General features: G+C 49.4%; 2 protein-coding genes across 5 annotated transcripts; one reads left to right on the top strand and one right to left on the bottom strand.

The window, feature by feature from the left end:
• The first annotated feature begins 39970 nt into the window (after nucleotides 1–39970).
• Nucleotides 39971–44544, top strand: SMPD1 (sphingomyelin phosphodiesterase 1). The gene is made up of 6 exons (XM_081240485.1): nucleotides 39971–40414; nucleotides 41349–42121; nucleotides 42689–42860; nucleotides 43168–43244; nucleotides 43450–43595; nucleotides 43779–44544. The coding sequence occupies exons 1-6, from the start codon at nucleotides 40115–40117 to the stop codon at nucleotides 44186–44188; spliced, it is 1878 nt and encodes a 625-aa protein (XP_081096611.1). The 5' UTR covers nucleotides 39971–40114; the 3' UTR covers nucleotides 44189–44544.
• A 132-nt stretch (nucleotides 44545–44676) lies between these two features.
• APBB1 (amyloid beta precursor protein binding family B member 1) lies at nucleotides 44677–67437 on the bottom strand. Of its 4 annotated transcripts, none has more exons than XM_081240026.1 (14): nucleotides 67332–67437; nucleotides 59228–59959; nucleotides 53288–53463; nucleotides 53135–53191; nucleotides 52966–53051; nucleotides 52788–52851; nucleotides 52200–52349; nucleotides 51697–51824; nucleotides 51177–51291; nucleotides 50944–51028; nucleotides 50586–50669; nucleotides 45654–45769; nucleotides 45334–45510; nucleotides 44677–45249 (listed from the first exon to the last, which is right to left on the bottom strand). In XM_081240026.1, the coding sequence occupies exons 2-14, from the start codon at nucleotides 59943–59945 to the stop codon at nucleotides 45082–45084; spliced, it is 2124 nt and encodes a 707-aa protein (XP_081096152.1). In that variant the 5' UTR covers nucleotides 59946–59959; nucleotides 67332–67437; the 3' UTR covers nucleotides 44677–45081. The 4 variants fall into 4 exon arrangements, with proteins under 4 accessions (XP_081096152.1, XP_081096153.1, XP_081096151.1 ...); XM_081240027.1 differs by having other exon boundaries at nucleotides 67282–67370; XM_081240025.1 differs by lacking the exon at nucleotides 67332–67437 and adding an exon at nucleotides 66877–67002.
• Between the last annotated feature and the right edge of the window lie 3253 nt (nucleotides 67438–70690).

The following is a 70690-nucleotide window of genomic DNA, read 5'->3' as shown; positions in this document are numbered from 1 at the left end:
AGGAGAGAGAGAGAGAGAGGCAGGGAGGGAGACAGGGAGAGAGAAGTAAGTTAAGACTAGAGGTGAAATCACAGAAAACAGATTGCGTTAAACATATGCAAAATAAAATAAAATTAAGCTAAGTTTAAATTCAAATAAAAATCCGATGTCAAATGGATAAGAAACTGACAGTTGAGTCTAAGAAGTAAAGCTGCTCTTTATTTTTTCTGTCCTCTGTAATGCATGTCATGTTGCCCATGCTTTTAACCAATACCTGCCCTGGTCAGGATTTACCTGGTGAGCTGACCCAAACTTTCATACCAGAAGAGTCTGAACCCATGGTGAATTAGCCTAGAATTGTGCCAATGTGTTCATTAACTTTACCACCAGACATGACAGAATAAGGAGTCTTGCCAGGGGTTCCTCACATTCTACCCATATTTCTCCAGGCCTCGGTTATAGTGGATCCTACTCAGGCATCACTTTTTTGCAACAAACAGAAGCCCTCTCAAGCTGGCTAGGCCTCACCAAGCTGCTTTCCCAGGATGAGAAAATCTTTACCACTCAGCATCATGCAGCAATACTGGAAACAGCATCCACATTCGTCTAAGGCTCTATTGCTTGCAAACCTACCCGCCAGCATCCATTTCTCTTCTAGACAAGGATCAGTTGGTTACACGGAACAGAAAGTATCTCGGTTAACTTAAGTGAAGGTGGGTTTGTTGTAAAAGAATTGGCAGCTACCCCAGCCCCCAAAGCAGACTGTTGAAATAATTTATTGTCTGGAGCCCTTCCTGGATTAACAAAAGGGAGGAGCCATTAAAGGATAATATAGCTTATTTATTATTTCAATAGCTTCTCAGGCGAAGCAGGAAAGAAACCAGACCTCTTTTGTGCACAATAATGGGGCCCACTATCTCTGGGAAAAAGGCGAGATGCCCTTCTAATTGAGGAAATATATCCTTTTTCAATATGGGTTTAGATTGTACTCTATAAAAATTAATGTGTTCCTGGGAGCAGTGGATGAGCTTGTATAACAATTCTATTAATCAAATGAACTGATGTGATTCCCACTCACATGTGTAAGAATATTGAAAAGGAAATCTGGCCAGGAAGAGCTAAATCCACAACTAACACAGACCCGGAGGTTCTTCATCTTCCTCTCCGACTCCCACCTCCACCCTATACACACAATTCTGCAAGACTTGGGTGACAATAGGTGTCATTTTGAACGGGCTAAAGTTCTGGGGACCTGCCTCCAAATGGCATACTCAGATTTGGGACTTTGGGGTAGGATAAGAGTGGTGAATTTGGAGACAGAGAGATCCAAGTGAGACAGCCTGGGACCTGGGACCTGGGACCCTTTGCTGCAGTGCTTGCACCTGGACAAATGTCTCCTCCAACAACAAAATACAACGAATCATAAGGGACTAAAAATAACTGCATGCATGTGCAGTAGGAGCAAATTATGAATAAGGAAATACAAAAAGGCCAAAACCCAACTGCCACTTCTGAAGTGCTGGGAGCAGAAGCAGGGTACTGTCCATGATCCCTGCACACAGCACCACCAAGGGTGGGCAGACCACCTAAGCCAACCCTAAGGCCCAACCTACCGATCCACCCTACCCTCACCCCATGTAAGGAACCAGCCCCCACTCAGCGAGTGAGCAAGGGCACGTGTTATTTGTTTTCACTCCTTCGTGCTGCAGCACAAGCCCAATAATGCCTTGCTTGTGTTCCTTGTCTGGCCTCTTATCAATTTCTATTGATTAAAGAATCCAAGGACCCGAGTTGGTAACACAAGAAGTGAGATCCCTTCCTGTGATAGGTGTGGAAGTTGATGATTTCAAATGGAGAAAATGTTAAAAGGAGGCCCATGGAGAAGGGAATTTTGTGCATCTAAAAGCCAGGGAACAGGATTTTCAATTTTACTTCATGGAAGAGGAAAGCAGAGTGTGTGTATCCTGGGGGACCTGGCTAAAGAGAGTCAGAGTGTTGAGCATGCCCGACTCATTTGTCCCAAATTTACCAGAGAAGTGACCCCTTTGCCCCAGAGGGGCCAAATCAGAAATCAAATCCTGGGGGACCTGGCTAAGGAGAGTCAGAGTGTTGAGCATGCCCGACTCATTTGTCCCAAATTTACCAGAGAAGTGACCCCTTTGCCCCAGAGGGGCCAAATCAGAAATCAAATCTGAATCTGATCAAGTCTCTAGATATAACTACCAATTCACCAGCAATATGAGACAGAGACAGAGAAACATCTTCAATGATAACATAGCAATTCATGTGTACTGTGGGACATTCTACAGGACAAATAACTCACGTTCCTCAACCAATAAGTTTCAAAGAAAAAAATGATGGAAGGGAAATATATAGATTAAAAAACATCTAAGAAACCTATAAACTAATATTAATGATTGGGTCTTATTTGGATTCTGATTCCAAAAACAAGCTGAAAAAATTATACAATAACTTAGGAAATTTGAATACTAATTGAATATTAAAAATATTAAGGAAATAAGTTTTGAGTGTCACAATGGTATTATGTGATTGTGTTTTTCCAAGTGTCTTTAATTCTCATACAGTTGAAGGTACTGTAGTCAAAACCTGGTAGAGGTGAATCAGAATGTTCTTGGCTACTGATCTCAGCAGATAAACTGATAAAGTCAAAAAAATATTTCTGGCACACAAAAAAGGTAAATTACAACTTTATCTTTAATTTGCTCATACTATGATTTCTCTTTCTCTCTAGTTTTGAGAAGCTGCCTCTTAATAGTTTCCTAAGTTTAGACTCCTTTAGAAGAAGTCATTCCAGTCAGCTCTGAAATCTAGACTTTTTTACCTTGTTAAATTTATTTAGGATCTAATTACTGTTTCTGAGCTAATAATAACTCAGACATCTCACCATGTTCTGGTACCCTCTTTAAGAATAATTAGCATGGTCCAGTGGTTAGGGCTCTGCTCTTCCACTGCAGGGAGCATGGTTTCGATCCCTGGTCAGGGAAATAAGATCCTGCATGCCCCATGGTGCGGCCAAGAAAAAAAAAAAGAGCAATTAGAGCTAGATGCATCTCCTTTTACCTTTTTTATTAACCCATTTCAATCTTCTCAACATGTGGTAAGAGGAGGTTAGTCCCTCCATGGCTCCCTTTCTTAGATGAAGTCATTTCAAAACAACATATTTTGGATCATATATGGAGCAGCCTGACTGCACTGATGAATAATACATCTGATAACTAATTGTTCTGCAACCCCCCACCCATGTCTAAAAGGCTCATATACACAGAGACTCTCTTTTTTCCATGATTAAAGGCTTGCTGCAGCTGCTCCTATTTATTAAGTCACCGCAGCCCACCAGCATCACTGTGGACCCCACATGGCCCATGCACATATGTTAAGTCTAATACCTGAGTAGTTCAAGGATGAACTGTAGCACAGTGCACCCAAGACTCCCACTTTTGCTATGGTTGTGTCTCTTCTGAGAGAAGTGCGACCAGCATGTGCTTGCTAGATCCTGTGTAGCAGGCATATGCTGAGGCCAGTGTCAACTGAGCCACTCCCCCTAACCTCCCTACCATCCAGAGTCGTGTCTGGCTAAGCCCTGTCCTTGTGAATGTTGAGGTCACCTACATGTCCTTTGACAGAGGAATTTTGGCTGAAGGCAGGAAAGACCCGCCCCCTGTACCCCTAAGGCCAATCCACGGTCCTGCCCCTATAAAAAAAGATCCTCACCTGTGGATAAAGCCCTGAGAGTTGTGATAAGGATAAGATCCCACATATCTGGCACTGAAAACCTGAATTTGCCTGTCCAGTTACAGTGGATAAAAACCAATTCCATCCAGGGACTTCCCTGGTGGTCCAGTGGTTAAGAATCCACCTTCCAATGCAGGGCACGTGGGTTCGATCCCTGGTCGGGGAACTAAGATTCCCACATGCCGCAGGGCAACTAAGCCCGCGTGCCACAACTACTGAGCCTGGGCACTCTGGAGCCTGTGCACCGCAACTAGAGAAAAACCTGTGCACCACAACTAGAGAAGCCCATGCACCGCAATGAAAGACCCTGCATGCCACAGTGAAGATCCCACATTCCGCAACTAAGACCCAACGCAGCCAAATAATAAAACTAAAAAAAAAAAAAAAAAAACAAAAAAAAAACCAACTCCATCCAAAAAAAAATCTCTCCACATGGCTCAGTGTAAACTTCCACAAACCATTGCAGCCACAAGCACATGCTTACTAAAGTCCAGACCTAAAGCTACAGACCCCGGCCTCACCAAAAGCCTCTTCACATATTAGTTGGGCCCCCAAATTCTACTCCCTGTTTATTTCTTAAGGCTCCTGGTCCAGTGAATCAGATGTTGACGTTCTGTGGATCCTCAATAAATAGGTCCCTCTTTCCCTCTCCTGAGTTCAAAACCAATTAAAAAGTTGAAGTCAATATATTACTTTTATTACTTTGATAAAGTTAATATTGGAGAAGGTGGCTCGTATCATTGGATAAATGAGCTTTCCAATAGTGAACCCCAGAAATAGAGTCTTACCCGGTCATAGATCATTCTAGAAAATGGAGGTCTCCCTGTTGGGGCAAGTCCTTTTAAAACATCCTACAGTATGCATGCTTCTGTGGTCGGCCTGACTCCCAAAAAGAGAAATGGAGGTGCTGAACTAATATGCTCAGTTTTTTCTTCTCAAATTTGTCATCCCACTATGTTATTAACTCCTCTTCTGGGGAGAGAGGCCAAGGGTATTACTCTGGAGAAGCTCCTGCCATATAAATAAACTGTAGAGAGTGGTGGGAAAGCACTTTTCTTCAATAGCAGTCATGATTAATCATCCTAGATGACACCAGGACACATTTTTGTCTCCTTTCTGCTGTGTGTTATGAGAAATGTGAAATGACCGTTTTCCAATCTAGTGAAAATGGCCTTGACCTGGGTAGTAAAAGAATCTTGGTGTCAGGAAGCCAACATTTGGGGAATGATTATTAAAGCATAATGATGAGTAATGACATTCCCATCTTCCAGGCAGTGGGAGGATGCTTTTCCTTCCTCCTGCCCACTGCCGCCTGGTGGCTGCGTCCTGTGCAGAGTTTTCTGCAAATCAGCCTTGAGTCTTCTCATCCTCTGTCAACAGGTCCTGGGTGGGACTTGAGGGAGGGTGGCATGAATTTTCTTCATTTTAATGACTGCATAATATTCCATTATAAGGACTATTCCATCACATTTTCTTGAACCAATCCTCCATTCCTGGTATTTTTGTTATTACAAAAAAGCTGTGATGCATATCCTTAGGTAGGGCCCTCCTGTCAAGGAGCTTGTAGTCCAGTGGAAGAGACTGATATTGTCACTAATTATGAAAATGATTAATTATAATTGTGATAAATGCTGTGAAACAAAAGTACTAGATGCTGTGACAATACATGATATGAAGACCTTAGCTCCTGGGGTTGAGGGTGAGTCACAAAGTGCCGCCCTAAGGAAGTGACATTTAGGCTGAGACTTGAAGGATGAGTAGAGTTGGTCAGATAGTCCATGTGATAGGTGCAGTGCGTGTGAAGGTCTCCGGGTGGGGTGTACAGCAGCAGCGCACCACATACACAAGTGCATATGGGCAAGAAAGGAATGCCCTTTAGGGAGCTACCAGCAGCCCTGTCTCTCTCATCTTTAGAAAGCGCTGGAGAGAAAGGCTGATGGCAGCAGGGACTGGATGGCCGAGAACTTTGGGCACAGCTGTGAAATGCTTGGGCTTTGTTTTATCTTTTTCTTTTTCTTTTTCTTTTTTTTTTTTTTTTTGCGGTACACGGGCCTCTCACTGCCGCGGCCTCTCCCGCTGCGGAGCACAGGCTCCAGACGCGCAGGCCCAGCGGCCACAGCCCACGGGCCCAGCCGCTCCGCGGCACGTGGGATCCTCCTGAACCGGGGCATGAACCCGCGTCCCCTGCATCAGCAGGCAGACTCCCAACCACTGCACCACCAGGGAAGCCCTGTTTTATCTTATACATATTAGAGAACCATTGGAAGCTTTTAAGGAAGGATTTTCTGAAGCTCAATCTGGTGGCCGTGTGGAGGGTGACCTGGGGGGGATAAGACTGAAGATAGGAAAACCAGGTGGGGAACAGAACTAGCTGTGTGGCCTTTGGCATGTCACATAGCCTCCCTGAGCTCCAGTTTCTTCAGCTGAAAATGGGGGTAATAATTCTGACCTTATAGAATTCTGTTATGATTAGTGAGATACACTACCATAAATGTTAAATTCTTAGTAAATGTCAACATTTATTGTTTCCCTAAATTCTTTATTCTCTTTATGTTTCACATCTACTTTGGCACAAAATCCTATTTACCTTCCCTCCTAAATTACCCCTCAAATCTGTTTCCTTCTCCCTATATCCCTTCTTAATTGAACTCTCATAAATTCTAATTTGGTTACCAAACTGGGTTCCTGTATACAGTCTGTTCCTCCTCTAATCCACCCCATACCTTGGCTACCAGAGTAATTAAACAGAAACCTGAATATGTCACCTGCCTACTTGAAAACCCTCCTGATTCTTCATCCATTAAAGGACCATGAACAAATCCCTAGATATGGGGTACAAGGTTCCTAATGATCTTCCCCACAGGTACCTGTCATTCCTACTCCTCACCGTCCTGCCAGCCCACTCCCACCCTCTTCCCTATGCCCTAGACATCTGAGGCTGCACAAAGGTCCCTCAACACCCGGCCTCTTTCACTCACCCCATATCTTTACTCATACTTTTTTTTTTTTTTTTTTTTTTTGCAGTATATGGGCCTCTCACTGTTGTGGCCTCTCCCGTTGCGGAGCGCAGGCTCTGTACGTGCAGGCTCAGCGGCCATGGCTCACGGGCCCAGCCGCTCCGCAGCATGTGGGATCTTCCCGGACAGGGGCACGAACCCGTGTCCCCTGCATCGGCAGGCAGACTCTCAACCACTGCGCCACCAGGGAAGCCCTTTACTCATACTTTTGTTTCCACCCCAGACACCTTCCCTCATTTGTGCCACAAACAAAATCCCAGTCCCTATTTTGAGACTCTGCTCAATGCCACCTCTTTCTTCCCCAAGTTCTATATTCATTCCTCCCCTGGACTCCCACAGCATTGTCTACATCCCTATGTTACAGTCCTTATCACATTTAAATTAATTTAATATGTTTATATTAACTTTTCACCTCCAAGACTATGGACTTCTCAACAACAGTGCCCTTGTTTAACCACCCTTGTACCCTCAGTGCCTAGCACAAATTCTTTATGTATTGGACCCACACTTGCTGAGCAAATGAACATTAAGAAGTCACTCTGCATTTGGAACTAGTTGGTCTGGTGCTAACAGGACTCAGCCTCTAGGTGGCCTGTGTTTAGGGGCTCTCCCTTGTCCATCAAAGCCTAGTTCTTCCCTTCCTCCAGGGAGTCTGGGTGAGGAGGGGCAACTAATTTCTTCTATCTCCCATGTGTCACCTGCTTGCACCTGGACCCCACCTCGGGATCCAAGCCAGCAGCCCCCTCTTCGTGTGAAGCTGCAGTGCCATCTACTGGTGACTGGAAGATCTGCAGGTCATGCTGAAGAAGGAAGGAGAAGGAATTAAAAGGCCACTGCGGTTTAATCTGGCTGTGGAATCTCAGCTATTGCACCCCACACTGGGCAGTTTTTCCCACTTATGTGAGCCCAGACTATTCTTTCTTTTTTTTAAATTTTATTTATTTATCTTTGGCCGCGTTGGGTCTTCGTTGCTGCACGCAGGCTTTCTCTAGTTGCTGCGAGTGGGAACTACTCTTCGTTGAGGTGCGTGGGCTTCTCATTGCAGTGGCTTCTCTTGTTGCGAAGCATGGGCTCTAGGAGTGCGGGCTCCAGTAGCTGTGGCTCACAGGCTCACTAGTTGTGGTGTACGGGCTTAGTTACCCCGCGGCGTTTGGGATCTTCCCGGACCAGGGCACGAACCCGCGCCCCCTGCATCGGCAGGTGGACTCTCAACCACTGCGCCACCAGGGAAGCCCGGCAGGCGAATTCTTAACCACTGCGCCACCAGGGAAGTTTGTGAGCCCAGACTTGATGGAGGGAGCCTCTTATTTATATTTTCCATTGACCAAAAACCCTCAGGCATGTCTTGGTGGTTAGCCCTTTCTTCAAACCTCAAAGCTGGGAACTCCACACTCAGTGACCCTAACTCTGGAATCCAAACACCCTCCTTGGTCTTCTCAAGTAGAGCTTTCCACTTGGGAACGATTGACCACACTCAAGAATTTGCAACCAGAGCCTCTTCTTCAGGCTTTGGTGACCAGATGCCTCCCCCAAACCCCTCAGTAAACAGGGCCACTGACTCAGACGCTTCAGTGATGGGGACCTTTCCTCAGGTCCTCAGTGACCAGGATCCTCACAGAGATACCTCGGTTAACAGAGATCTTGCCTCCATTCCCTTAGCAGCCAGGGCCCCTCCCTCAGCCCCTCAGTGAGCCAGGGCCCCTCCCTCAGACACATTGTCAGGGACAGATTCCTCAAGAGGCCGACAAGAAAGACCTTACAGCATTACTAAAGTGGAAACACCAAAACAAAATGGAAAAAAAGTTTCTTTTAAAGAATTCAACATTTGCAGAAAAGCATCAATGTGACCTTCATGAGATAAACCTGAACTGTATTGACTTTCTTTGCACTTATTTTGTGGTTTAACTGTTTTTACTTTGAATGACATATGGAGACCAATCATAATCTTTAATATGTTTACACCTTTAACATTCTGGATCCAGCCCCACTCCCCTGGGGGCCCAGTGCCCACTGCTCAGGGCTTCGTGACCAAAGGGCTTTAATTGAGGTCTAGTGACATAACAAGAGCTCAGTGGGTCCCTTCAGGTCACCCGTCCACCTTCTACTTCCTCTGGTCCCCAGAGAAGCTGCCAAAGCCTCTTGCCTCCAGGACGTCTGCCTCCTGCCTTGTCCCTGGGCCCCTTGTCCAGACAGGGGCCACAGCTGAGCCCAGATCTCAGGAGGAAGTGTGAGCCTGCTGGGCTAATTGGTGCAGTCCCAGGGGTTGTCCCCCAAAAGGTCAGCTTTGGCCACCTCCGCCCCAGCCCACCTGCACTGGGGGTGATTAGCAATAATCCTCTTTGAAATGTTGCTGCCACACACTAACCCACATGAATGGTATAACAGACAAACAAACCGACTTCCACTTTTACCCCAAATCCTCTGAGAACGTGGTTCAAGGTCCAAAGTAAATACAATTATGGGAGAAATTGGTGGGTAGGGTGTAGGAAATTGTGACCCAAATTCCCACTCCCATTTTCAGCCCTCCCTGAGCCATTTGTTCCCTCTATTTTGGCCCAAGCTGGGCTACCCTGCACTTAAACAGGTTGCCCATAGGTCGCTTTAAGCATTAAACACTGCTTTTGGCCTCCAGTTGCCCCAAGGCCTGTTTTTCCCTTTCACAAATAGAGCCTTCAGCGTCTAAGGCTTCCTTCCAGAGAAACAAAACCATCCTCTATTTATCAAACTCATAATTGGTCATTCATTCAGTCTACTAACTCCTGTATTCATTCATTCATTCTTTCTTTCTTTCTTTCTTACCATTTTTATCTTTATTGAGATGTACTATGTATTGGGTCCTATGCTACATGCTGGGGATTCAGAAGTGAATTAAATAGAGTCCCTGACCTTGTGGAATGTACCTCCAAATGGGAGATACAGATGTTAGACAAACTGCATGGTTACTTATTTAATAAAAATCGTAGTACATGCTGCAAAGGAGGTGTGCCTAACATGTCCCTAGGCCTGTACTTCATGTTCTGAATGACATAAAAGTTGATAAGACATAAATATACTGTCAAAGAGTCAAAATCTAGATAAAGAGCCAACTTAGAACTCCTGCTGAGGGGAGGAGAAAGATGGAGAAATCTCTCACTCTAAATAAAGCTCTCAAGGGACTTCCCTGGTGGCCCAGTGGTTAAGAATCTGCCTGCCAATGTAGGGGACACGGTTCGATCCCTGGTCTTGGAAGATCCCACATGCCGCGGAGCAACTAAGCCCGTGTGCCGCAACTACTGAGCCTGCACTCTAGAGCCCGTGAGCCACAACTACTGAGCCCACGAGCCACAAATACTGAAGCCCGCACGCCTGGAGCCAGTCCTCTGCAACAGGAGAAGCCACAGCAATGAGAAGCCCGCACACTGCAACAAAGAGTAGCTCCCACTCACCTCAACTAGAGAAAGCCACATGCAGCAACAAAGAACCAACACAGCCAAAAATAAAAAAATAGATTTATAAAAATAAATAAATAAAGCTCTCAAGGGTATCTCAAAGACTCTTAATGACTGGAAAAGGTGAGACTCAGATAAAGGAGCCCAGGAGGGACTTCCCTGGTGGCGCAGTGGTTAAGAATCCACGTGCCAATGCAGGGAACACGGGTTCAATTCCTGGTCCGGGAAGATCCCACATGCCATGGAGCAACTAAGCCCGTGCACCACAGCTACTGAGCCTGCTCTCTGGAGCCCGCAAGCCACAACTACTGAAGCCTGCACACCCAGAGCCCATGCTCCACAACAAGAGAAACCACCGCAATGAAGAGTAGCCCCCGCTTGCCACAACTAGAGAAAGCCTGCAGGCAGAAACAAAGACCCAACGCAGCCAAAAATAAATAAATAAAAATAAATAAATCTATAAGAAAAAAAAAAAAAGGAGCCCAGGAAACAGGCCAAGATGTCAGGACTGGGAGGCTAGACAAACATAAACAGGCCACCGAGAAAGCAAACAGTTTAGAAAATGTAGCAGCAAAGGGCTGCAGGTGGCACCAACCTGGGAGACAGGACTAGAAGGAGAGTGGGATTTCTTAGAATCAGAGCAAGATGCAGACAGGCTTTACAGTAAAATTGGTTCATTCAGTCATTCATTCAATCCTTGTCCACTGGTCAACGTCAGGCACTGTGCTGGGCACTAGGGATACAGCCACTAACACATAAGTTTAGTTGGGAAAATAGACATACAACTAAATGCAATAATTGCTCTAAAAATATATGCGTGAGACTTAGTGGTGACCCAGTATTGAGGTTATCCCTCTAATGATGTCACCCTCACTAATTTGGGAGAGGAAGAGGTAAGCATCACAGCCAGTACCCAGGAATCACATCTCCAAAGCCTGTGCTATGTACGTGTGCAGCAGACTAGAGTGGGCAGACTGCTAACACACCAACGGCCGTGCCAATTTCAAATCATCATACTGCATTGAGACGTAATGGTTATTTTTACCATTGGCTTTCACTTCCTGCCCAAATCCTTCCCGGATTTAGATAAAATTGGGTTTAACCTTTGTCTGAATATGGATGTCATCCATCCCACACGGTGGGCGGAGAAACGACTGAGGATGGCTGTTGCATGTGGCTGAGTGTGAGTCACATTCCTAGACCAGGAAGAGAGCTGAGTGGGAGGCCGAGCGGGGAGGGAGCTGCAAGTACGAGTCTGGCTTTTGCAGCCTGGAGGCAACAAGGCTGTCAGGAGACCTCTGCAGTGGGGAAGGAATCCAGGTGCCCAGACCTAGTCAGGTCGGGAATTTGGAGAGGAAGCCAGCCCACAGGCTCAGAAAGTCTAGCGGTAGGGCAGGCTCTCCTTATCGTGGTATCTTCATGCTCTGCTTGGAAATGTGACTGTTGGTGAACTATTTATATTTTCTATTTTTTTCTTCCTCTCAGTTCTTCAGAAAAACTTTCAGAACTGCCAGCTATGTGTGTATTTCCTCCGATGAATATGTATTGCTTGCTTAATTTTTTTATGGAACGTTGCTATTAAGTCATAGAAAGAAAAGACTTTAAAGTGAAAATGCCAGTTTGAGCTGTGTTTCAGAGAAATGAATGACAGTTTTGTTCGCATTCCCAAGAGCGTTGTGGAAAAGGAACAGTTTAACTCAGATTAGGCGCTGGGGGCAAAGGTGGGCTGGCAGCTGGATTTTAAGTCAGAAAACTCCAAGATTGCTGGGATAGGTGAGATAGGGAAAGTCAGGGTCTTCAGCCAGCTCCCAAAACCTACAGCCACAGAATTCTCACTTCAGAACATCCCTCTGTAAGGCCTGCTTGAAGTTCCGTGGTGGTTTGTTTCCGTGGATACAGTTCTTTCCCTTACTGATGGATAACGGTGGCCAAAGAGACACTAAGGCCAGTGTCCAGCTCTCAGCCTCAAAAGCCCTGCAAAGTCAGAGGGGAGCCAGGAGAGGCTAGTGAGCAGGAAATGCCACCCAAGTGTGTGACATCTCCTCTCTCCATCTCCATAAAGTGCCTATCTTCACATAAGCTGACACTCCACCTCACCTGTGAAATCTCCCCTGACTCTTCAGGCCACAATGGACCTCTTCCTCCTGGAGCTATCTTTCATTATCATGATTAAACACCATTCCACGTCTTTCCTTTTTGGGAAAACATCTGGTCACATACTCTAGTTATTCACTGGGGTCTCCGTGTATTCTTTAAAAATCAGTTTATGAAAGTTCTTGCTGCAGCTGACTGCAAATATTTCCCCAGTTTGTTTGCTTTTTTATTTGGGTTACCTTTCTTTTTTTTTTTAACATGCAAACATTTAAAATACTTATATAGTCATCAGTTAACCTTTTCCTTTGTGACTGCTTCTGTTGCTTCTAAGATGGAAAATTCCTTCCTTCCAGATATTTGATAAATAGGTAAGTGTTTCTGAGGTTTTCAAAGCTCTTTAGCCCATCTGGAATGTTCTTGGTATACAACGTGAGGAAAAGATAGATTATTTTTCTTTTATGCTAGCCAGTTTTCCCAGCCCATGTATGGAATAAATTTCTTCCTTTACCAATAAATTTCTGATTCCAACTTTATGGTATATCGAATTCATGTCCATCAGGGCCATCTTTTTTTCCAGGCAACCTCTTCAGTTCCAAGCAACGATTATTTTGACACTTGACTGCACATTCTGTATTACCCTGTGTTAACTATACTCAAAATTGTTTAAAGGGAAAAAATCACATATTTTCCTCCCAATAATTCATTCAACAAATACTTATGAAATATCAACTATGGGCCAGGCACTTGTTGGTGTTGGCAATAAGACAGGCTCAGTTTCCACCATTACTTACTTGTGATCAAATAAGCAATGATGATCAAGAATGGAAAGTGTTGAGCAGCAAGCTGTGCATCTTGGAGGTGATGGAGGGAAGGGCCCGGAGGCTTCCTTTTGACACCTGAGGGATGAGTGTAAAGAGGAGGAGGCTGGAGAATCTGGGGTGTGATGGGACATGGGCCAGACAACCCCTACTAGAACCTTGATTCCAGCCTCCTAGAGGAAAAGAAAGAGATGAAGGTGAAGAAACTGAAGATTCTAGCTGGGCTGCAGTGAGCAGGAAAGGAGAGCTCCTGCTCTGTGCCGGGTGTCATGGTGATACTTCCATATGATTCTTCCTTCATTCTCAGACTCCCCCTTGAGGTTATGAATTATTTACCCCACTGCATACGTGGGAGACTAAGGCCTGGAATTTTTATGCTACCCACTTGCTGGGGGCCCAGGTCACAACATGGTCAGGATGAAGGGAGGCCCTGGAGCGCACGTGTCCTTCTCCTGGTCTCCTTCTCCTTCCCCAGGGAAACTTCGCTGTCCCTGAACCTTTGTGCTTCCTGGTGTCCTGTGGTGCAATCCTAGACCTAGGTCATCCTAAGACTATGCTGACTCACCAGAGTCCTCAGACTGGCAGGGACCCAGGTCAGACTTTGGAATCTCCGAGCCCATACACAACATTGTCTTTTCAAGTCCTAAGTTCACCACCCAGACACCTGCATAGCTCAGTGAGCTCATAAATACTCATCAGGACCTGAGGGTTGTTGCTGACATCACACCGAAGTTCAAAACAGTGCACACAAATGCAGGCTCACAGCCTCGCTGGGTATCTTTTGGGACTTCTTTCCCTAAAGTTTCCCATTCCTATTTGTTCCACACAGGCCATGCCCAAGGCCCACCCATCTGGCTACCATCTTTCCTTCCTCTGTACCCTGTGCCTTAGTTGTTCATGCCGGCCACGTCCACCCTTCTCATGCCCCTGATGTGTCACAATAAATATGGCAACTATTCCTTATTCCAGTGCTACTCAAGGTGTGGCCAACACCCCAGGGCCAGGCCACAGATTGTTACCAGTCCATGAAGAGACAGTTCAGAGATTAAGTGCTTAGAAACTTTTATATCAATTTGACAGAATAATTATATGTCATTGGAACCTAATAATAAAAAGTGCACTAAATGCAGTGTGGTATCCCAGATTGGGTCCTGAGACAGAAAGAGGACATTAGCAGGAAAACTGCTGAACTCCAAAGAGAGTCCATAGTTTAGTTAATGGTACGATGTTAATTTGCTAGTTTTCACAAATATACTTCAGTTATCCAAGATGTTAGCATTGGGGAAGTTGGGTGAGGACTATACAGCAACTCGTTCTACTCTCTTTGCAGCTTTTCTATAAATTTACAATAATTCCAAAATAAAACCTCTATTTTTTAAAATATGGGCTTACACTTTATATGGCATTTTTCTTTTTTTTTTCAGCTCTTTTATTCCTTTAACACCTTAACAAGATTCCCCAAAGTTTAAAAAATCCTTTGAAAAATATACAGTTTCATATTATTTACGTAACATATGAGTACAGGTTCCAGTATCATACAAATATTGTGATGTTAGAAATACAGTGGGAAGGCATGATGTAACTCACCTTGTATGGCTCTTTTCAATTTCATTTTTCTAGCAATTTAATTGCACTTTACAAAAGTGTCAGTCTGTAGTAGATCCAAAATGGAAATTTAAAAAGTGAAACTGGTCTTCCACCACAAATAGTTGGCAAAGCACTGCTTTATATAGTGTACCCTCCTCAGCACTTGTCACCGTGATCATTATAGATGTTAATCATGAATTCTTGTTGATGACGGCCAGACTCACAAGTACAGGTTCTGAGACCAGTTATTGCACTCTCTGAATAAAGTCACAGCCCAGGCCCCTGTCATCACTCAAATCCAGGCACATTTCGGTGTTTGGTCATGTACTCAGTATGTCACAGCTCAGCTATCACACTGCAGATATTGTCACAGCTCAGGGCCAAGCATGGGCCGTGACAGCACCCTGGGAAGTGCCTGTATATCAAGACTGACAGTTCAGGCCCCGGGTTGTTCTGTGTATGAAGGGTGACAGGGCCCTGCAGGGTGCTTTTATCCACGGGATGACACAGCACTGCTCTGTAACTGTATCTGGGGTATGACAAGGCCCTGGAACGTGACACAGTTCTGGAACATGACCAGGCCCTGGGATGTGTGGTATCAACAAGTTCTGAGCTCTGACAAGTTCTGACCATGACAAGGTACAGTCTCTAATTCTGTCTGGGTTTTACAGGACACCACATGCTCTGGGAAACAACCTCTCTAATGTTCAGGATGGATCCTAGTTTGTCTGGGATTTATGGACGGGGACATCTGAACCAATCCAGAGGGGATAATACATCTGGCTATGTGTGGCCAGATTTGGAGTAGAGTTTGTTCTAGGCTCCGGAGCTATTGATCAAGCCTGTCCTGGCTCCTGCCGTACGAAACATACTCAGGACTCCTAACCCACAGCACGGAATTCTCTGCTTCCAGGGGATCTACCTTGGGCCATCATCCCAAGGAGTTTGGCCAGAGTCCACCTAACTCCCCACCTCCCCTCCGACCCGCCCCTGCAGCTCCTGAATCTGGTGGAGGAGGCTGCGCCTGAGCCCATCTCAGCTGAGCTTCTCCACCCCAAGGACTACCTGCCCGAGGACGGACCCCCAGTCTGAGTTCAGGCAATGTGTGAGGCCACAGTGCCATCTGCTGGTTCTCATGGGCCATGCTGGTCAGGCCGGGAACATGCTGAACAGATTGGGGGCCCTGGGAAGCCTCCCCCATATACCTCAGCCCAGGATTAATAGAGTGTCCTCCCTCTTAAGCTCCCAGTGACCAGGGCCCCTCACTCAGACTTCAGTGTTCAAAGGCCCCCCGCTCAAGCCCTTTAGTGGCCATGGTCCCCAGGACAGGTCCTCAGGGATCAGGCCCCTCACTCAGCCCCCACTCCCCTCCCCCAGAGACCAGGGCCTCTTTCTCAGGCCCCATAATGACCAGAAACCTTCACTTGAGATTCAATGCCCAGAATCCCTCACTCAAGCCCCATAGTGACGAGGGCCTCCCTCTCAGGCCACTCAATGACCAGGACTTGCAGCTCATGAGTCCCAGAGACAAGAGCCCCTCGATCAAGCCTCAGTGACCGGGGCCCCTCAGTGACCTTGAGTCCCCTCATTCAGGACCCTCTGCCCCTCAGTAACTAGAGACCCTTACTCAGAGCCCAGTGGGCATATAGAGTGGCATTTGGGAGGCTCTTGGCTCCCAAGAGCTGAGCAGATCCCACCTGGTTTCCCAGCTACCTTCCCCCTTCCGCCCAGTCTCCAGAGAGGCCAAGACAGGGGCCTCTGGTCACCAGGGTTTTCCATCTTGTTTTGCCTTTGCTCCTGGGTCCCTATTTCAGACGTGGCCACAGCTGTGCCCAGGTCTCATGAGGAGAGTGGGCCCTGCTGAGGCAATTGATCGCATCCCAGGAACCCTGGCCTGAGAGGACCAGATTCTGTCCAGGGCAGAGAAGCCCACCCGCCCTCACCTGGGGCTCACATCTGCTGGCTCCCAACACCAGGTCACACGTCTGGGTCGCCTCACCCCTTCTCCCTCACAAACAGGGCCTCTGTCCCATCACAGTCCTAGAAAGCTGAGAGCTCCTCAGACCCAGCATCCCGCTAGGCCTGACACCCACCCCAGACCCTAGTGTTACCGGGGCCCTTCTCAGATTCTTGGACAGCAATACCATAGAAATGAATATCCCTTCCACAAGACTCTTAGGCAAGCAAAGCTTTTTATTTTAAAGAGATAACTTGTGGGATTTCCCTGGTGGCGCAGCGGTTAAGAATCCACCTGCCAATGCAGGGGACATGGGTTCGAGCCCTGGCCCGGGAAGATCCCACATGCTGCGAAGCGGCTGGGCCCGTGCGCCACAACTACTGAGCCTGCACTCTAGAGCCTGCGAGCCACAAGTATTGAAGCCTGCGCGCCTAGAGCCTGTGCTCCGCAACAAGAGAAGCCACTGCAGTGAGAAGCCCGCGCACCACAAAGAAGAGTAGCCCCCGCTCGCCGCAGCTAGAGAAAGCCTGCGCACAGCAACCAAAACCCAATGCAGCCAAATAAATAAATAAATAGATAGATAGATAAATAAATAAAAGAGATAACTTGTGTACAAGGAAGAAGGTAGAAAAAAACAAAATGCCAACTCCCACAGAAGGGGCAAGTTGCTTTTATAACAAAAGGGATCTTGTGATCACTGATAATTTCCAGAAATCGTCAAAATTCTTTGACCAGCAGCAGGTGGCTCCATGGTGGCTATCAGGAATTGGGAGTGCTTCTGTGAGGGGAATGGAATGCATGAGCATTTTCTGCAAGAAAGCTCAGGAACACATAAGGTTAAGATTTATAGTTGAGCTTTTTGTCTTGCGGCAACTAGGTATACTTGTTAGTGTGACGGAGATAAAATTAATCTTTTACTCCTGGGAGCCTGGTTTTTGTTTCCAGGGCTCAGGTCCCCAGGGACTTTGTTTTTTAACTTGAAAGCCCTCTTTTGTCCAAAGCTGTTCCCCAATCCTTTCCCAAAATGGCTGTACTCCTGTCTTCCTATCTCACTAGTGCAGACTCTCCCTGTCTCTCTTTCTTCCAGATGCCAGCACAATTCAGGCCCTTCCCTCCTCAGTCCTCATGCCACTCAAGTCCATCTATTTATTCAAGCAAACATTAAATGAGCTTCTACATGGAATCATGCAAAGGAGGGTTGGGGTCTGGTGTGCAGCGTACAGCAGCACAGAAGAGGCATTTGGGCTGAGATTTGAAGGACACATAGGAGTTTGCCAAAGGGTCAAAGGATAGGAAGGTATTTGAGGAAGGAACTGTAGGTACAAATGCACAGAGAGGGCCAGGGGCGTGTTCTGAGAACTCCACACCGACACAGCTGCACATAAAGTGAAAAGCAGGCAAGAGGGAGAAGAGAGATGTGGAGGGAGCAGACTGTGGGAAACAGAGCATGGGGTTGGGAGCAGGAGAGGAAGCAGGGACACCAGTTAGGATACCTTGAAGCAATCTAAGCAAGAGATGATAGTGGCTTTGGCTAAGAGGGGAGCTGCAGAAGTACTTAGCAGCAGCAGGTTTTAGGATAGACTTTGGAGGAGAAGTAGACATAACTTGGTGATAAATAAAAGTTAGAGATAAAGGGAGATGAGAGGGCTTCCCTGGTGGCACAGTGGTTGAGAGTCCGCCTGCTGATGCAGGGGACACGGGTTCGTGCCCTGGTCCAGGAAGATCCCACATGCCGCGGAGCGGCTGGGCCCGTGAGCCATGGCCACTGAGCCTGCGCGTCCGGAGCCTGTGCTCCACAACAGGAGAGGCCACAACAGTGAGAGGCCCGTGTACAACAAAAAAAAAAAAGAAGGGAAATGAGAAGCCAAAAACGACTCAAGTTTCTGGTACAGATAATGAAGACTGGAGCACTGCCAAATCCAGGAAACAAGATCAATAGTTCCATTTTAGACATAGTTAAGTTAGAGATGTCTGAGCTCAGCAGTAGAAACTGGATATATAAGTCTGGAATCATCAGCGTAGAAAGAGTCTGTGAGGCCACAGGCGTGGCTGAGATCACCTGGTCCTCAGGAGGTGCAGGGATGCCTGGTTCAAGCTGACCAAAAAAAGATCCCAATATAGGCAGCAGATCTTCCTTAGCACTTTGTGGACAACTAGATTCCCCTTATCTAATTTTTTTTTCTTGGTCAGGAGTGAATCTCTGCTTTCTACTATGGCCTTTAGACTCCTACAAGCAAGGCCCCTGCCCCAATCCCACAACTCAGGGGATCCCTGCTTTGGAGTGCCTTCCTCAAAGTTTGCTGTCTCCTCTGGTGCCTGTGACTGGCTGGGGCCAGGAGTGCTGCCCCTTTGGGTCACCCTAAATCTGTATCAGGATCTCTGTGTGCCACAGTCCCTATTTCCTCCCTTCAGAAGAAAGCACAGGATTTTTCTAAAATGAATCCTGGAGTATGGAAGATCTTTCTAGATATGTCACAAAACTCATAACCCATAAAAGAAAAGATCAAAATTTTAACAATGTAAAATAGAAATTCTGTATTGCAAAAACCACCGTAAGCAGGCTTCCCTGGTGACACAGTGGTTACGAGTCTGCCTGCCAATGCAGGGAACACAGGTTCGAGCCCTCGTCTGGAAGGATCCTATATGCCGCGGAGCAACTAAGCCCGTGAACTGCAACTGCTGAACCTGTGCTCTAGAGCCTGTGAGCCACAACTACTGAGCCCACGAGCCACACTTACTGAGCCCACTTGCCTAGAGCCCGTGCTCCACAGCAAGAAAAGCCACCACAATGAGAAGCCCCCGCACCGCAACGAAGAGTAGCCCCTGCTCACCGCAACTAAAGAAAGCCCACGTGCAGCAACAAAGACCCAACATAGCCAAAAATACATAATAAATTTTTTTAAAAGAATATACACATGGCCCTAAATATAAAAAGATGCTCAACTTTACTCATAAAAATAAAAGGTGCAAATTAAAACAACTCAGAAATATTTTTTATCCGATCAGATTAACAAAGATAATGCTTTGTTATGGTGAAATTGTTAAGAGATGGGCACTCCCAAATATTTGTTTTTATATTCAAAGATCATCTCTGGAAAGATACCAAAGAAATTAGTAATAATGTTTGCCTCTGGGAAGGGAAACAGGGTAGGGGGAAGATTTTTTTTTTAAATTCTGTATCCCTTTGTTCCTTTTGAATTTTGAACCATGTGAATGTGTTACCTTTTTAAAAAATTAATAAAAAATATAAATAAATATGGTTGTCTGAGTCCAAATCTATGTTTGCAAATTTGTTTGGAGGATGCCGCCCCTCTTGCTTGGTCTATCCAAATCCTATACACCCCATAGGGCCCAGTTCAGGTACTGTTTTTCCTGAAGCCTATTTTTTTTTTTTTTCCCCCTTTGGCCACGCAGCATGTAGGATCTTAGTTCTCCAAGCAGGGATCAAACCCACGTCCCCTGCACTGGAAGTGCGGAGTCTTAACCACTGGACCGCCAGGGAAGTCCCCCCACATAGCCTTTCTTGATCACTTAGCCCATACTGATCTCTCCCTCCCGTGAACACAGTGACCTTTTTGTACAATCTGGGTCAGGTAAGTACAAGTAGTTAAAGAACACCAAAGTAAAAATAGAAAGCTTGAATTCTTATCTAAGCTCAAGCCCTTAAGTCATTCAAAAATTCAGACCATTCTCTGAGCTTGTGTGAGCCAGACACTGTGCAGGGGGGTGAGTGCAGAGAGGGAATATCAAGATAAGTTTAATTAGACCTGGCACTGAAGAGTTCCACATTGTGCTCTCCAAGAGCCCTGTTCTCTCCACCCTTGGCCCACAGCCAAACTAGATTCCCCAGGCTTCCTTTTCCCACTTCCTGCCAAAGGAATATGGGCAGTAACAGTGGGTACTATTTCCAAACTTGGTGCATAAAAACTGCTTCCAAGCCTGGATCCTCTGCATTATCCTCTCCCCCACCCCCACCTGCCACCTCCCCCTGCCCCATCTGATGTCTGGATTTCCACAACTACAGGAACTTCAGGAGTCATGAGTTGAATATGATAGGACCTCTCTCTACCTGGGTCCCCCTCATTTCTCTTTCACCACAGACCCACACTGGACAGTGACAACTTATATCAGGTTAAGTCACTGATATTTTAGGACGTTTCTTATAGCAGCTAGTGTTACTTATCCTAATATACAAGTATGGAAATAGAGTCATAATAGTCCTATAAACACAAAATTGTCCTGCAACATTACTATGCTTCCCGAATCAAATGGCTTCTGAGTTATCCACAGCACTATTTTTAACTTTCCTCTAATCATCATCTTCCCATCCACACGCTCTTCATTTACATCTTCACTATGGTGATACAAATCTGCCTGTCCAGGGAGAGAGAGCCAAAGCCCCATCCTTAAGCTAAGGAATCGGACCACTTCCTTAGTCATTTCTTACACTTCCGGCTGTCTTCTTACCCAGGCAAGGAGTAGAGAAAAGACCTTTCAATTATTTGTTGTAAAGGTACTCATTATGTTATTGGTAGGCGTTGCAGTGTCACACACGCTTCCCACCTTTGCAATAATGTCCCGTCCCTAAGGCACACTATCTGAGAGGTTTACATGGCACCCTGAAAACTACTGTTTCCTAAATTGGAAGAAATCTGAACCTCATAGCTTGTGTGACTGGCAAGATTTTCACAATGGAATGCTGACAGAGAGAGGCAGTGCAATGGAATCACTGAGAGCATGGCCAGGCTCTGGACAACCTGGAAGCAAGTCCCAAGCCTAATTCCACCACTCACTGGCTGCATGACTTTATTCAAGTCATTTAATCTCTGTAAGTCTCAGTTTCCTACGAACTGAGGATCATTATAGTACCTGTCTCAGGGTCATGTGATAATTTGATTAAATTTTCTGGTCCTTCCAGGCTTCCTCTCCCCATTCTTAGCTGCTAAGATACTAGAGCCCAGCTCTAGAATCTGATTTTGTAAGCCCCTCCAGACTTTGTACATTAAATCTCTGACTGCAGCAAATAAAAATGAGAACTCTACCATCTGCATCCAAAGAAATGGTGAGAGGGGCAAATTAGATTTCAACAGAAAGAATACCACAGGCCCGGCAAGTTCTGGAAGGTCACCTGCCCTGTCCACACTGCACAGCTGCCCAGCTCTGGGAAAGCAGCCAGCTCTTCAGTGAGGTGGGAACTACAGGCTTTTGGCCACAGAGACTCCCAAGTATCTTTGTGTGATTCATGTGTTAAAGTGTCTGCTTTAACACAGGAAAGTTAAAGCAGGAAGCCTGCTTTTGGCTGGAGTTCTGCAGCAGGTAAAGAGCAAAAGAAAGTCCATTATTGGCTACTGGTAGCTTCTCATTGTCAAAAGGAGGAATAGATAAGAGATTTTTTTTAAAGAGAGAAATAAAAAGGAAAAAAAACTTGCAGAAAATAATATACTACCTTCTTGGCTTAGATTCAAGAAAGACAAGAAAGATAAGGGAAATACCAAGAGGTAAAGTTCTGAGCCAGGCAGGCAGAAGACCCTGTTATGGCATGTATCCTTACATTAGACAGTGGACTTTCTTATATTTTTAGGCGATAGAGGCTGAAATTAGCTGCATTGCTCAAGAGGAAATGCAAGGCAAAATGCAACTGTGTTGCAGGTTGGTTTTGTCAGAGTTGCACGGTCTAAGGGGAAATAGCATAAAGCCACGAAGGTCATCCTAAAGGAGAATAAGACAGGGGACTGAGTGTCAAATAGGATCTAGAGTTCGGGGCTCTGTTTGAAGCTGGGAACAGAACCATGATTTTGGCTATCAACCCAGGTTACTTTGTTTGCACCTTGAAGCCTCCACTGATGCTAGGCTGGGTTAGCAAGTAGCTTGTAAAACCAAGATCATTTTACCCCTCAGGTAAAATCAGAATATGGGTGAAGAGCACTTGTCACCTTGTGTTTGTAGCACTTCCTGCTCAGCCCGGCTTCCTGTGCAGCAACCGGAAGTCAAAGTTATAAGGGCTCTGGAGAGGAGTGAGAGGAGAAGGAATAGCAAAGGGCTGAGAAGGATCAGACAAGGGGGAAAAAGAGGAGGAAAGTGAAAGCTGAGATGACAGAGAAGCTGAGAGAAGATAGTGCTTGAAGACAGAGGATTCAAATGTGTCCAACTCTGGGACTTTCCTGGTGGTCCAGTGGTTAAGACTCTGCACTTCCAGTTCAAGGGGCGCGGGTTCGATCCCTGGCTGGGGAACTAAGATCCCACGTGCGGCACAGTGCCGCAAAAAAAAAAAAAAAAAAAAAGTGTGCAATTCTGCTGGCAGATCCAGAAGACTGAAAAGTGTCTATTAGATCTCTTAATGTAGAGGTAATAGGTGCCTTAACTTTTTTGGTAGATTGGTGGGGTCAAAACAAGACTGGAGTCTTTTGAAGAACAAATAAGTGAGGAAGCGGAGACAGCATGTATGGAGAGCTCTCTTGAGATGCTCCGTATTTAAGAGAGAAGAATAAGGATGTTTGGAGATCGGGTTAGGTCCAGAGAGAAGACCGAGTTTGTTTTGTCTTGGTTTGCATCATTTTAATTTTTTTTATAAATTTATTTATTTTTTGCTGTGTTGGGTCTTCGTTGCTGCACGCAGGCTTTCTCTAGTTGCGGCGAGCGGGGGCTACTCTTTGTTGCGATGCGCGGGCTTCTCATTGCGGTGGCTTCTCTTGTTGCAGAGCACGGGCTCTAGGCGCACGGGCTTCAGTAGTTGAGGCTTGTGGGCTCTAGAGTGCAGGCTCAGTTGTTGTGGCTCACAGGCTTAGTTGCTCCGCGGCATCCCGGACCAGGGCTCGAACCCGTGCTGCCTGCATTGGCAGGTGGATTCTTAACCACTGTGCCACCAGGGAAGCCCTGCATTATTTTAATTTTTAAAGATGGAGTGTCAATTGGGTTTTGGGGTTGAGTAGAAGCGGTTGAAGATGTCAGAGAGGGAATGAAACTGAGTCCCTCTAAAACCGAGTTCCTCTGCTCAGTTTTTGATTAACCTCTCTATCCAAAATATTATTCCCTTTCTTGTCCAACACCTGTTCCCCTCAAGACTGAGGAGGATCAAAGCAAAAGGGGAATCGATACCGAGGTGGACACTTTGGGGACCTCCTGGGCATAAAAGCCTTTCCCTATTCCCCGTTTCTTGTTTGTAGGAAATAGACTTTCAGCCTCCTAGACCTTCCAAAGGACAGATTCAAACAGTTATTAATTAGGAAAATAAGGGAATGAAGAAAAAAAACAGTAGTGAAATGAGGCCTGGGCCTGGTTCCTCTGCGGGGGAGGTGCAGAGCAATCTAATACGTATCTCTGAGTTCTTCTCCAAGAACTAAGGCCTCCACCCAGGGGGAGGATGGTAACTTGAGGCTGAGCTCAAGCACAAGGATCCCAGGTCAGATGGAACCAGAAGGGTGATGATTGAGTTTTCCAGAACACCACCCAGTTAAGTTACCAGCAACCAATCAAAGGAGGGTTACACACCCTGCAACCCTTTCCCCAGATTTGCCTATAAAAACTTCCCTGAAACGCATCAGGGAGTTTGGGCCTTTTGAGCACGAATGTCTCGTTCTCCCTGCATGGCCCTTGCAATGAACCTTTCTCTGCTCCAAACTCCAACGTTTCAGTTCGTTTGGCCTCACTCATCGTTGGGAACACGAACTTGGGGTCGGCAACCAGAAGAGCGAGAGAGTGTGGCTGAGACTGTTATTGTTCTCCAGTAGCCACTCTCCCATATCCTGTGGTGCTTGAATCTATGAATGGGATGAAACAGAGAACAATAAAAGAAGTATTGGCCTTTGGTAGAAAGAGGAACACTTCCTCTGTTCAGAACTGAGCTCTACACCTTGTGTGATCTTAGGCAAGTTCCTTAACCTTTCTGCGCCCAAGTTTCATCATCTGTAAAATAGTGTAAGAGTAGATGCACACACAATACAGTGCTATATAAATGTTTGCTGTGGCTGTTAGGACACAACAGAAGGGAAAGGGAGAGGATAGCTATAGATGTGAGTAGACTTTTAATTTGTTATAGCAAAAACAAGGATGTTTCTTTGTGGTGGCTCCTAAATTATCTGTGAAATAGAAGACAAAATCCTTAAATGCAACTTCATGGTGTGGGAGCAGATGAGTCAGAGATACAAAAAGATTTACAGGGCTTCCCTGGTGGCGCAGTGGTTGGGAGTCCGCCTGCTGATGCAGGGGACATGGGTTCATGCCCCGGTCTGGGAGGATCCCACATGCCGCAGAGCGGCTAGGCCTGTGAGCCATGGCCGCTGAGCCTGCGCGTCTGGAGCCTGTGCTTCGCAACGGGAGAGGCCACAACAGTGAGAGGCCCGTGTACCGCAAAAAAAAAAAAAAAAAGATTTACAAAGTCTACAAACAATAAATGGAGAGGGTGTGGAGAAAAGGGAGCCCTCCTACACTGTTGGTGGGAATGTAAGTTGGTGCAGCCACTATGGAAAAAAGTATGGAGGTTCCTTAAAAAACTAAAACTAGAGTTACCGTATGATCCAGCAATCCCACTCCTGGGCATATATCTAGAGAAAACTCTAATTTGAAAAGATACAGGCACCCCCATGTTCATAGCAGCACTGTTTATGATAGCCAAGACATGGAAACAACCTAAATGTCCATCAACAGATGAATGGATAAAGAAGATGTGGTACATATATACAATGGAATACTACTCAGCCATAAAAAAAGAATGAAATAATACCATTTGCAACAACATGGATAAACCTAGATATTATCATACTAAGTGAAGTAAGTCAGACAGAAAAGGACAAATATCATATGATATCACTTATATGTAGAATCTAAAATATGATTCAAATGGACTTATTTACAAGAAAGAAACAGACTCATAGACATAGAAACAAAACTTATGGTTATCAAAGGGGAAAGGCTGCAGGGGTGGGTGGAAGAGGGGGATGAATTAAGACTTTGGATTAGCAAATACAAACTACTATATATAAAATAGATAAACAATAAGGTCCTACTATATAGCACAGGGAACTATATTCAATATCTTGTAATAACCTATAATGAAAAAGAATATATATATGTATATATAACTGAATCACTTTGCTGTACACCAGAATCTAACACAACATTGTAAATCAACTATAATTCAATTTTTTTAAAAAGATTTACAAAATTATGGGACAAGCTGTAGAAAAAATTAGGGCAAGCTGACTAGAGAAAAGCAGAAAAACTGCCAGGCAGTACTGATGGGCCATGTGAAGCTGTGGATTATGAATTTATCATCATATCAATCTTCTCCCCTATAGAATTTTCTATAACAATTTCAGCCCCTAGGATTCAGTAGTAGAAAAGCCAGATGAAAAGGACAGAGGGAAGAGGAGCTAGGGAGCTGCCGGTGTCTGTGGAGAATCATTATAATGTTGGATTATAGACTATGATCTAGAAAGAACGTGAAGCCAGGAGGGGTGGATAAAAGAGGGAAAAAAATAATGACAGATTGAAGGTATTAATAAAGTCAGAGAGCTATTGCAGTAGTGGGGAGTGGTGAGCGCATCCAGGCTCACCACTCAGGTGCACATGTCCGCACAACTATATATATTGGTTTTCTAATTAAATTCCTGTTTTCTGGCTGAAAAGTGCCACCATGGCTTAACTTCTATGGATAGTAGAGATGCTAATAAATGTAAATGATCCATAGGCTGTGGACCGGATTCCACTCCCGTTCAGCCCCTCCCCAGTACAGGATGGTCCCTCCGGCATTTCACTCCACCCATGGTGTCAAAGACCTGATCACCTGCTTCAGTCGAGCTCAAAATATCCTGAGTCATTGAAAGTGGGGTGTCCACATGGGGCAGTATGGTTGGGGTGCAGCACTGTCTCAGGCCACAGACAGGTAACCTTCATCATTAGTAACGTGTACGCATAGTGGATGGGGAACCTCCTCCCAATGATGACTGGGAGATCATCAGCCAACACTGGTGACATGGGGCGGTCATGTGACTGTTGACAGGCAGTCCACAGGACGTGGCTTCTGCGCAGCTTCCTGATTCTGGCTAACGGAGGTGGTATGGGCTCAGGCATCTTGGTGCTGACCCTGGAATAAGAGTCACTCCCGATCCAGACTCCCAGCCTACCTTATCACTACCGTCTCCTTGCTATTAGAAGTCCCCATGATCCTTACCTACTTTCTCCAGGGCAAGGATGTGGGGTTTGAATTACCTGCCTATCCCTGTTCTGTTCCCTATCTATTGTAATGGCATAAACTCCATGCCTTGATCCCCTTCCCTTTTTATTCCCCAAAGCTTGTTTGAAAATAAACACTACACCCAGTTATACACACACACACACACACACACACACACACACACACTACTGTAAACATTAGCCCTTTGCTTCTATTTGCATTCCTCCTACTAGCATAATCCTAAATTCCCTTGAGGTAATATGTATTTCCCACTGTTTAGAGCCCTGGGCAGCAAATATTTCCTGCAAAGGGCCAGAGAGAAAACACTTTAGGTTCCAGGGTCATAGAACCTCTGTTGCAACTACTCAGCTCTGCCATACTGGTGTAAAAGCAGCCATAGACAATCATAAACTAGGGAGGATGTCTGTGTTCCAATAAAACTTTATTCATAGGCATTGAAATTTGAATTTCCTGTAACTTTTATATGTCACAACATATTATTCTTCTTTTGATTTTCTTTAATTTTTTTTTTTTTGGTCGCGTTGGGTCTTCGTTGCTGCGCATGGGCTTTCTCTATTGCAGCGAGCGGGAGCTACTCTTCGTTGTGGTGCGCAGGCTTATTGCAGTGGCTTCTCTTGTTGCGGAGCATGGGTTCCAGGCGCGTGGGCTTCAATAGTTGAAGTACATGGGCTCAGTAGTTGCAGTGCGTGGGCTCAGTAGTTGTGGCTCACAAGCTCTAGAGAGCAGGCTCTGTAGTTGCGGCACATGGGCTTAGTTGCTCCTCAGCATGTGGGATCTTCCCAGACCAGGGAGCGAACCCATGCCCCCTGCACTGGCAGGCAGATTCTTAACCACTGCACTATCAGGGAAGTCTCCTCTTTAACTATTGAAAAGTGTGAAAACCATTCTTAGCTTGTAGACTGTCCCAGAAAAACAACAATGGGCCAGATTTGGCCCATGGACAGTAGTTTGCCCACCCTCTGTCTAGAGGAAGAATATGCAAAAAGGAAACACACACACACACACACACATAAAGAAAAATATTCCAATATATCTCATGATTATTTATAGTGGAATACTAAAGTGCTTTTAAATTTTAGAGTAGAAGGTGCTTATTACAGCATTCTTCAAGTTTTCATGGAGGGGAAGTACTTCTGCTACATTTGTGAGCAGATAAGGTAGGGAAAGAAAACCAGGAATGGCTTTCCTGACATAAGAGAAGCCATTTTTTACCTCAACCACTTTGTGATCTAAGCCTGGCCACAGTGCTAGCCCTTGAACAGGTCTCAGTAATGAATGATCTTAAAGGAACAAAAGAATGAAGAAATAAACTGTTATCAGGCAAGAGAAGTAGCAATAGCAAAGATAACAAATTAGCTGTAAAGGCTCCCAGTTCTGTTTCAAAGACTACCCTAAAGCACTGTCTGGAGCTGTTTTGCAGAATTTAAACCTTCCTCAGGTGCTCAACCACGAGACCAACTGGAACCTAAGGGATGAAATGTTGACCTTTTCTGACCCTCGTGACTTCTCTCAACTAAAGCTTGGACTCTGCAGTCACCCAAGCCCCTTCATGGATATGCATGTACCCTTAACTTGAAACTTCCCTGATTTTGTTGTTCATGGAGACACTGCTTTGGGAAAGATCCCTAGTCTTTCCCAAAGATTCCTGGTTCTCCTTACTTTCTGCAGGTAATAAATCCTTCCTTCTCCCAATCTTTGCCTTGGTTGTGTCTTTTAGCTCAACACCCACCAAGAGGTGAACCCAGTTTTTGGGTAACACATTCTCCACAAGAGAACTCTATTGAAAGAATACTTCAGGTCTCTTTCTCCTCTCACCAAACTCGTGACTCAGTTGGTGAAATGAGGCAAGTGGCTGCTAAACCACAGCCCAGTCTTCTGGCTCTTGCTCTCACATGGGACTTGCAGGCCCACACGGAGCACACTCTTTCTCCACTCTTTTTCTCCTCCTTCTAGAGCAGCAGAGTATATACATCCCAGGCAGTGCACCAGTCAATCCACTGAGATGTGAGAATAAAATATTAGACTATTAGAAGAGGTATTTATTTTCATTTTTATTTCATTCTCTTAAATTTATATTTTAATAATTTTTAAAGAAAAATAATGGAACAGTAAATTTATATGTAGTGATTTGTAAATGAATGAATATATGAGAATTAGTACTCAAAAATCATTTATTCATAGGAATTTGCCAGTAAAAAAGTGTGTTGCTCTCTCCCAGTAGATGGGCTATGGGCCAGGCTGTGATCCTCTATGCTTCTAGCTGAGTAAAGAACTGTTCTATAGCCCGAATTTTCCCCACAGATTGTCCCAAAGTCTGAATCTTGCTGAAGGGTGGCTTCAGGAGAAGATTCATAGGAAGTCTCACGCTGGCCTCCAGCCTCAGCATCCTCTTCCAGCACAGTACCAGGTTAAAGCAGATGGTGCCCCTCCATCCCCATCTGCCTCTGGGCATTTACCCTCCATTCAGAATCCAGTGAGGACCCCTGTGATTAACTGGCTCCCTGGAACCACCCCAAAGTTAGCTCTCTATATGTTGACATGAAAAGATACTTTGCTAAGTGAAAGAAACAATGTACCTTTTTCCCTTTGTGTATTTTGTATTGTTGCCTATAAATACACCTGCAATGGAATATTGAATGAACTGAACTCAGTGAAGTACAATCATGTCTCAGCTTTCTTTCCTACCACAGCCTTCATACAGGTTGCACTGAATGCCCTTTCACACCACCCTTCCCATGATGTCTCAAGTAGATCTCATAGATTTCTGGTCACTTTCAGATGGAAAGAGTCTCACATTGGTAATTAAAACTAAACTCAGGATTTCCCTGGTGGTCCAGTGGTTAAGACTCCATGCTTCCTCTGCAGGGGACACAGGTTCCATCCCTGGTCAGGGAACTAAGATCCCACAGGTCACGCAGTGAGGCCAAAATAATAAATAAAATAAAATAAATAAAATAAAAATAAACTCACTTCGAGGTATTGAAATGATTCTGTTCTGCCTAAATCAAAATTCAAGACATTTCCAAATCAGAATTTCCCCCGTTAACCTTGCACTTCCAGCTCAGGCCAGTTCTGTGGCCTGGGGACTTGTAGTGATGAAAGAAGATGTGAATAGCTCTTTCATTCTCCATCCACCTCCTTCACCTCCCACAGCTGGCTCCGCCACAGTCCCCAGAGCATGTTTGTACATGAGTTTACTTGAAAGACATAGTTGGAAAGAAGGCAGCAGACTCTGTGTCACATTTCAGTTCTTCCAAGAACTCTCTCACCACACTTTGCCCTGGTAGCGTCATTGAGACTGCACTGGGTATATGTTTCTGCAACTCTCCCAAGACTTTCTCCCCGAGAAAGTTACCAGGTTCCCAGTCACTCTGAGTGGTTTTCTTGGAACACCGAGCCCCTCCCCGCATCTGACACTCACACATACACAAACATACTTAGAAAACCATAGCACTTGCCCCTTATGCTTTAACTTTCATAGAATTTCAGACCTATTTTACATAGACTGAAGGTGGATGTTAGGGTGAAGGTCAAAGGATCTATTAAGCCAACTTTTAAGTAATCCTTTGGGTATGTGTATTGCCTAAGGCTAGAGCGTTTGTCAAAATATTTAGATATCAGAAGTCTCATTCGGGCTTCCCTGGTTGCGCAGTGGTTAAGAATCTGCCTGCCAATGCAGGGAACACACGTTCAAGCCCTGGTCCGGGAAGACCCCACATGCCACAGAGCAACTAAGCCTGTGTGCCACAACTACTGAGCCCATGTGTCACAACTACTGAGCCCGCACGCCTAGAGCCCGTGCTCCGCAACAAGAGAAGCCACCGCAATGAGAAGCCTGCACACCGCAACAAAGAGTAGCCCCCACTCGCCACAACCAGAGAAAAGCCCGGGGGCAGCAACGAAGACGCAACGCAGCCAAATAAATAAATAAATAATATAAATAAAAAATAAAATTAAATAATAAAATAAATTTATTTAAAAAAAGAGTCCCATTCAACATTCTGTTACACACATGTACACACACACACACACACACATTATGGCAGGAACATTCTACAAACACACAGAGAAGTAGTCATGGTTCTCTCCGGAGAAAGGCTCAGGAGTTTGGGGTAGGAAGAATGCATCCTCTACTTAAAGTATACCCATTAAAGTACTTAAAAACAATTTTTAACATGCGTATACATTACTTTTTCAATTTTAAGAAAACTGGCCATTAAAAACATTGAAATCCTCCCTGTTAATTCTCCCATCTCCAAGATGGTCTCCGAAACACCTTACTGGGGTATGGTGACTACACAGGTGTAACAGAAAAGTGTGGGTGGTATTACTCACACAAAGCCAAGCAATGGCCTTGTTAAAGCAACTTCTCAGACAAGTGGACTTAATCAAGGGTTAAAGTTTTATTTTAAGCTATCCCTCAAGGGATCTAGGCTTCCAAGAAACCCAGTTGAAAAAATTTTTTTCTTTGGAGGAAAAAGGAGTATGTAGATAAAATTATTAGATAAGATGCAAGAAAAATATGTTCGGTTAAAGATCATTAGGCTCATCACAAGACTAATGAGCAACTGAGAGGGTTAAATTCTAACTTTCTAAAAGAGACTGTTAACCAGATCAATCAGATCAAACCACAAAGTTCTTTTCCATTTAGTCTATCCAAGTGATTCAACTTTACCATCCAGGCAATAGCATAAGAGTTCATCTTTTCTCAGGTTTTGGATCTTTTTTTTTTTCCATATCCATATCTGGATTCCCAGTCTTTTTTTTTGTCAGTTTTATTGAGATATATTTGACATATATCTCTGTGTAAGTTTAAGGTGTACAGCATAATGACTTGACTTACATATATTGTGAAATGATTACCACAATTAGTTAACATCCCTCATCTCATGTAGATACCAAAAAAGAAAAAGAATAAAATGCAATTTTCCCCCTTGCAATGAGAACTCTTAGCATCTACTCTCTTAACTACTTCCACATATACCATATAGCAGGTTAACTACAGTCATCGTGTTGTACACGACTTCCCCAGTACTTGTTTATCTTATGATTGGAAGTTTGTACCTTTTGACCTGGATTTCCAGGCACACTTGTCAATAAGGTTGGCTGTTTCTCCTTAAATTCTTTGTCCTTCTGCTATCTCTGTACTGTCAACATTCTCCTCCAGACTCCCGCCTCAGCCTCACTCCTTTCTCAGAAACAAATAAGCAGTGAGCGCCATTCCAGGAAGTGGGGACAGAGAGGTGACACTGAAGCTGTGCCCTCGCAGACATCCGGTAATTGGGTAACTGTCTCAGGCTGGGTGCCTGATGTGCGTGTTGTGTGGAGACGCACCCTGCGAGTGTCCAAGTGGCTGAGCTGAGACCTCAGCCACTCGGACCTGTTAGATGAGGGAGAAGGCAGTACAGACCAAGGCCTGTGTGGCCTCAAACTCCTACCCGCTGGAGGCCACAGGGACTTTGAAATCCCTTCACTTTCTGTCTTCTTCCTCCCCCTACACAAGGCTGAGGTACAGCACCTTCAGCCTCAGGGAAGCTGTATCTCTTTTCTTGTCCCGGTCCAACACTTACACGTGTGCTCCATCTGTCTATCTCCCAAGCCAGAAACCCTGCTGTCTTTAACTCGAGTATTCACTTTTTTCACTTATTTACCTATGGATCTGATGTGGCTGCTTGGAAGGTATCAAGAGTTCCCTCCCCACAGTGTCCAGTTGGTTCTTTTGAGGCTGCTTTCAAATATCTCTTCTATCTGTATGCCCTGCAGAAAGCCCCTCTTCAATGCCACTTTTCAAAATTCATCATCTCTAACTTGACTTATCACCATTCTTTACCAGCTGATCTTCTGGCCCTTCCTCATTGCAACTCCATAGCTTATGGGGACAAACCCCTGATTAAAGGATCCTTTAGTGACTCACTTGTCCAGATTGTAGCTAAACTCTTCAAGATCTGGTCCCTGGCCACCCACCTCTCTTGCATCTCCTCTCAAAAGTACCCTTCATCTAAACTTTCAAAAATTTCCCCTTGTTGCATAATATTTCATGCCTTTTGTCCTTTACTTATACTCTCAAGTCTAATTTATTTAAGCAACCATTCTTTTTTTTTCTTTTTTTCTAATAAATTTACTTATTTATTTTTGGCTGCGTTGGGTCTTCGTTGCCGCACGGGGGCTTTCTCTAGTTGCAGCGAGCAGGGACTACTCTTCGTTGTGGTGTGCGGGCTTCTCATTGCGGTGGCTTCTCTTGCTGCAGAGCACGGGCTCAGTAGTTGTGGCGCACGGGCTTAGTTGATCGGCATGTAGGATCTTCCCGGCCCAGGGCTCAAACCCATGTCCTCTACACTGGCAGGCGGATTCTTAACCATTGCGCCACTGGGAAAGCCCCCACTGAGAGACCTTTATTGTATTTCTGTGCTTTCTTATCTGTATCTTCCTACGGGTCCACAGAGCTGTCTGAGGGAGCTGCTACTGTCTTTTTTTTTTTTTAACATCTCTATTGGAGTATAATTGCTTTACAATGGTGTGTTAGTTTCTGCTTTATAACAAAGTGAAGCAGCTATACATATACGTATGTCCCCATATCTCCTCCCTCTTGCGTCTCCCTCCCTCCCACCCTCCCTATCCCACCCCTCTAGGTGGTCACAAAGCACCAAGCTGATCTCCCTGTGCTATGCGGCTGCTTCTCACTAGCTATCTATTTTACATTTGGTAGTGTATATATGTCCATGCCACTCTCTCACTTTGTCACAGCTTACCCTTCCCCCTCCCCATATCTTCAAGTCCATTCTCTAGTAGGTCTGTGTCTTTATTCCTGTCTTGCCCCTAGGTTCTTCATGACCATTTTTTGTTTGTTTTTTAGATTCCATATATGTGTTAGCATACCATATTTGTTTTTCTCTTTCTGACGTACTTCACTCTGTATGACAGACTCTAGGTCCATCCACCTCATTACAAATAACTCAATTTCGTTTCTTTTTATGGCTGAGTAATACTCCATTGTACATATGTGCTCCATCTTCTTTATCCATTCGTCTTAGTCATCTCTGTGTCTCGTGCTCCCTGGCACAACACGGGGCACAGAGTAGACTCCCCAAAGTGTTTGTCACCTGAATGGCCAGCTGGCCAGATGAAGGAAGGAATAAAATTAATAATAAATACACCCATTCCTTTGAGGATTAAGACTAAACTCTTTAGCGCAATCCTCCTAATTCAGCCTGTGCCAGCCTCTCCAGCCTCAGCTCCTGGCCCTTTCCAAGTCCGACTCCCTCTCAGGGCTCCCATCTTCTCTCCCAGTTCCCGAACCTGCCCAGCCCTCCCCCGCTAGAGGACGGTGCGAGAGGTTCCCTGTGCCGGAGCATCAGTCCTCCTACATCTATGCACACAAATCTCTTCCTCTGGAAACCTCCGCGAGGGCCCTCAGTTGCAGGGGACGCTCCTCCTCTCCGCTCCCACGACTCCGCTCACTTAAACCGGTGAAGCACTCATCCGACTGATTAGAATTGCTCAGTTACTAGCACGATTGGTCCTCAGTATCCACGAGTTTGGCATTCACGGATTCAACCATCTGAGTGGTTGGTTAACTCCACGGGTGCCAAACACGCGGATATGGAGGGCCGACTGTACTCATTGTACGATGCCATTTTACACAAGGGACTTGAGCATCCAGTGGATTTTGGCATCTCCCAAGCTCCTGGAACCAATCCCCCACGGATATCGACGGTCAACTCTATAACAATATAGAGAAATTTCTAACTATATTTTCCTTAGATGCAGAATTAATCCCTCTCCTTTCAGAGGAGAATTGTTTGTATTGAATGAATCCTTTGATGAGAAGTTTAGGGGTAGGGAGATTGAGGCCCCGGAAGGCTGCATGAATAACAATAGGTGACTATACAGTAGGGCTTTTTTAGGGAGACTGAATTCAATGAGGGTTTTGTTTTGAAAAATCAGTGTGTATGTGTGTATGTGTGTATGTGTGTGTGTGTGTGTTTTTTGAGTGAATGAATGCATGACTTCCTGGCTATAACAGGAGCTGTTACTGTCTGTTAAATAAATGTTCCCTACATCTTAGGTGGACGGGGGTGGGGGGGGTGCGATTTTTCAAAGTTTCCCACATTCCTTCCTTTGGTCTTCACCTCACTGCAGCCAGAGTTCCTCTCCCCTGACAGTGGACACCGTGAATAGGGGGTGGAAAGCCGGGGAGGGCTGGGAGTTGGACCTCATTAAATTAAATCAATGATCGTCATTACAGATGGCAGATGCAGACACTGTATTGCTGTGTGTTGCTCTAAGTACTCTTTAGCTCACTGAATCTTCACCACAACCCTGTACTATTATCTCCACGTCACACAGGAAGAAACTGAAGTTCAGAAAGTGACATGCTTTGCAGGGTCACACAACCAGCGAGTGGCAGAGCCAGAATTCTAACCTAGGAGCCTGATTCTAAAGTCCACACCCTTAGTCACTGCCCTGCCACAGCGGGTTCTGTACTCACTGCGTTGGAACTGCCTGTCAGAAGAAACCGTTTCTTCAGGGTCTCTGGTACTCCCTAAAAATTCCACAAGAGGGAGCCCTTTCGCCATCAGTTCTTGGCTGCTGATGAATTACAGATTTAATTTGCAGTTTCCAAAGCAGCCCAAGAATCGACTGGTTACCTGTATAGAATTTGAACAGGTTTCCTGACAAAATGGAACATTAGGTACCCTAAATGGGATCAAATTAGCCCAAATTAATTAGGAAGTTCACAGTCCCAACCAGGCAGCCCATATTATCCCTCTGCCAATCACTCTCCTAGACTGGAACCCAGTTTGCGATGGTGGCAGGGGCTCTGTGAGCCTTAGATCTTTAAACACTGGGCCCCCCTTCCCTTCTCCAAGTTCTCCCCATTGTCCAGGAGACTGGGAGACTCAAAAATAGGTTTCGGTGGTTCTAAAGACTGGAGAAAATCAAGAATAAAGTTGTCCTTGACCACTCTCACTAGCAGCCCTGAAGGGCCCCACTTCATAATGACTCTTAGGCCACAGTATATCCAAGTTGTCTATGTGCCCTATCCTAAGACAGACATTGGGAATAAGAGTGTGGTGGACGTGGTGTTATGCCCCCAGGTTCCCCTTCAGGTATGAAGGACTCACTCCTCCAGCTGCTGGAGTGCTGCTGGAACATGGCCCTCAAGGATGAGGCACTACAGGAGCCTCCACCTAGGACAGCCACCTCGCCCAAGGCTATACCCGCTTTCTGGGGCAGCCCTCATCCTATGACTGATCTGTTTTGGAGGAGAAAAAAGGTCCAATCCCCTTGCCTCAGCTTGGAACAATCCTGAAGAGTCATCTCAGCTTCAGAGTTCACTGTAGGGTCAGCTGCGGCCTCTGTAGGGAATGCATCAAAGCTAGTCCTCTGTCACTGCCCAGTCCTACTTTCTTCCTTTCTGCCACAGGTGGTGATCCTGAGACCACTCCCTAATACACCTGCTGCACGTTCATCTCCATCCTAGGGTCTGATCCTTGGGTAACTCAACCCGTAACAGTTGGTACCAAGGGTCTCTGAAAAAGCACATGCTGGGATGGGATTTGGGATCAGCTGGATCACTCACTACCCAGCTGACAACGAGGACCCTGTCACCGGTCAGGTGGAGCTTGGAGAGACCCTACTGAACTGGGATGGTCTACTGGTGGCAAGAAATGCATCAGGCTTTTGAGAAACATGAGGGAAACAGTAACTATAAGGATAAGGGAATTGCTCAGTCTTAAAAAAGAATGAGGGCTTCCCTGGTGACACAGTGGTTAAGAATCCGCCTGCCAATGCAGGGGACACGGGTTCGATCCCTGGTCCAGAAAGATCCCACATGCCGTGGAGCAACTAAGCCCATGTGCCACAACTACTGAGCCCACGTGCCACAACTACTGAAGCCCGTGTGCCTAGAGCCTGTGCTCTGAAGCAAGAGAAGCCACCGCAACGAGAAGCCCGCGTGCAGCAACGAAGACCCAATGCAGCTAAAAATAAATAATTTTTTTCAAAAAAAGAATGAAATAATGCCATTTGCAGCAACATGGATGGACCTAGAGATTATCATACTAAGTGAAGTAAACCAGACAAAGACAAATATCATATGATATCACTTATATGTGGAATCTAAAAAAAAAAAAGGTACAAATAAACTTATCTACAAAACAGAAATAGGCTCACAGACATAAAAAACAAACTTATGGTTACCAAAGGGGAAGGAGGGGAAGGGATAAATTAGGAGTCTGGGATTAATATATACATACTACTATGTATAAAATAGATAAACAGCAAGGTCTTACTGTATAGCACAGGGAATATACTCAGTGTTTTGTAATAACCTATAAGGGAAAAGAATCTGAAAAAGATTCTTTTATATATATTATATATATTCTTATATATATATATATGTATATAAAACTGAATCACTTTTTTGTATACCTGAAACTAACACAAAATTGTAAATCAACTATACCAAAATGAAAATTAAAAAATTTTTAAAGGATAACGGAATTGAGTGACTATAGCTAAGCTTGATCAACACTCTGGAAAAGATAATGGAAAGTTGAAAATAATCAGCAGTTAAAAGCATCAAAAAAGTTTGGGATTGACATATACACACTACTATATATAAAATAGATGACTAATAAGAACCTGCTGTATAGCACAGGGAACTAACTCTACATAATACTCTGCAATGGCCTATTTGGGAAAAGAATCTAAAAAAAAAAGAAAGGGAGTAGATATATGTATAACTGATTCACTTTGTTGTACACCTGAAATTAACACAAAATTGTAAATCAACTATACTTCAATAAAAATAAATAAATAAATAGCATCCAAAAAAGTGATGGCCCATACCAAGTGAGGAAGAAATGCCATAACTGACAGGGAGGATTTAAAAGGCTCGGAGTGGGCTTCCCTGGTGGCGCAGTGGTTGAGAGTCCGCCTGCCAATGCAGGGGACACGGGTTCGTGTCCCGGTCCGGTAAGATCCCACATGCCGCGGAGTGGCTGGGCCCGTGAGCCATGGCCGCTGAGCCTGCGCGTCCGGAGCCTGTGCTCCGCAACGGGAGAGGCCACAACAGTGAGAAGCCCGCGTACCGCAAAAAAAAAAAAAAAAAAAAAAAAAAAAGGCTCGGAAAAGAGGGCTTCCCTGGTGGCGCAGTGGTTGAGAGTCCACCTGCTGATGCAGGGGATGTGGGTTCATGCCCTGGTCCAGGAGGATCCCACATGCTGCGGAGCGGCTGGGCCCGTGAGCCGCTGAGTGGCCTGCGTCCGGAGCCTGTGCTCCGCAAAGGGAGAGGCCACAACAGTGAGAGGCCCGCGTACCGCAAAAAAAAAAAGGAAAAAAAAAAAGGTTTCTCCTATGTCAAAAAGCTATGATTCTTTTCCTCTGGGGATACCCTAACCTATCTGCTTACAAAATGTCCCAGGTTGCCACCTATACTTCTGACCAACCAGCTGTAAATTCTAGGGTTCTATGACCCTCTACTCAGGTTTGATAATTCGCTTAGAACAGCTCACAGAACTCAGGAAAACACCTTACTTACATGTCCTGATTAATACAAAGGGTACAATTCAGGAATAGCCAGATGAAAGAGATGCATAGGGCAAGGCATGCGTGGGGGAATGTCACAGAACTTCCATGCCCTCTGCAGGTATACCCCCCTCCCAACACCTTGATATGTTCACCAACCCAGAAGCTCTGCGAGAGTTTTTATAGAGCTCAGTCTCCAACACCCTTCCCCAACCAGAAGATTGGGGGTGAGACTGAAACATCTCACTCTCTGATCAGTTCTTTCTGGTGACCAGCCCCATCCTGAGGCTATTTAGGGGTCCCACCTTAACTCACCTTATTAGCATAAATTCAGGTGTGATTGAAAGGGGCTTGTATAAAGAACAAAAGACCCTCTCATCACTCAGGAAATTCAAAAGGTTTTAGGAGCTTAGTGCCAGAAACTGGAGATAAGACCAAATATATTTTCTATTATACCATAATTACTCTATCTGATATGATTCGGGGTGGGAGGGGTGGGGAGTCACTTGAAAAAAATTCTCAAGGCAAGAACTGACAGGACTTGGTAGGTCTGTGGATCCTGGAGAAGCACTGAGTTACACAGTTTAGGTTTTAATTGCTCTTCTGCCACTTAACTTTCCTATGCTTCAGTTTCCCCATCTGTAATATGGAGGTAATAATAGTATTATACTTACTTTTTTTTGCGGTACGCAGGCCTCTCACTGTTGTGGCCTCTCCCGTTGCAGAGCACAGGCTCCGGATGCACAGGCTCAGCGGCCATGGCTCACGGGCCCAGCCGCTCCGCGGCATGTGGGATCCTCCCGGACCGGGGCACGAACCTGTGTCCTCTGCATCGGCAGGTGGACTCTCAACCACTGCGCCACCAGGGAAGCCCTATACTTATTTCTTAGGGTTGTTGTTAGAACTGAGGATTAGTCATTATAAAGTGCCTGTTCCAGTGCCTGGGGCATCCTGTAGAGCTCAGTAAATGATAGCTTTCCCCATCATGGTTACAGGAAGGTGGGAAACCCAAGTTCTAATCCATGTTCCTGTCTGTATGGTCTTTACCCCTTCTTGGCCACTTCACCATTTTTGAGTCTGTTTCCTCTTCCATATAATGAAGGTATGGGTGTCCCCGCATGAGCCCAGGGTCCCTTCCATCTGGAGAAGTCTGAGTCAAAAAGATTATCAGTCAGGGTGACTCAAGGGTGTGGATAGCAGTGGCAGAGCATAAGAAATTGAGGGTCGGAGCCCTCTGGGCCGGAGACGTAACAGTGTGAGAATCCCTGCCCCGCTGTACTCCCGGCCACCAACACCCCCCATGCCCTCTCCACTTCCACAGTTTAAAGTCCGGTGGGCCTGGCAGTTAGCTATTCCAGGAATTTGAGTGCAGGTTTGGAGAGAGGAGGGGCCTCTCACCAGCCACACATGATCGGCTCCAGCAAGGGCTGGGCGGCTACAGCGGCCTCGCACAGCGGGCAGAGCCTGGGCGGAATCGCAGGCGGGATCCTGGGCGGGTCCCAGGCGCGCCCGGCCCACTCCGCCTGCACCTCCGCCTCCCTAGCCTTGCCCAGGCTGCCAGCCACCGAGATCAGCTGCGGCGGAACCCAGGAAGAGGAAGGGGCGGAGCTGCTTTGTGGCTTGTCTCCGAGCAGTCAGCCGACTGCAGCGGGGGACTAATCGGTGTCCCTGGCACCGCCAGGGATCCTGAGAGCCGACCAGGGCCTACGCCTTCCGGGGCCGAGTGGGCGAACCTGCCTGGTCTAGGAAGCCGGGCGATGCCCCGCCACGGAGTGTCTTCCGGCCAGGGCCGCCCCAGGTCGGGCCGGGAGCAGACACTGGACAGGTCCTTGGGGGCCCCCAGCCTGAGGCTCCTGTGGATGGGCTTGGCGCTGGCGCTGGCCCTGCCCAACTACCAGGTTCTCTGCGCCCCTGCCGGGGCCCATCCTCTTCCCGCCCAAGGCCATCCCGCCAAGTTCATTCGCCTAGCGCCCCAGCTCCGGGAAGCCTTTAGCTGGTGGAACCTTACCTGCCCCGCCTGCAAAGGACTGTTCACCGCGATCGACATCGGGCTGCGGGTGAGCGCTAAAGGAGCTGCGGGAGGTGCAGGCCAGAAGGGAGGGCTGGCGGTGGCGGCTGGGGCTAAGGCCGGCGCTCCGGGGTCCCCAAGAGCATCCCTGATGGAGAGGCTGTCATCCACAAGCCTTTACTGAATTTGCCCCCCTTTGGGGCCCCCCGCGGCTGCACACCACCACCATCACTACCTCCACTGTGACCTTGTGAAGTAAGGAAGGAGAGCAAGTTATATGCTGGGCACCGTGCCAACCCTTTTATACCGGGTAAATCTAGCCGGAAAGGTGGTTTCATTACTGTGGTTACCTCCGTTTTACAAATGAATAGACGCCCCGGAGCTGAAGTCACTTGTAGGAGGGGCCGGCTGCTGGGGGTTGGGCCGGACTCCCACCCTGGCGTGCCTGACTGAATCCCCTCCGCCTTACACCTAGCACCTCCGGCCCTGAGCACCGTGCCTGGGACAAGCTACTCACTCAAAGGGGACCTGAATTAAGGAATATCCAGATGTGTGGGATTAGTTGGGGCTGGGCTGCCTTGACTGACCCTGATGGGGGTATGAGGAGCGCTGGTTGGTAGGTGTGCTTCGTGGGGCTCCTTGGGGAATCAGGGCCCTCTCCTCGTGTGTGTCCCCAAACCCTGGTCAGTCTGTCATTCCGCCCAGCCCAAGTTTCAGAGCACTCAGCAGACAGTGCCCGAGAAAGCCAGCTGCGCAAGCAAAGGCTTGAAATGCCACTGAGCTAAAAAGGAAGTACCGGCCTGGTGATGCCTGAGTCAGGGCAATGTCTGTGAGAGGCAGGGGTGAACTGACATCTCTTCACCATGTGGTACCGAGTCCATTCTAGCCCCGGTGTGGATATGGAGACCCACAGGTCGTATCCAGGTGTTGGCCTGGTCCCTGTGCTGTTTCTGACTTCTCACCACTGGTTCTTCCCACCACAGAACGAGGCCAGCGTGGCCTGGGTGGGCTCCATGGCCATCAAGATGTGCATGCTGCTGAAAATAGCACCGCCTGCTGTGTGCCAGTCAGCTGTCCAGCTCTTCCAGGACGACATGGTGGAGGTGTGGAGGCGCTCGGTGCTGAGCCCGTCTGAGGCCTGTGGTCTGCTCCTGGGCTCTTCCTGTGGACACTGGGACATCTTCTCATCTTGGAACATCTCTTTGCCGGCTGTGCCAAAGCCATCCCCCAAGCCGCCCGAGCCCCCGGCCCCAGGCTCCCCTGTCAGCCGCGTCCTCTTCCTCACTGACCTGCACTGGGATCATGACTACCTGGAGGGCACAGACCCCAACTGTGAGAACCCACTGTGTTGCCGCCGGGATTCTGGCCCACCGCCTGCCTCCCGGCCAGGTGCTGGATACTGGGGCGAGTACAGCAAGTGTGACCTGCCCCTGCGGACCCTGGAGAGCCTGTTGAGTGGCCTGGGCCCCGCCGGCCCTTTTGACATGGTGTACTGGACGGGCGATATCCCTGCCCACAACATCTGGCAGCAGTCTCGACAGGACCAGCTGCGGGCCCTGACCACCGTCACAGACCTTGTGAAGAAGTTCTTGGGGCCAGTGCCTGTGTACCCTGCTGTGGGCAACCACGAGAGCACACCCGTCAATGGCTTCCCTCCCCCCTTCATAGAGGGCAACCAGTCTTCGCACTGGCTCTATGAGGCGATGGCCAAGGCCTGGGAGCCCTGGCTGCCTGCTGAAGCCCTTCGCACCCTCAGGTATTTGAGGCCCACGGAAACCCAGGAAGGGAGGAGAAAGATGGATGAAAGTGAAGGGAGCAGGGAACCTAGCATTATGTGTGACTACTCTAGGCTGGGTCCTCAGCTCTCGCCACTGGCCCTCCGAATCGGACCCCGCTTTCCATTTCCACCCTGATCTCCAGCCACGCTCCTTCACAGGGTGAAGGGCTATAGCACCATACCTTCTCCACGGTAGTCTGTGTCTTTGCTCGTGTTGGTCTTCTCTAAGATGCCTTCCCCTCTCTAACTTCCCAGCTTTTCCCAACTTTCCCAGGCCTAGGTCCTCTTCCCTCTGGATGGCCTTTGCCTCTTCTAGCTCACTTTTATGTCTCCTCTGAACTCCTAGAGCCTTTAGTCCTCTGAGCCGCTTGCTTCAATCACAAGGGCCCTATAATCAGTGCTGTCTGATCTTCAACTAGAGTGTGGGCTGGAGAGTAGGGATGATGTCCTAGGTGCCTCTGCCCTCCACCCAGATTCCCGGCACAGGACTGGCCATGCAGGGCTAGGATTATGAATGCATGCTGACCCGTGTTCACTTTGTTTCAGAACTGGGGGGTTCTATGCACTTTCCCCACGCCCTGGCCTCCGCCTCATCTCTCTCAATATGAATTTTTGTTCCCGTGAGAACTTCTGGCTCTTGATCAACTCCACAGATCCTGCTGGACAGCTCCAGTGGCTGGTGGGGGAGCTTCAGGCCTCTGAGGACCGAGGAGACAAAGTGAGGGAGAGTGGTGGGAACCCAGTGGGACAGGTGCCGGTAGGGTGGGAGGAATAGCAGGCCCTTCACAAATAGACTTCTCTCTGGATCTGGAGCACCTGTGAGCAGAGAAGCTGGACTTTCTGGCACTCCCAACGGTGTTCCTTGGGGTTTCAGCTCACGGTCACCCTTAGAAAGTCCTTTCGTTTGCTCCCCCTCTCTCTGGCCAGGAATGCCAGCCACTGTAGGAAAGATGAGTACCAACTAGCCTGGCCAGGGCTTCCTGGACCCCTCCTGCCCTGATAACCTTCCTTAACTCTCCCCACAGGTGCATATAATTGGCCACATTCCCCCAGGGCACTGCCTGAAGAGCTGGAGCTGGAATTATTACCGAATTGTGGAGAGGTAGGAGGGAGGTGTGTTGGGGGCAAGCGGGTCAAGAGTCTAAAGGTCAGAAATTCCCTCAAGCATCTCACCATCCCTGCTGCCCCACTGGGGCGGGGACGCTACTTCCTTGAACAGGACGGAGAAACAAAGCATCCAATCGTCCCCAGATCTCCTCCTCCCCCTTGCTTGAAACTTCTGAATATGATTAGTGTCTTCTGGCCAGGTATGAGAACACCTTAGCTGGTCAGTTCTTTGGCCACACCCACGTGGATGAGTTTGAGGTCTTCTATGACGAGGAGACCCTAAGCCGGCCGCTATCTGTAGCCTTCCTGGCGCCCAGTGCCACCACCTACATCAGCCTCAATCCTGGTGAGTGAGGTGAAAGCAAGTTGTTGGGATAAAGGTCTCGGGATAGAGGAAGCTGATGAGAGGGAGGAAGTTGTCGGGGTAGAGGAAGGAGGGTTGGAGCCAAGGCCGCCCAGGGCGAGCTCTGCCTCCCCACTGGAGTTGCCTTTGCCCTTTCCCTCTCCAGTCAGCCCTCCCTCCTTGCAGGGTACCGTGTCTACCAAATAGATGGCAACTACTCCGGGAGCTCTCACCTGGTCCTGGACCACGAGACCTACATCCTGAACCTGACGCAGGCGAATGAGCCCGGAGCCACACCGCACTGGCAGCTCCTCTACAGGGCTCGGGAAACCTATGGGCTGCCCAGTGTGCTGCCTGCTGCCTGGCACGACCTGGTGTACCGCATGCGGAGCGACACGCAGCTTTTCCAGACCTTCTGGTTTCTCTACCATAAGGGCCACCCGCCCTCAGAGCCCTGTGGCACACCCTGCCGCCTCGCCACTCTGTGCGCCCAGCTCTCCGCCCGGTCAGACAGCCCTGCTCTGTGTCGCCACCTGATGCCGGACGCAAACCTCCTTCCTGTCCAGAGCCTGCGGCCAAGGCCACCATTATGCTAACACCCCCAGGGCCCAGAGGTGGAAAAGTGCTTGTCTTAGAAAAGGAGCAAAAACCCCAGAAGGCCACTGTGGTGAGAAGAATGTCTGGTGGAAGAGCTTATCCCTGGGCCCAAGCACACCTCGGAAACAAGACCTCCTTTCCTGGATCTCGTTTAGCAAAATATGGGAGTGGGGCTGGCTGCCCTGAGGCCGCTATCCTTTCGTGGCCGCGGAGCAGAGGTCTAAGTTGGCACTGCCCTGGGAAGACCAGACAGAAGCTGTCACCCCAGGCCTGTTCTGGCCAGCCAGGAACCCTGTACTGCTGCTGCTGCCTGGTTGCCAGGCTGTTAAAATAAAAACAAGGGACTCGGACTCCAGACCCTGCTATGACTGTCCCAGTTTCTTGTTTTGAGGCGGGAAGGTCAGGGAGGCCCTGAAAACAAGAGCCTAACTGAGGGATCAGGGTACCGGGAGTGATGGTGTGGTACAGGCACAGCAAGGCACACAGCTCAGCAGGGCAGACTTTATTAGTGATATCAGTACAGCAGAGGTGCCCATGGAGCCAAGGGAAGGGGACCCGTGCCGGGACCAGTCCCCTCCTTCGGCCCCTGCAGGACCCTGCGAAGACGGGGCCTGGCCTAGACCAGTTCCTCCCGCTCCAGCGGAAACGTGGAGATGGAGAGCCTGGGGCTGGCCTTGCTTTCTGTTCCTCTTCTAATCAACCCAGTATTGTCACTTCCTTGCAGGATTAGATCTCCCTCCCAGCCCCTAGGCAGGGAACCCCAGCTACTGGGGAGGGGCAGCTCTGGGTGGGGTGCCTGAAGTCTAAGAATAACCTGTAGGGCCCCTCCCTGCCCCGTGCCCTTGAGTTCCCTGGGCCCCAACACAAGCAGGTGGAGGGAGCACTGAGGGCTTCAGGGCGTGTGGGCCCCCAGCCGTTTGGGCTTAAGGGAGCCCCACAGCGACTGAACGCCCCTGCGGACGGTCCACCCTACACGCCGCGCAACAGACTCAGCTGGGGGTGCCGGGAGGCAGGAGGTGGACGCCTGGGAGCGGGCATCCAGACACTTCTGGTAGCGGAGCTGCAGAGAGGCGGGAGGGGCAGTCACGCTCCGGCCTGCCCCGTGTGGGCCGCGTGCCACCGCTCCACCACCCTACCCGCTTACCATGCACGCAGCCTGCACGGCCTCTGAGAGGCTGGCAGCATTGGGCTCGCACCAGAACATGTGGCAGCAGAAGGAGGCTGGGCCGGCAGCCATGATGAATGCAAACGTGTGGACATCTCTGCCCACAGCCAGGAAGGACAGGAAACGCACTCGGCACTCCCCCAGCACTGCCTCCGTCTGCGGGGAGGGGAGCCAGTTGGAAAGGAGTAGCCCGCCCCTCTTACACTGGGTGCGTCCGCCTTACTGACGGCCCTTCCCCTCATTCCCGGTCTCCCCTCCGTGGCAAGGCCCCTCCATACCTTCTCCACCCAGGTCTTTACCTGCTGGTGCAAGATGGTGAGGGTGGCAGGGGCCACGCTGACGTGACTTGGGGTCCACTGCTCACGGCTACTGGAGGACAGGACCGATTCCAGGGCCCCATTTATCACATCCACCCCTGAAAGATAAGGATATGAACATGGCACTGCCCGAGGTGGAGAGAGGATACCCCCGCTCTACACTAGACTTTCCAGCTCTGCCCAGTCAAGCCCAGGGCCTTTGCTCCATCCCCACTTCACTAGCCTACAGCCCTGGATGATGCTGTATCCCTTCCTTGGTACTCTCCTGCTTGGCTTCAGTGACTGGCACTTTTCTAGCCTCTTCCACCTTGAATCCTAAGCTTGGTATGCTTCACTGACTCTCTTTCTCCAGCCTCCTAAGCAGACTGACCCCCCAAAGCTCTATCCTCTCCATACCTTGCTCTCCACGTTCCAGTCCTCAAGGCCCAACCTTCATTTTTGTTTTAAAGATTTCCATTTGAGGAATGTTTACTCTTGTGTCATACCGTGCTAAGTCATTACAGTGCACTATGTCATTTACAGTCTCACAAAAGATCCCTTTATCTTCATTTTATAGATAAGGAAACTGAAGCTGATAGAAATCTGGTAATAAACCTTAGGTCACACTAAGAAATGGGGATCTGAAGGCAAGCAGTCTGATTCCAGAGCCTGGGTTCTTAACCAGGCCTTTCCCCTGCCCCTTGCCTACAGTCCTAGTTTCAGAACCAGAGTGCTGTCAAAATCTTAGCTGTACTCAGTAATTTCTATGATTTGCTCAGACGCCAAGGAACCCCAGGTTCCTGGCTTTTAGATCAATCAAACTTTCCCTTGTAACAATATCTCCTCTACTTCAAACTGCTGTTAAACATTTCCACCCATGCATCCCACTTTTGCTTGTACTCAGCAGAGAACCAAGGCAGGAGCACACTGGCATGGTGGGGCATGGGTTCTGTTCCCTGCACTGCTCGTGAGCTGGCTGTGTCATCTGGGTACCATCGCAGTGAAGAATTTAGAGTGAACGATGCCAGTGCAAAAGCACATACCTCTGTGGTCTGCTCTTGGGCCCTCTTGCCCCTTTCAGTGCCTCTGGGCTCCCACTAGGAGCAGAACACATGACATGGACCCTTTGAGGGCAGAAAACAGATCTTCCTCGAAAGTTCTCCCTCATCTTGGCCTTGCTAGTCTTACCTCTGGCTGGATCAAAGCCAAACTCCTCTCCTAAGCATGAGGTACTCCAAAAACTGGCCTCATCCGATCTGTCAAGCTTCATATTTTACTGCTCCCTGAGCTTCAAATGATTTATGTAGCATTATTAACATCCAATCTTGGCGAATGCCCAGCTAGGCAGATGGGGAATACAAAGTAAGAGAAGAGGATGCCCTTGAGGGACAAACTGTAACTGAGGGAAAAGCCTCTGTCTAGAGGGCCCTTCCCCTCTTGACTGTCTGCGAAGCTCCCAATTCTCATGCTTCAGAGTTCACCCAGGGCCCACCTGGGAGGCCTTCCCTGCTGTAGGGCAGAGAGGGTGTTGCTGGGACAACTCTCAGCACATCTTGTAACTGCTGGGAACCCTTTCTCCACACTGGGCTGTGGCCATCTCAAGGACAGAAACCAAGTTTAATTCATGTCTGTGTCCCCAGTCCTAGCACAGGGCTTATCTACTGAAGGAATTCCAGATGCTTGAGCAAGTCACCCTCGAGGCAACATGGGCAAATGCACCCAAACCGGAATAACCAAGCAACCCAGGAACCACAGAAGGGTGACAACACAGGCAGGAGTGGGTAGGCCAGGGCAGCCTGCAGAGGGCTCAGATGTGAATGACATTGATGCGAGTCAGTGGAAAAGCTCAAAGATCATGAGTGTAGACCATACATCAAAGTCAAACTGCTTAATAAGCAGATGGAGCTGTGGAGGTGGCACCTGGCCCCAGGATGGGGAGAAGCAGCATGCAGGCGGGGAAAGCAGTGGAACTAGGTGGCCTGGAAAAAGTCTATTTGGTAACAGCTCAGGACTGAAACCTACACCCTGACCCCAGCCCCAAGCTCCCAATCCCCCTTATCCTTATTTTTTTTCCATCTCGGTTGCAGCCTTCTAACATACTATATAATTTACTTATTTTATCTATCCTGAATAGAATGGCAGCTACTTGAAGGCAGGAATCTTGGTCAGTTTTGCTCATTAACACATACCAAGAACCTAGAGTACTGCCTGGCACAAATCAGGCACTCAGTAGTCATTTGTTGATGAACAAATGATTTATGAGTGAATATTGCAGCTTCAGGAGGGACCAATGTTAAACTCATGGAGGTTAAAAAGGGAGCATAAATAAAGCATGAAGTGGGACTTCCCTGGTGGCGCAGTGGTTAAGAATCCGCCTGCCAAGGCAGAGGACACGGTTCGATCCCTGGTCCGGGAAGGTCCCACATGCCGCGGAGCAACTAAGCCCGTGCGCCACAACTACTGAGCCTGCGCTCTAGAGCCCACGAGCCACAACTACTGAGCCCACGCACCCCAACTACTGAAGCCTGTGCGCCTAGAGCCCGTGCTCCACAACGAAGAGTAGACCCCGCTCTCCGCAGCTAGAGAAAGCCCATGCAGCAACGAAGACCCAATGCAGCCAAAAATAAATTTTAAAAAATAAATAAATTTATAAAAAAAAAACAAAAATAAAGCATGAAGTGAGTTTAGGGACTACTGTGTGAAAGCCATGGCTTCAACAGAGCAGACCCACTGAGCTGATGGACGGCAAAGGGGCCGTCAAGGGCTACAGACAGTTGCTTTAATACGGTGAGAACTTATGTGAGTGGCAGGTGGATAGGAGAGCAGGGTAGTAACTGGAGGAGGCGTGAAGTTGAGGGGGAGGAGGAGGAGGAAACTAGCGCAAACTAGCCACGCCTCCTTCCTGCTCCCCCAGCAGGACTTTCTCGCCTGCAGCTTCTCATCTGCGGCAGTGCCACGGAATCCAATCCACTCCTCTCTGCAAATCCAGGCCTTCCTTCAAACCCCTGCTAAATCCCCACCCTCTCTAAGAAGGTTCCCTCACTGAATGTAAGGTGCTGGTCATTAGTCAGCATGGTTTGAGAGGAAGAGCAGAGAACTGAAGCTGACCAGGGTTAGAGTCCTTGGTCTACCATCTCCTGGGCTATGTCATCTGAGGCATTCTTTCATTTGTGTGTTTGTTTATCCAATCACCCTACACTGTCGAGTTCTTCCTAAGTGTCTTTTGACGTGACACCCAACCATTGCTTAAAGCCGTCTCTTTTTTTCCCCTCTGACCTCGCTCCTCCACTGTCCATTAAATGTTGGAGGGGCTCACCGCCAGGCCCAGGCTCGTTTGCCTTCTCGCAGTGGCTGCCCACTTTCCGGCCTCGATCTTCTTCACACTCGTGGCTTTGCGGACCTCTCTACCCAGAGACGCCCACATTCGTATCTCCAGCCCAGACCCCTCCTCCGTGAATCCATATGCCAATATGAGTTTGCCGCTCACCTTCCTGAAGGCATATCAAACTCAGCATGCCTGAAAATTGAACTCAAGTCTCCAAACCAAAATTGGCCTCTTCCAATGCTTACTACCTTCAGAGAATGGCACCACTATCCGGTTAGCTCCAAAAGCCAGGAAGCCAGGGGTCAGCCTTAGCGCCTCTGTCCCTCACCCCGCATCCAACCAATCACCAAGGCCTGCTGACTTTAATTGTCTAATCGTCTCTTGAATCCACACACTCCTCTTCAGCCCCAGCACAGTCCAAGATGTTCTCATTACTGGCCACAACTACTGCAAGATCCTCCTGGGTTCCCGACGTCCCCCTCCACCTGCTGAGCAGCCTTCTCCACTGGTAGAGCCCAGGTGAGCGTTACACAACTCAAATGATCACGACTAGTGCGTGCCAGAGAAATCCTCTCATAACTCCCTGCCGCTCTTAGGATGAAGAACAAATCACTAACATGGCCTATGAGGTCCCGCAGGGTCTGACTGCCGCCGAGCTCCCAGCCTCACCTGGCACGGCTGGCCTTCTCTCAATGCCTTTGAAGTACCAAGGTGCCTCCCATGATGGGTCCTCACACTGTTCACTCTGCCTGGAGTGATCTTTCCCCCTTTACTCCTGTCTCCATTCCACTTGGCCACATTAGATCCTACTCATTTTTTAAATCTCAGTTCAAATGTCACTTTCTCAAGTCTTTTTGGACTCCCTAGACTAAATGAGGCTCCTCTGCTACACAGTTTCATAGCATCTTGCTACTTTCTTTCAGCGAATGACTCAACTTGTAATTTTACATTTATTTGTGTGATTATTTGATTTATTCCTCTTTTTTTCCACTGTAATCTCCTGTAACCTCCATGAAAGCAGGGCTGTGGCCATTGTTCTCCCAGGACCTGGTACATGGTAGGCTTCATAGGTATTTGCTAAGTGAATGAACAAGTGAATAACAGGTACCGTAAAAGCACTAGAAATATAAGAGTGGACCTAATAGTCTCTACCCTCGGTTTCTTTATCTATAAAATGGGTATCATCATAATCCCAACCTCACAGGATCCTCAAGAATTAAATGACATGTAAGGGAGTACTTTACAAACACTAAAGCACATTGACAAACATGCTCACTGCTTCCTCTCTAGATGTTCACAGCCCATACCAAACCCAGCTCCCGGCTGCTCCAGCGTTTCCAGTCATCGAAGACCTGCCTCCCAACCTAACCAAAGCTTTTCTGTGGGATTCAGGAGTGGGTCTCCCTATATGCCTGGTTCACGGGTTCAGTGAGTGAAGGCAGGGTACGGAGTGCAGCTGGGACAGAAGTACAGGAGGTGGGATGCATGTTGAAGGGCAGGGGGACATCAGCAGGGGGAAGGTCTGGTAGGAGGGGCACCGGGAGGCAGAGGGTGGGAGCAGAGTTTTGGGATCAAGGAGGTGGTCCCTGCGTGAAAAAGGACACACATACCAACAGGTTTAGCAACAGGCACATTCCCCAGGTAATAGACTTGGAACTTTTGTACCAACTCATTCTTAGGCGCTGGGAATTCCACTGCGGGGAAGAAAGAAGAGGATCAATCATAGTGGCAGATCTTGCTCACTCCCAGTCCCCACCACCAGGGTATAAGCTGGACATTCACCCAGCCAAGGCCCTACCTCCACCCCCTCCCCCTGCCTCCCTTGAACCAAAGTCCCTCCACTTATTTGACCCAAAGAATTGAGTCTCCATTTTTCTATCACTCTGTCCAGTAGCTCGTGCCTCTTCTTGGGTCACCCCACCTTTGCCAACAAAGCTGAGACAGACCCGGCAGGGCTGTGACACTGACCTTGGAAAGGGACATCCACGAGTTTAGAGTGGTCCAGAGAGAGTCCATTTACCAAGCAGCGGGCATTGCGCCGTTCGGCCATGATCTGCGGAAGGGGAGAGGGGGAGGGGAAGAGCGAGGGAGGGTGCGTTAGGCTTCACAGCCCTGGAGCCCCCCACCCCGACTCAGGGACCCCACCCACATCCTTGTAGAGCAAAGGTGGCAGCTAGTCCAGGGTGCGAAGGGGGCCGTGCCTTAGAGCAGATCTCATGCAGGCTGGTGGCGATGTTCTTGGCAGGTGCCTCACAGCGAAACACGTGGCACTTGAGCATCTGGGTCAGCTTATCGCGAGCCACGTAGGCAAAGTCCCTGTTGGGGGGAGGGGCACCTCAGCATCTCCCAGTGCCTTCCAGTGCTGGGCCCCATTCCACCCCACCCACGCCCTCCCCAGCCATCGCAGCTCCTCCAGGACTTCTGCCCTCGGGATGGGGTCCTGCGGGCGCTGCCTTCTGGCCGGAGGGTAGACAGGCAAGCATGCCGAGGTCGAGGAGAATGGGCGGGCGAGCACAGCGGGCAGGGAGGGGCAGGGCAGGATAGGGGAACTCGGGTGCTTCATGGCATCTGGTCCAGGTGTGGGAAGAGGAACGGTCAAGGCAAATTAGGCATAGTACCTCTCTCTGGGTCCGGCAGCACAAGAGAGGCAAAGAGCAGAGTTAGGGAGGAGGGCCCCACTCTGACTGCCCGCCCCCCCAGGATCCCTGGCCCTGCTCCCACCTTCCGCTGTCCCGCCCGACGCCCCACACGCGAATGCTGACGATGGGCTGGGCGTGCAGCAGGGCCTGACTGTGCGGCTCCACCAGCTTTAGCGTCTCATCCTCCAGCTGTAGCAGCAGATCCTTTCCCTGCAGGCCCAGGAAGCAGACGCTCAGCGGTGCCCCAGCTGGGAAGGCGGCTGATCTTTGCCACTTCCAGCTTGAGGGAGGGTGAGCCACAGCTCGAGGGCCCTTGCTTTGGTGTCGGACCAGCCACCCGGCAGCCTCACTCTAGTAAAGGTCACACCTGTCATCTCTAACGAGACTCCTTTTATCATCCCCATCGCCGTTAAACAACCATCTCCCAAGGTCCCAACATGGAGTCACACATCCATCTCACAGGCTGTCACCTGGTGGGTGTGCACCTCCCTCCCCAGCCCTTGGGGCAGCAGCTGGGCTCTCCCAGCTCTCACAGTTCCCTTCATTTCTCCGTTGCCCAGCCACCCTGCCAGCTCAGGCCCTCACCTCCCCCCAGCCCCCAGACATGGGGTCGTGCAGATTGTTTTTGTGGTAGGAGAGCTGACGGATGCAATTGTTGACTGCCACACTGCTGCGGCCAGGGGCCAGCTCCTCCTCCGTCATCTCCACCCAGCCAAGGGAGCGCACGGCGAAACACTGCCAGACACAAAACAGGGGGTGGGAGATAGAGGCTCTGAGCTAAAATCGGAAGAGCTCCCAGCCCAGGACGCAAGGAGGTTTGCTGAGACCAGAGGAGTTCCTGACTCAGAACACGGCGGGTGGGAGGGTATAAGACCAAGAGGCTCTACAAACAGGATATAGTTGCAGGAGGGGTGCTGATCTCAGAGGAGACCCCTGCCAGTCAAGGAAGCGTCTGAGCCAAGCCTGGAACGGCCCCCTGCCAGGCCACGGGACTGGTTGAGTTTAAAAACTGAAGTGCCTCCCGCTCAGACACAGGGGTCTGTGCTGAGACTTCAAGAGCTCAGGACCTGGCAAGCTGTGCTGAGACCAGAGAGGCCCGCAGAACATGACCCAAGGGGCATTCCTGTACACAGGGGGGCCCGGCGTGGGAACGGGCATTGGTCTTGAACAAACCTTGATCCCTGGGTTGGCATTCCGTGGGGGCAGCTTCTCCTCCTCTTGGGGCAACGGCTCTGGGCTGGAGGCAGATGGTAACACTTGGTACAGGCCCCCAAACGGGGAGCTGTCCCAAGGTCCCTTCCAGACAGACCCATCCCCCTGTCAGCCCACTGTGTCATGCCTTCCCACTTACCTGAGGCTCTGAGCTGGGAAAGGCAACGTCCCCTCCTCAGGGTCCTTCAGTCCCAAATCCATCGGGGCCTCCTCACTGGGCTCATCCTTGGGAAGGGGAGAGAGGCATCAGGACCAAAATGATGCCCCTTCTCCAGCTCCTCCATTGTGAAGGAGGTCCCCTCACTCACCTTCCAAAATTCTCCATCCTCGAAGCCTTCTCCGTGCGCGAAGCCGGTCCAGGTGAGCTAGGAGGGGTGGGAGCCAGGGGTGGGTGGCTCATCTATAGCAACAGCAGCGCCACCCTCCCCCCGGGTCAAAACCATCAGGCCCGCGAGCCTCACCTGGGACTCCTCTCGGGGGCTGCCCCCCTGTGACGGGGAGGCCTGGCCCGGGGGCTCCCACTGAGTGGTCCCTGTTGGGATGTGCCAGTAGTAGGTCCCTGAGGTGTCCTGGACCCTCATCCATCCAGCTGGCAGGTCGGAATCCGTCTCGAAGGCGTTCGGCTTCCAAAAGGAATCTGCCGGCGGGGGGCGGGGGGGGGTCTTGGTGAGGGTCTGCCCACCCGACAAGCGTATCGTGGGTGCTATGCCCAGACCCCTCCCAAGACCCCATGGTGGAGGAAGGGCGGGGGAAGGGCTCCAGCACAAGGCTCCTGCTTCCTCCTCGAGCCTGAAGTCTGGAGTCACAGCATGGGGGACCCCCAGCATGAGACGTGACTCAGGTCTCCTCCTGGGCTCTGCTCCTGGCTAATATGGCCAAACAGAGGGAAGGAGGGAGGCAGAGAGAAGGGAAGGTTGAGTGACCCCAAATGACCTCCTGTCATACATATCCAGATCCCAGGTGCACACAGACATACAACATATACAAGCCCTACTACATACCTGTGCAGCCACCACAAACCCAAGGGTGAGCACACACAGGAGATACCTGCACAGACAGCAGGTATTGCATATGGGTGCACGCGCATGTGCAGGGGCAGACACACACACACCAACTCCAGCCATCCACTAGTGCGGCCACCATACACAGAGGAGTGCACACATACAGCGATATAGTCCAGCCCCTGCCACATGTGTGTGCAGAGACCACACCCACAATGACCCCCAAAACATGTGTGGGTACCACACAGACAGTGAATACACATTCAGACACACAACATATGTCAACCTCTGCCACATGTGTGCAGATACCGCAGACACCCACAACCTAACCCTTGCCACACACGAATGCAGGCAAACATTTCATGCACATGCACACACACCACGCACCTGTGACACAGCCCCTCCTCCCCCGGCAGAGCCACGCCACTCCAGCCCTGCAGCCCAGCTCAGGCCTCCACCACTTCTGTGCTCCCTGCCAGCCCCGCCCCACATCATACCCGGGCCCGTGCTGCCCCTCACCTGGGCTACTGTCCTGCAGGACGATGGCCAGGAAGAAGTCCTGGGAGAACATGGCGCTTGTTCCCAGTCCCTCCTGCCTCCACCCTCCCTCCTCACAGCCCCTCCAGCCCAGCCAGCTGGGCTCACAGCCTGGTGCTGGGCTGCAGAGAAAAGCTCATCCCGCCCCCTTCTCACCAGGGCAGAGCGCCTGCCAGGCAAGATCCTCCCCCGCCTGGAGCTCACTAGGGAGGGGCCAGGACCACCAGGGAAGGGGACCCCATTGGGGTGGGGTAGGGCTCATGAGACCCCAGCCTTCCCTGCTCACGTCTCTTCTTTCTAATCCTGCGTCCCCTCCCCCCACCCTGAATCTCCATCCCACCCCAAAGCGGTCACCTCAGTGCCACAGTCAAGCCCAGTCTTAAGGACACCAGGAGGCTCAGCCCTTCGGGAATACCCCAGCTACCTGGGGCCCTGCAAAGCCTAGAGCTCTCAGTACAAACAGGGTGTGGCTTCAAGGCTCCCAGGGATCCCTCCCCTGCCCAGAACCTGCCCAGCAGTTCGAGCGGAGAGTGGGCTTCAGGGGCTGGGGCCCAGCAAGCTTGAGGCCGGGCTTGGGGCTTCCCAGCACCAACCCCCCTCACCTGCCAGGGCCCAGCTAGGCTGCAGCGTCTCCTCGGCAACCGCAGCACCAGGACCGGCTGGGAGCGCCCAGACTGCTGACGTGCTTCCCGTTACCAGGGAAACCAGGAATCCTGACTGGTCCAAGAGGCAGCACTGAGGGACAGGCAGTCCCCAGACCCAGGCTGCTGGGCAAACAGGCACGGAGGGCTGGGAGTGGGCATGGTTACACCAAGGTGGCTGCATACCTGATGTGAGAGTCATTGGGGTGAGGTGCCTCACTGCCCTCAGCTTCCCAATGAGGTGGGCCCACAGAGGAGGGGCTCTTCTTGCCCATCCAGCCTCTAGGTACCCATTACTGCCTCTTTCTCCCCCACCCTCCCCTCCCCTCAGGCCCTAGGGAATTAGAATGCCCGCTTTTCCCCAGAGACCCTCCATCGTCTTCAGGGCTCTCCCGCCAAACCTTCCAGGAACCCCACACCCAGGGCAGCCGTGCCCCCCAGAGCCACACCTTTCTTCCTGAAGGGTCACAGACCCCTTGAATCTGCGGACCAGTTCACCATCTTCTGACCGAGTCACACACACCAATCCATCTGCCATCCCTGTCAGCCTGCACCTTCCTGCTTCAAAGAGCTTCATCCTTCCGATCTGTCCTGGAGGGGCCGCTCTCCCCCCTTGACCATCTGGGAGGCCCTTCTGGAGCTTGGCACGTCTCCCTCCAAGCACAGCCCCACCCCGGCCTTGGCTTCCACAAGCACGCATTTATTCAGGAATGTACACTTTCACTCCTGCACCAATTCATTCCGGCGCTCCTCCACGCACTCAGAGGTTCATGTATCATTCATTCACCCACGCATGCCTCCCAGGCTAAGCCAGATGTAGTCATTTGCTCAGGAATCAGGAACGCTCTCCTTTCCCCACCCCACGCACGCCCGTAGTCCAGACTACTAGTATCTTCTACCTAGGTCAATGCAGCAGCCTCACGAAGGGTCTCCCTCTTCCTGTTTAGTCTCCTCCAGTCTGAGCTGCATGCTACATCCCAAATGATTGTTCCAAAATGCTAACCTTCTCTCCAGTTGAATACTCTAATTGTTTTCTCCTTGCCCTCAGGATAGAACCCAAATTCCTCTACAAGGTTTGTTTGCTGTTATGAGCCCCTAATCGCCTGCCTCTCAGCCTTACCTCTGACCACCCTCCATACCTCTGGTCTCTCTCTCCCTGCCTGGGACACGCCCCTTATCCTCCCTGAGCCCAGCCTCCCTCCCCTCAATCTTCACCTGGCACCAGCCACTCCTCCTTCCAGCATCAGCGTAAAGGTCGCTTCTCAAAACTGACCCACCCCCTCTCCCCGACCATGCACACAGGCAGGGTGCGTGATGTCCCTCCTGCACCTCCCCCACCCCATGGCCCAAACTACCTGTTTACTTCTGTCTCCACCCTAGACTGTGAGTGCCGTTGAGGGCAAGCATCTGTCCCCCGCAGTATGTATTCTTAGCATTTAGGACAAGGCCTGGCACTGAGTATGAACCCAACACAGGTAGGAAAGTTCATTCATTCATCATTCATCATTTGGTCATCATTCATTCATTCATATACTCATGCATGCAATCAACAACTTTGTGGAGATCCTAGGGTGGGAAGGAGAAAATAATGTATGCTCAATTCTACCACACTCCTACGGGAGGCCAGACCTCCTCTGTGGCCTTCCTGGTCATAGCAACACAGTTACAAAAGAGGCAGTGATGCAGCCCCTTCGGCCACCCTCTATTAACACAGCCTCCAGCAGAGCTTGATCCTTGCCCATCCTCTCGCCACACCCGCTCCCTTGCTGAGGTCACTGCCCACACCCAGCATACCCTTCCCAGCTCTTCAGCAGTTCTGTCCTCCCACTCCCAGAAAGCTCATAGGAGCGGCCACTACAGTGACCATTCAGGGGCCCCAGAGCAGCCAGCCTCTCCATTACTTGGCCCCAGATTCACACCCGCTAAGGCAGAGGTTGCAAATAAGCAACCTGCAGTCTGATGTAAACCTCAGATAGATTTTGTTTGGCCTGCATGGTGCTTTTTTAAAAAACAGACTTGGTTGCTAGCATTTAGAAATTGGGATGTTTCACAGCGATATCTAATTTTCAGTTTCCCTTGAAAAGTTACATGAACTGGCTCCATTGAGACTACATTCCCCCCCCCTCTAACCCTACAAAAAACAAGCTGGAGTGTAGTAGTAGTTGTTCCCTGCAAAAGGGACCCAGGCGATGACCACTGACTGCCGCTAACATCCCCCTAAAGACAGGCAATCAGACTTTGTCTTTGGTAGAATTACTCAGTACCACCTGTGAAGTGTTCTTACAAAAACAAAACACAAAAAAACCCTCAAATCTGAACCTGATCAAGGCTCTAGAATTCACTGCCAATTTACAGGAAATCCAGGGGAAGAGGAACACGTACAATGCCACACAGGGAGGGTCTGCAAATCCAGACCGCGGAAAGCCCCGGGCCAACAACACAGTGGCTTCAATTAAAACAACAACAGCAACAAAACTGAGAGCAAAAATAGAGGTGGAATAATAATGTATAGATCAAAAGAAACCTTGACATATTGACTATCAAAAGGTCTGTTCCTACTTGGATACTGATGCAATGAATCAAAACTTTTTAAAAAGAGTGGGGAGGGGCTTCCCTGGTGGCGCAGAGGTTGAGAGTCCGCCTGCCGATGCAGGGGACGTGGGTTCGTGCCCTGGTCCGGTAGGATCCCACATGCTGCAGAGTGGCTGGGCCCGTGAGCCATGGCCACTGAGCCTGTGCGTCCAGAGTCTGTGCTCCGCAACGGGAGAGACCACAACAGTGAGAGGCCCGCGTACCGCAAAAAAAGAAAGAAAAAAAAAAAGAGTGGGGAGGACGTTTATCAGACAACTGGGAAATGTAAACATTGACTGGATATTCGATGATATTAAGGAATTATTGCTAAATTTCCGTAGGCTTGATATTGATATTGTGGATTTTTTTTCAAAAGAGTTTTATCTTTCAGAAAGGCATGAATGAGTGGGGACTTCCCTGGTGGTCCAGCGGTTAAGACTCCGAGCTTCCACTGCAGGGGGCGTGGGTTCAATCCCTGGTTGGGGAACTAAGATCTCGCATGCCACATGGTGCAGCCAAAAAAAAACCACGAGTAAACATTTACGGATGTATTTGCTTCAAAATAACCTAGGCTGGGGCCCAGGAGTGGTGAGGGTATAGATGCAGCAAGGTTAGCCATGTGTTGCTAATTGTTGAAACTGGGTCATGGGTAAATCAGGCTCGTTATTCTATTATTTTCGTTTATGTCTGAAAATGTCCATAGTAAGTTCTTCGAAAGGGGATGACATGCTGCCCTTGGCTTGTCTGAACTGCATGCTCCCTGCAAAGGTCCCCCAGTTTGGGGTCTGGGTAAGGTGCCTGCTGCCTGGTGTGTGAGGAGTCTTTCCTGACACTAACACCCAGCCCAGGCTTGTGGCTGCAGCCCATTATCTCTGCCCTTTGCTCCTCAGCTGTCTGCATCTCTATGTGACACTAGCAAATGCAGAGGCTCAACTTATTTAAATGGGACACATTTAATGGTCAATGCTTGGAGTCCTCATATCTATCCCCCCCCACCCCAACAAAGCATACGTTTCTTCTTCCTTTGTTTCCTCACTTTTTAGTCGGTATCTTATTCCTGACTAAACAGTTCTCTTGCCATGTCCAGTGCAGTGCTCTGCACACAGTACCCCATTCTTTCCAAACAGACCTCTGTGGGGAGAAGCTGCCTCTAAAACACAGCCCGGAGTGCACCTGAGCTCATCGTGCTGTAGGCATCAGTGACAGCATAAGGGCCAAGAGCTCGGGTCTGCACTTGGACTTGGTTTAGATCTCAGTTCTACTGTGATCTCAGACTGTCTGTGACCCCGGGGAAGGACTAAACCTCTCCAGGCCTCTTTTTTGTCACCTGTAGTATGGGCATCATTATGGTATCTACCTCACGTTATAGTGAGGATTCCGTACGATAATGCTGAGCACAGAGCCAGTACCTGGTAAGTGCCTCATCAACAGACCTAGTCCACCATCCATCAGAAGTGTGGGATGGATGGGTCTCTCAACTTGTTCAAGCTGAATGTAGAGACCATTTCCTTCAGGAAACCCTGGACGTGGCCTGCTGAGGACTGAGGATGCAGGCTCTGTGACTCACGCCCAGGCTGACCCTCTGTATGGAGGGACCCACCCTCTGCCCTCTTGCCCTCCCACATTCCCCATAGCAAGCTCCAAAAGGTACCTGTGTCCTCCGGGGAGCCATAGGAGGGGCTGCCCTGGGATAAGGTGGCCCAGCTCGAGTCCTCGTCACTGGCTGCGCTGTTCCGCATGCCAAACAGAAGGCTGGCACTCTTGCTGTGCTCTCGGGGGCCGTCTGCAAGGGCCTGGGGACCGGGGGGCACCTCCGCACTCTCCAGGGGCTCCGGCAGCCCTGGGGGAGAAGACAAGTCCTCCTCCTCCTCTTCCTCCTCTTCCTCATCATCCTCCTCGGCCTCCCCTGCCGCCTTCTCCTCTCCCTCATCTGGGCCCTGCTCTTGGGTGCTGATGATCAGGCCGGGTCCTCGGAGCCCTCTGTTGGCCGCATTGTGGGCGGAGAGCTCCAGCTCAGAATACAGGTGCATCAGGCCTTTGGGGCCCAAGGGTGCCATCTCGGGCTCCTGGCTGGCTTCCTCAGCCAGGGTCAAGGTCACGTTGCGATTCTGGTCACGGTGGGCTGTGGCGGCCCGCCGGAGCTGGTTCTGGCCCTCCTTTAGCCACTTGGCATTGGCGGGGCCTGGCTCGGGCCCAACCCCCTCCCCCATGGCGCTGCGCAGGTCCTTGGGTCCCACGGCCGTGGCCTGCAGCTTGGCGTTGAGCAGTTGGTTGTGGGCAGCGTGCAGGGGCAGGGGCAGGCTCAGTGCAGGGCCTCCGTGGCTGTTGGCATTAATGGCCGACTGGCTCAGGGATGATGGAACAGACATGGCCTTGGCAGATCCTGCAGGCGGGGAGGGGAAACCACGTTGAGCCTCCAGGTCAGGATAGCAGCACGCCTGCTTCTGTCCCAGGCCTGTGCCCTGCACCTCCTCGTCTCCCTGCACTCAGCAGGCCAGCACACACTGCTGTGTCTGCTGAGCTATTTTCCAGGAGAATAACTGGGCTCGACTTCTGTCCGCCATCACCACCACCACCAGCTCAAACCCCACCCCCACTGACCAGGCCCAGGCCCACAGTCCACCCCATCCCCAAATCCCCAGCCCTGAGCTTGCTGGGATAGCACAGCCAGCCCCTGCTTTGCCCTCACTCCCAACTGCAGAGACTCCACACAATGGCTCTCTGTGCATCCCCACCCCCAGCTCATCCAACTGGGGCTTGCTGTGCCAGGGGCACAGATGGTGAGGGACTGGCTCGTGTGTTCGGGACACTGGACACTGCCTGCCCCCTTCCTCCTGCCACACCGCTAGGCACAACCCCACCACTGTGAGCTCCCCATGCTCTGTTCCTATCATCATAAATCGCTGGGTCCCATCAGCCCCCAAGCCCACCCCATCCTAGGGACCATGAGGACAAGAGAGAATGAGCATAGACCAAGCCCTCAAGGGCAAGGTCCTGGGAAGGCAGGTCACAAAGGAAGGGCCTTCAGCTCCAATTCGTGGTTCCTTTGACCAGTTGAAGCAACATTTTAGTGACTGTTTCTATATAGTATCTCACCTCGGGTACCAATTCCTCTGCCAGCCCCTGTAATGCCCCATGCCTGGGTCACTGCAGGAGTCTTTGATCTGGACCCTCCAGCCCTTCAGGTCTTTGCCCAAATGTCACCTTTTCAGTGAGGCCCTCCCTGAATACCCTTTGTGAATCTGCAGGCCACCGTGGCCCCTCCCAGCAATCCCCAAACTCTCCCCAGCACCCAACACCATCTGACAAGCTAATTTATTATTTACTTTGTTTAATGATTGTCTGCTCATGACTCTAATTTCAGTTCCATGGTGGTGAGGATTTTGTCTTTCTTGTTTTTTTTTTTCAATGTAGTGTGCCTAGGGCTTAGCACAGTGCTGACACAGAGCAAGAACTCAATAAATATTTGTTGAATCAGTGTATGAATCTGCCCTCCCATCTGCCCCAGGCCCCATTTAGCATCTCCTCTGCCAGTTTCAGAAAACATACTCTGGTCATGTTACTGTGTCTCAACCATTGCTCACCATGCCCCAACCAAACGCCACCCGCCCTTCAGGTGAGGGGTCCTCCTGTCCCACAGCGAAAGCCCACCAGTCCTATCCCCTCGGACCCCCTCCTGCATGCTCAGAAGCGCTTCGTGGATCACCTTCTCCTCCCATCAGCCAAGCCCATCACCCTAACGATTGATCTCACCCTCAAAGCCCCATCCCACCCTCCCCATCTCCCTGACCTTCCACTGCTAGGCTTCTCTCCTTCCCTGACCCCCACTGTAACGTGCTCATTCCCTGGACCCTCCCTGGCCACCCCCTCACAGTTTATTCTCCCTGACCAACCATTATCTGACTGTGTCTCCGCCTGACCGTCTTAGACACCATCCTCCCCTCCCTGATACCCTCACTCAGAGGTCTCCTCCTACCTGACCTCCCCGCAACATGCAACTCTCCCCTACCGACCGCCCCCCAGGCACACCTTCCCCTCAAACTCCCGCTGCACAGTCCCTTCTCCTCAGTTTCTTACCTGAGCGCTCTCCACCTGCCTGTGTGCCCTGAGTTCTTTCTCTCCTTGAACCCATGGCCCCAGTGCTCTCTGTCTCCACAGCGCAGCTCTCAACCCTGAGCACAGACTGCCCGGAGGCGTTTAGGCTGCCCCGCAAGGCTCTGCGGTCTCTCGGGTGCAGTGCCGGGTCCTGGGGCAGGAGCCGCAGCTCGCCTTTCCATCACTCCTAGCCCCTCAGACCCTAGCACAATGCTATGCACACATCTGTGAAATAAATGTGAGAAGGTCCCTGTCCACGTGTCTGCCTCACATGTAACTACCTGCTGGTCTGCTCGGTATGGATCCACCTCGGCAATGGGAAAGCTCGTGGCCACCAGCATAAATGAGAAAGACAGACAGCTCTGTCTCTATCCAGAACCACAGTAATCTTCCAGAAATGGAAACCAGATCATGTCACTCTCCAGCTCAAAAAATTAGATGGCTCATGACTGACTGCCTTTAGGATAATGTCTGTACTCATTAGCAGATCACCAAGAGCCTCCTTGAGCCAATGCCTGTGACCTCTCGGGCCTCCTCCCCATCCTGCCTCCTTCCCACCTTACACTCCAGCCACAGGAAGTATGGTGGATTCTAGAACGTGTCACACTCACATGGCCCTGGCTCTTTGTTTACACTGATCCCTTGGCTCGGAATCCCGTCTCCCCTTACGAGGACCTCTGCTCATGTTTCACTACTTGGCTCAGCGGTCAAAGCTCCTAAGCAGTAAGTCTTTTCTGTTCAGTCCCCTATCCCCATCCTCAGGAGCCCATTCCTTCCTTAGCTCACCATACCCAGCACTGCATTCTGTCTGAACATCTGAGACCCTGTCTCATTCAACTTCGCACCCCATTAGCAAAGAGTGTGTGCTGTGCGTCTGCACAGAGTGGGCCCCTGGTCAGGATGGAGGGGTGAGAGGAACAGGAGCTAGGAAGCTGAGAACTAATTGGGAATAGACACTGAGACAGGCTTGTGTGGCCTCATGGCTGGGGATGGGAGTGTCAGGGAGGGTGCTGGAGAATGATGAAGTGTCCCTGACAAGGAAGTAGGATGGGGTCCTGGACAGGTGAGGCCTGAGAGCTAGGAAAAAAGGGAGGGAGGGAGTTAGCTTAAACCGATACCCTAGCTCAAAGGCTTTTCCTTTGAGTGGCATCTCCATGAGTTTCAGGAGATGGAAGACCCCATGACTCTGCCACACTCAAGAGCATCCTAGGGATGCCAGGCCGTTCTCTGAAGCAGCAGTGTACGGAGCCAGGTTTCTCAGTGCTCAGGCCAGGACCGACCTCCTTCGCATTTGGAAGTGTGGTCCGGGAAGGGCACATGCCCTGTGAGGCTGGGACAGTGAAGAACCAGGGTGACTGCAGGGCAGGCCTGCCCATCTGGTCATGGGGACAGAAAGCACTGGGGGAGGGAAGGGGGAAGTTGTGCTGTGTGAAGAGTGCTAAAGCCTGAGCGCCTGGCTCAAAGCAGTGCGGTCTCCTTCACCTCACTTTTTAAGGTCAAAGGATGACCAGCTGCCCAATACCTTCAAGAAGGGGCACAACCTAACCTCTCCCCTCTCACTGGCGCTACCCATACCTGGAGCCTCTCAAAGGATGGAAAGAGCCAAATGGATTCTGGCTCAAGGCAGGGAGCTGGGTGGAGCCCTCAGGGGAGGAGCTAAAAGAGTGGCCACTAAGCCTGAAGGGGCTGATAGGAGACCACATGGGTAGACAGGTGAGGCCTGCTCAAGGTCAATGGTCTTCTAACCTGACCACTTACTATATGCCAGGCACTGTGGTGAGCATGTGGGGAGAGTGATGAATAATAAAGAAATGACTGTTCCCCGAAGGAGCTCACAGTCGAGCAGGGAAACAGTCACTGAACAACTCATTACAATGCAGTGTAATGGCAGTCTCTGTCGCTCTAAGCACTCTCTATTTGTTGAATAAGTGATTGACTATTTTGATGGGGAAAGAACAGGGCACTATAGGAGCCCGAGGCTTACTTTGACCAAGACATTGGCGAAGACCTGCCTGAGACAAGAACACGACTCTCCTTGGACCACCCCCTTCACCATCCCTCCCTCTCAGAGGATGACCCCCAACCCCCAACGCACTCCCAGTTCACGGAGGAAATGGCAGCCATCAGCCAGAGATGATCAAACCTACAAACTTACATCCTCAAACCTACAAACTTACTGACTCAGCACCTATCCTTTTCTCTCCTTTTTCCTAAAACCAGTTGCTTCACCTGTCACTTAAATCCTTCCTTTCATGCCTTTCCAGGAATTGTATGCCACTGTTAATCCATTTTTTTCTTCTACCTAATCAACCGCTCCTCAGTGGGATCCACTATCTCCCAACTTAAACACAGAATCTTTCTTGACCTGACATTCTTCCAGCGCCACTTGCTACTCTCTTTTCTCCCCCACACCCGCAAACTTCTTGAAAGAGCTGTCTTCACTCATGGTTGCCATATCCTCACCTGGGTCTCACTCTTCAACTCTTCCCAGTCCTGCTTCCACTCTCAACATGCTTCAGTAACAGCTCCTACCAAGGTCAACATGACCCCTGTCTCATTTAATCCAACAGACACTTGCAGTCCTCATCCTGGTTGTACTCTCAGCAGCATCTGACACCATGGGCCTCTCATCCAGCTTTCATCCATGGCTTCCACACACTACATCTCCTGGTTTTCTTCCTACACTCTAGTTACTGCCTGGTGGTTTCTTACACTCCTTTGCTGGCTCTTCATCCTCTGCCAGCCGTTACACGCTGGAGTTTCTCACAGCTTGTTCTTATGCCCTTTTCTCTTTCTCACCCCATATTCGACACAGCTATTCATTCATGCCCATAGCTTCAGGTGCCCCCTACAAATTGACGCTTTCCAAAAGTACACCTTCATTGCAGACCTCTCATCTGAGCTCCAGACACACATATTCAACTTTCTACTCAACATCTCCACTTGGATGTCTCAAAGGCCTCTCAAACCAACATACCCACCCATGTTTCTCTCTCCCACACCCTAACTGGTCCTTTCAGGATCCTGGCTCATGGAATGACATGACCACCAGTTCTGTTCTGTAAACCAGAAGTAGCAATACCATTCTTGACACCACCTTCTCCCTCACTCCCCACATTCAATCCATCCCCAAGTACTGACGATTTTCTATCCAAGAAAAATTTTTGGACTTGATCGACTCTGCATCCACTACCGTCAAGAGTCCACACCAAGGACAAAGATTTTAAGACCAAAATTCTTAACATGCCCTAAATTGCCCGGCTCAGCCTTCCTCTCCAACTTTGGCACTCTGCTGTCCAGCATCACTGGCCTTTTTTTGATTCCTCGAAGACATCATGCTCTCTCTTTCCATAAGGTGTCTGCACGTGATTCCCCTTCTGCCTGGACCCTCCTTCCCCTACCCTCTCAGTCTAATTCCTTTGCCTCTTAGGTCAAATGTCATGTTCTCAGAGACGCCTTCCTTGACCCTCTCTCCCTACCTCCTAGTCCAGTTTAGTTGGTGCTCTTGTGTGTTCTCAAGGCACCATTCACCTTTCCCTTCATGGTATCTATTACATTTGTAATTTTATTCTTATCTGATTTTCCCCTTAGACTGTCAGCTCCATGGGGACAAGGACACAGTCTACTTTGCTCGTAATTATATATTCAGTGCCTGACAGTACCTGGTATATATTAGGTGCTCAAAGCATACTTGTTGAATGAATAAATGATCAGATAGGTTTTTTTTTTAAGGAAAACACCACGTTAGAGTATTAAGAGGAGGTAGGCAAGAGGGTATGTTATCAGAGCAATCAAGGAAAAAAGGGTGTGTGTGGCCTAGATTAAGTTTGGCAGCAGTGGGTGAGATGGAGTGAAATGAATGGATTTGTAAAATACTTAGGTAGTGGATGTAACAGAACTTGGTGACACAAGATGTACAGAGTGAGAGAGAGAGAGATTAATCTAGAATGTTGCCCAGGATTCCAGCTTGGGTAGCTGATTGGAAAGTATCCATTTCTGAGAGTTGAAGGAGGAACAGATTTGAAAGAAGGGGTAGAGAGGAAACATAGGAAAGATAATACAGCTTGGGATCAGTAAGTCTGGAATTCCTGTTGGATTTCCAAGGGGATGTCATGAGGCCAGTTGGATATTGTGTCTGGAGTTCAGGAAAGAGATCTGGGCAAGATGTATAAATCCAAGAATCATATATATACATATATATATATATATATGAAATTTGAAGCCTTGAGAGTGAATAAAGGACCCGAGAAGAAAGTGCAGAATGAGCGAAGATGGCCCAGGAAAGAACCAAGAGCCTCACCAGCATCTAGAGAGAGGGGAAGGAGGTAGCAGATGAGATTGAGAAGGAGCAGACAATGCTGCAGGACAGAAACCAGGAAAATGTTTCAAGGAGAGTTGACACACACCACTAATACTAGAAAATGGAAGGGGGATAATAGGAAAGTGTCCATTGGAGTTGGCCACATGGACATCTCCAGTGACCTTGGCTTGAGCAGTTGCCGTGGGTGCCAGAGACAGAAGACCGAGTGAAGTGAATGAATGGGAAGTGAGGAAATAAAGACATCAAGTGTAGACGAGGTTCTGGCTTTAAGGAGTGGAGAGAGCTGGGACTCTGAGGTACTGGGAAAGCAAGAAACGCACAGGCAGATTCAATAGGTTCGAAATATCCTCTGAATTGGCAGTGGGAAAACTGCTCCTAATGGGTGCTCCTGCCAGAGTGCTAGGCCTCCTGGCCGAGCGGGGCCACAGCCGGCCCCAGGGCACACCCCTCGGTCGCCGAGGGCAAGAGAATGCGGCTTGACAGATGCCAGGCCTGGGACCCCGCAGGAATCTGTGCAGCCTGTGAGCTTACCTCACCACACGTCCTCTTCCCAGTCCTTGACCTCCCCTCCCCCATCCCCTAGTCCCCATCCCCCATCCCCCCACAGCCCCTCGCTTCCCTTCCCCTGTTTTCGCTCCCTATTCATCCCGGAGGGGCAGGAGGTAAAGGTCGGGGAGGGGACGGTGTGAGGACCGAAGTAGAGTCCGACCTTGTAAGGGGGAGAACAGGAGGGTAGTCGGAATACGCGGTGGGAGGGCCGCGCGCGGGGATGGGGCCTGGCGGGGGGACGCGGGCCGCCGCGGAGCTCGGGCTGCGGGGTCCGCCGGCCACTGGAGGCCGGGATCCGACCGCCCGGGCTGGGTCCCGGCACGGGCAGCTCCTACCTGCGCGGGGAGGCCCCAGGCCCAGGTGGCGGAGGTGGCTCAGGCTGCAGGGTTCGGGCTCCGCGGCGGCTTCTCCATCACAACATCCCCCGCCCAGGAGCGCGCGGGCCGCGGGGCCGCGCCCGGAGCAGCGGAGGCGCGCGCGGGGCAGCGGGTGGGGGAGGGGCGCCATCTTGGGCCGGGCGCGGGCCCGGAAGCGGGAGCCCCTCGGGGGCGTCACTGGTGGCAGCGCAGCGGAGGGCCCCTCCCTGCGGGACCCTCGGGCCTCGATGAGTCCAGCGGGCCAAAGCCCCTCGCCGGCCGCCATCCCTGCGCCAAGGTCCCAGGGTTCCAGAGCGCTGCCCCAGCCTCCGCCAACCCGCGCCCAGCCCGGCACCGCCCTCCACCACGAGGCCTTGGACTCACCCTGTGCGGCCCACAGGGCCCTGGCCCCGCACCCCGGCGGGGCGACTCACCGAGGGGTTGGAGCGGGACCGGCTGTGGCAGTGCCCGGGCCGCGGCCGCGCGGGGAGGGGCTCCGAGGAGGCAGCCTGCTCTGCACTTGCGGCAACACTCCGTGACGTCCTGGTGGAGAAGCGATGAGGGCACAGCGTTGGTGATAATAATAGCTCTTATTTAGTGGCCGCTTACACGGTGCCAGGCTCTGTGTTAAACCCGTTATATGCATTCGTCCTCACATCAGCCCTGTGAAGTTGCCACTATGATCATCCTCAGTTTTCAGAGGCAGATGCTGAGGTTCAGAAAGGTAAAGCGACTTGCCTGCAGTTACAGGTAAGTGGGGGAAACAAACTGGAACCCAGATGTTTCTCAACACTGCTGCTGAACATGAAACTGCGACAGCAAGGCCTTGCAGATGTGAAGAATGAATCGCTCCCTGGTGGAAATTCACAGGAGGGAAGGAAGAAGGGGGAATGTGGATGAAAAGTGTGAAGGAAGGAATGATGGGGCCCAATATTGCACAGACTCCCTGGATAGTGAGATAGTTCCCAGTGGTCAGGTTAGCGGCACAGAGGCTTTCAAAGATAGTGAGGGGGAGTATTACCATCCAGAAACCCTCTCCTGGCTCATTCCTCTAAGGCAGACGTTTTAATTTATTGTAACTACTAACTACTGAGCAACTCAAGATGCCCTCAAGGTACCTAAAACTAAAAATGTCCAAATCTAAATTCATTGTCTCATCCCCTTTATTGGCTTTCTAAGAAGTTTCACTGGGGTGAAAAAGAACCCTCCCCAGTGCATGTGTGCACGAACACTCACACACACACACACACTCACACACACACACACACACACACACACACACACGACTGGATGCAGCTCCACTTTATCCATCCCAGTGAGTGGCACCACCATCTACTGCTTGCCTAAGCCAGAAGCCTCAAGATCATCTTTGACTACACTTTCACTTGATTTGAGGTGAATATAAATGGTTTAACTTTTTTTTTTTTTTTTTTTTGCGGTACGCAGGCCTCTCACTGTTGTGGCCTCTCCCGTCGCGGAGCACAGGCTCCGGACGCGCAGGCTCAGTGGCCATGGCTCACGGGCCCAGCTGCTCCGCGGCATGTGGGATCTTCCCGGACCGGGGCACGAACCCGTGTCCCCTGCATCGGCAGGCGGACTCTCAACTACTGCGCCACCAGGGAAGCCCTTAACTTTTTGTTACGGAAAATTTCAAATATATATAACATAAGGAGACAGAACAGTATAATGAACCCTCATATCCCCATCATTCAGCTTCAAACATTATCAACTCCTGGACAAGAAGTTACTATGAACTGACAAACTTCTATGATATATGAACCATGTACCAAGTCCCAAGCTAAGTCCTAGGGACCCAAAGATGAATCAGATTTGACTGTCACCCAACCTGGAGGGTATAACATGTGTGACCTTTGTCCTTGAAAGATGAGTAAGAGTTACCCAGAAGAAGAAAGGTGTCCTCATTCATTTGATCATTCTCTCTCAACAAATCATTATTATGTGGGAGGCACTGTCCTTGGTGCTAGGAACTTGTAAAGAAACAAGATTGAGTCCTTGCCCTCAGGGAGCTTGAATAACAGGGGAAAGAGATATTAAACATATGATTAGAAATGTGATGAGTATTTTGAAGATGTACATGACGCTGTGTGAGTGGACTCAATTTGGTCTGGGGAGGTTTGGGAAGGCTTTCATATGGAAGGGCACTTATGTGAAGGGAAGGGGTGAAGAAGAGAAAACGATTCCAAGTCAAAGGGGAAGTACCATAATGGGTGGCCAGTATGGGTGTGGAGAAGAATGGCATAAGGTGAGGTGGAAAGGTGGACAGGTACCAAATCAAGGAGGGCCTTGTATGTTAGGCTTAGGGTTTTGGACTTTATTTTAAGGGCAATGGAAAATCAACATAGAGTTTGAGGCAGGGGAGGGGCATGTTCACCCTTGCATATTTGATCACTTCTGGCTGCTAAGTGGAGGATAGATAGGAGGAGAGCAAAACTGGCAGGGTGGGGACCAGTTAGAAAGCAATTGATATAGTCTAGGTAGGAGATGACTATAGTGGTGGGAGTAGGGATGGAAAAAATTGCATAGGTTTAATAAATGTTCAGGAGGTACAATTCACAAAAACTGGTGATCAATTGATTGCCTGGCTATGGTAGTATAAAGGAAAGGATGACTTCCAGATTTCTGCTTGAGCAAGTGAAGAGAATCCAGAAATATCACTCATTTACAAACAGCCCACCAGAAGACTTGTCTTGCCAATCCCATTGAACAGAATGGCTTTAATATCCAGGGAAGTCTCTTCACGTAATCAGAGGTTCACAGATAGGATGGTGAGGATGGGGAGAGGAGTCTAATTAGCTAAGATGAAAAAAGTAAAGTGTACAGTTCACACACAGTGCTGTTTGACCCACACACCATCTTCCTGAATCCCTGATCTCCTAGGTCTGCAAAGCCTCCTGATCAGTGGGGAGTCAACCTGTGACCTTCATCCATCCCTTCTCTATTGTATCACATCCCCCTTCTGATGCTTTCTAGAGCAACCAATAGCCTATGAGCCACCTCAGATGCTATGTGTGGTTTTGACCAGTGTGGGTCCCTCTGAGGCAGCAAACTTTTAAAATTATTACCTTGGACCTATCAGGAAAAACTTGAAATAGAAGTAAATCCATCCAGAGTCATTAACCAAGAGTACTGGCTTTATGCTATTTGGTTTGATAGATCAGCCTGGTGGACAACTGCATTACCAGGCAGCTGGCACCCAAATCACTTGTAGGGAAGAATAGAGCTTACAACTCAATTAGCAGCAAAGACACTTTTGGAGCAAAGGCAGCCTTTTCTACCACTACATGTAAATATTGCTTTGATATTGTAATTTTTCTTGTAGTTGATCCAATAAACCCTCTTTCTTCAGGGTGGTTGTTATCATTTGGGAAGCCCATAAGGAGTAGAATCTTCCTACATATTATATCGCAGTGGAATTCATCAATCAGTTGCTAGTCCTGGCAAGGACTTCCTCAAGACCCTTCTTCAACAGGATTGTTCTAATACATTCCCAGGAAGAGCATATAGGATGAGAAAAGAAAAGGATGGAGGATTGAAGTCTGGGAGTGCCAGCAGAGGCAAGCCAGCAGAGGAAAAAAAGGCCAAGAGGAAAGCTGAGAAGAAACAGAGAGTAAGAGACGATCAGGAGAGAGTAATGTCACAGAGGAAATCCAAGGGAGGAAAGACTCAAGGAGGAAGACATGGTCCACAGCATCAAATGCAGCAAAGATTTCCAACAAGGTCAAGGCGAAAATGTATCCTTTGGCTGATGCCTTGTCTGCGTCCCCCTCCTGAC

Source organism: Mesoplodon bidens, assembly GCF_964165515.1.
Source record: "Mesoplodon bidens genome assembly, chromosome: 7".
NCBI lineage: Eukaryota > Metazoa > Chordata > Mammalia > Artiodactyla > Ziphiidae > Mesoplodon > Mesoplodon bidens.
Note: the sequence above shows the minus strand (reverse complement) of the source record. Positions and strands in the feature narration are given on the sequence as shown.

Coding starts and splice junctions, on each gene's coding strand:
- SMPD1 (XM_081240485.1), top strand. CDS start 40,115: ATGCCCCGCCACGGAGTGTCTTCCGGCCAGGGCCGCCCCAGGTCGGGC. Junction 43,245..43,449: donor TATTACCGAATTGTGGAGAG/GTAGGAGGGAGG, acceptor TCTTCTGGCCAG/GTATGAGAACACCTTAGCTG. Junction 43,596..43,778: donor CTACATCAGCCTCAATCCTG/GTGAGTGAGGTG, acceptor CCCTCCTTGCAG/GGTACCGTGTCTACCAAATA.
- APBB1 (XM_081240026.1), bottom strand. CDS start 59,945: ATGTCTGTTCCATCATCCCTGAGCCAGTCGGCCATTAATGCCAACAGC. Junction 53,052..53,134: donor AGGATGGAGAATTTTGGAAG/GTGAGTGAGGGG, acceptor CCCCTTCCCAAG/GATGAGCCCAGTGAGGAGGC. Junction 51,292..51,696: donor GTCGGGCGGGACAGCGGAAG/GTGGGAGCAGGG, acceptor TCCCCCCAACAG/GGACTTTGCCTACGTGGCTC.